This window comes from Scyliorhinus torazame, chromosome 24 (assembly GCF_047496885.1).
Source record: "Scyliorhinus torazame isolate Kashiwa2021f chromosome 24, sScyTor2.1, whole genome shotgun sequence".
NCBI lineage: Eukaryota > Metazoa > Chordata > Chondrichthyes > Carcharhiniformes > Scyliorhinidae > Scyliorhinus > Scyliorhinus torazame.
In genome coordinates this window covers 14910988-14981852 of record NC_092730.1, presented here as the reverse complement: position 1 = coordinate 14981852, position 70865 = coordinate 14910988, and the positions used below count along the sequence as shown (strand labels likewise).

General features: G+C 54.4%; 1 protein-coding gene across 2 annotated transcripts; it reads left to right on the top strand.

Annotated features, from left to right (window-relative positions):
- Nucleotides 1-31571: 31571 nt before the first annotated feature.
- On the top strand, nt 31572-58659 carry LOC140399912 (avidin-like). 2 transcript variants are annotated; one of them, XM_072489391.1, is made up of 4 exons: nt 31572-31886; nt 45176-45371; nt 49346-49463; nt 58435-58659. In XM_072489391.1, exons 1-4 carry the CDS (start codon nt 31815-31817, stop codon nt 58505-58507), a joined length of 459 nt encoding a protein of 152 aa, XP_072345492.1. In that variant the 5' UTR covers nt 31572-31814; the 3' UTR covers nt 58508-58659. The 2 variants fall into 2 exon arrangements, with proteins under 2 accessions (XP_072345492.1, XP_072345493.1); XM_072489392.1 differs by lacking the exon at nt 31572-31886 and adding an exon at nt 39918-40115.
- The last annotated feature ends 12206 nt before the right edge of the window (nt 58660-70865 follow it).

Sequence of the window (70865 nt, the reverse complement as noted above, 5' to 3'; positions counted from 1 at the left end):
GGAGTAACCACTATTTCAGGTTAAATTAAGTTATTTTATTGTAATATTTTTTCTTTTAAAAGCTGCAATTACTTTCTCTACAGAAAGGTAACAAGATCTTGCTTCTGGATCCTTCTGGTTGGTTGGAGGGACCTTCAGGCCCACCATCTTCTTTAAAGTCTGGTCTTCTTTAGATGTATTCGCTGATGAGCTCGGTTGCTGTGTCCTATCTTTCCCATGTACCGAGCTGTGAGAGCTGGCTCTGCTGGCTGTCTCTGAGCTGACTCTGCCTACTCTTTAAATTCTAGTCTTCCTTAGCTGTATTCGCTGTTTTAGCTCGGCTGCTTTGCCCTGTCTCTTCCCCATGGCCGAGCTGACTGTAATCTGACTCCGAGCTGCTTGTCCCCTCTCTCTCTCTCCCCCCCTCTCTGAGTTCTGGTTCTGGTTCTGGCTGCTGGTCCCTTTCTTCGGGTTTATATATTTTTCTAACAGTTATCTAGTTTTTATGACGTTATTGTAAAGTAACTCTTATTTAACTTTGATTGTAAAAAGTATCTTTGATCTAAACTTTCTAATCCAACTACGTATTCATTTTGACATAACCTCTTCTCATAGATCTGATTACATTGTGTCCTTTGCGATGTTCAAAATGCTTTCACTTCAAGAGGTGTTACTTTTGGTTTGGTTCCTGTCATTTCTATAGTTTTATTTTCCAATTGTGTCCTCAGCTCATAATTTTGACTTTGATTTTGGCTTTGAATTATGTTTCTCGTAGGCTGATAGTCTCCAGTTTTCTTTAATTTACCTGGTGTTAGCAGAATTTCACACCTAGAATTGTCACCAAATTCAACTGAACCTCATCCTTTCCTTTCCAGCTGCTTACTAAGATAGTTAACTTCAACGAAGGTGTGAACCATTGTTTTTGGCTTCATTCAAAATCCTGTTTGTCTTGTTTGCTGAGCCTGTTTGAGCAAGGATCTCTGCATTTTACAATCCTCTCCTGGCAGCTGCTGTTAACCCTTTGTGGGATCTTTCCCTGCATTCTCTCATGTTTCTCTCAGACCAGATATTCCACTTCCATGTTTCAAATGACACACCTTTCCATATTTTCAATAACAACTGTGGGAGGAAACCGGAGCACCCGGAGGAAACCCACGGAGATACGGGCAGAACGTACAAACTCCGCACAGACAGTGACCCAAGCCGGGAATCGAGCCGGGGTCCCTGGCACCGTCAGGCTCTGGGGTTTGGGCGCTTTGGACAATCAAAACATTTATATTATTGTTTTTTTTCCTTGCAAATTTAGAGTACCCGATTCATTTTTTCCAATTAAGGGGCAATTTAGCGTGGCCAATCCATCTCACCCTGCACACCTTTTTGTGTTGTGGGGGCGAAACCCACGCAGACACGGGGAGAATGTGCAGACTCCACACGGACAGCGACCCAGAGCCGTGAGGCAGCAGTGCTAACCACTGCGTCGCCGTGATGCCCAAAACATTTACATTATAACTATAGCCGTTCTAGAATGTTCTTCCTACATAGAACATAGAACATAGAACGATACAGCGCAGTACAGGCCCTTCAGCCCACGATGTTGCACCGAAACAAAAGCCATCTAACCTACACTATACCATTATCATCCATATGTTTATCCAATAAACTTTTAAATGCCCTCAATGTTGGCGAGTTCACTACTGTAGCAGGTAGGGCATTCCACGGCCTCACTACTCTTTGCGTAAAGAACCTACCTCTGACCTCTGTCCTATATCTATTACCCCTCAGTTTAAAGCTATGTCCCCTCGTGCCAGCCATATCCATCCGCGGGAGAAGGCTCTCACCGTCCACCCTATCCAACCCCCTGATCCTGTTGCTTTTATTCTTGCTGGGCCATGAGAGCGAGAGTAAATCCCTGGTGTGATCGCTGATCCTTCCCGGACAGGCACTCCCAGTGACAATATTCAGGTCTGAACCTGGTTTTGTTTGTTTTAACTTTACCTGGAATCCGATACCCGCACGCTGACCTTGCGCTCCACACGTGTTGTCATGGTGATTTGGTGCGCTGCAAATTCCCGGCCTTTAATCCCACAGACAAAGAGGAAATAAAGAGTTTGTTTGTTGCTAACTTTCCGTTGGTTCAATTGCTCTGTTTTATTGCCTTTGCTCTCGAGTCGCCAGGTATCTTTATGATGCCGCCACGAGGTTCAAGTCCAAGTAATGATCAATAACCCAATACACCGATTAGTAAGATTCAAATCAAAGCACATTTATTATACACAGTAATCGCTACTCATGCACAAATTCTACGTCTAAGCTACTTCTACAACTAACAGGCCTATACTTAACTTCGGACTGGCCCACCAGGTCAGGGGAACAAATGGCCTTTCGTTCGGGTTCTGAGTCTGCGGGATTCGAAGTTGGTACGGATTGGTAGCTAGGAGCGCCTATCTCGTAGCGAGCGTTGAATTAAGACTTACTTCGTCGGGGGGTCACTGCACCGGTCACGGTCAAGATTGGTTCGCGTTGCTGGGTGACTGTGGAAGCCAGGTATTTCTGATACAACTAGTATCGGTGAAAGATAGCTGTTTAAGCCCCAGTTTTGAATACCCATTTTTAAATGAGGATTTCAGCGCCCATAACCTCAGGTCACCTCTGGACATGCAGAGACACAAAACAACATGAAACAGCACAATTCCATCATAGATTGAAACAGCAAGTTGCAAAACAATTTGACACTGCTTGTGCTACTGTCAAGGACAAGGGCTGAATTCCGTGGCAACGAGGTGGCAGGAGTCCAGTGCAGTTTGTAGAGCATAGAATCAAAGATATATTTGATTCCAGCTTTCTCGACATGAAGTCTCCATTGTTACATTAGCCAAGCTAGCTTAAAACCAGATTATTGCCGGTAAAGATACAGCAGAATATCTCATTCCGTAACATAGACAAGTATGCAGATACGCAACATTTAAAGCTGATGTTGCACATTGAAGATGGACAGCTTGCGGTCAAATCAAATGTGTTTGAGTCTAACCCAAACCAATTAGGATTATATTGGGGTGTGATTAGAGGACTTAAGACAGATATGAAAGTGTATAACTGAAAAGTTTCCCCCCCCCCGCCATTTTAGTCTGTCTGTTTAGTAAGTCTGTTAGCCTGTCCTTAATTCTCTGAGTCTGTCTGTTAAGTCTGTCTGTTAGTCTGTCAGTATGTCTTTGTAGTGATGTAGTGTTTTAGTGTGTTTCTATAGTAGCGCTCTCTCTCTCTCTTTTTCATGTTTCATTTCCAGACTTTGACCTTTTAAAAGTTACTTTCGAGCTGTCTGCCGAAGCAAGGAGATAATGTCTTGATTCTCTGAAAGCTTCAAATTGTCTACCAATTGCCTTTTAAATGACTTTCAAATTGTAATCAATAGAACTAAAATAAAAGAATTCCTTTTGGCACCCGAGACGTTTTAACTGCAATAGTCCCAGTAGTCGCAAAGTGCTACTGGTAACCGAATAGTAGAAATAATATAAATTCCTTCAACTTTACACAGTCAAATAATACTAGGAATCCAACAACTTGGCGTAGTCCAGAAATATTATAGGATTCTTTCAACTTGGCGTAGTCGGCAGCTGGGGGGGTACTGAGAACGACCTTCGGAGGCCCAGGTGACGACGGAAAGCTTCGGAGAGAATCGGAGGAGGCCCAGAAGACAGCCGGAACCCACGGCTAGACTAGGGTAAGAAATATCTTTTTCACCCATTAAAAGTCTTAACGCCGCATCAATCAGTACTTCGACCCTTGAAAAGAACACTTTTATAGACTGTGTTAAATCAATCAGGTGCCGGTCGTTGAAACTAAAATAAAACGGGACTGAAAAAATAGTCACGGCAGCCAGCGATCAAGGAAAATTTCTGGCTGATCCAAATCAAAGTGTAGATTCAGAGCCTTTAGCAGACAGAAAATTACTCCCCACTACATCCAAGGGGGCTGCTGGAATACCAGGGGCGGGATTCTCCACCCCCACGCCGAAGTGGCCGCGCCGTCGTGAACGCCGTCGAGGTTCACGACGGCGCGGAACGGCCCCGGTCCCGACCGATTCAGGCCCTGGCAATGGGCCAGGATCGGGGCCGCGTCATCTACCCGCGCCCGGCCTTGTCGCCCGCGTAAATGCGGCGCCGCATAGATGACGCGGCCGGCGCCGCATAACGGGCGTCACCCGCGCATGCGTGGTTGCCGTCCTCTCTAAATCCGCCCCGCAAGAAGATGGGGGACGGATCTTGCGGGGCCGCGGAAGGAAGGAGGTCCTTCACCCCACATTCCAGGTGAAGCCCGGTGCAGGATCCCCCCTCGCCCCCCCAGCGTTCACGCACCGCCCACGATTGCAGCGACCAGGTGTGGACGGCGCCGGGGGGGGGGGGAACCCGCCGTTTTGGCCTGGCCGCTCGGCCCATCTGGGCCTCAGAATAGCGGGGGTGCCGGAGAATCGCCATTTTGGGTGTCTCCGGCGATTCTCCGGCGATTCTCCGGCCCGCGGAACTCGACCGGGCCGTTCCCGCCGCTTGGGAGAATCGCGGGAGGGCGTCGCACCGGTTCCCCGGAAATTTCGGCGGCCCAGGCGATTCTCCCAACCGGCGTGGAAGTGAAGGATCGCGCCCCAGATGTTTCTGTTGAAGATATGTTGGGGGATTTTAGATCTTTCATTTGTAGACAATTTGGACTGTCTGGAGTTGCCACAAAAATTGAATCTAAATATGGGGCGTCATTCTCCGACCCCCCGCCGGGTCGGAGAATGGCCGTTGGCCGCCGTGAATCCCGCCCCCGCCCCCGCCGAAGTCTCCGGTACCGGAGATTGGGCGGGGGCGGGAATCGGGCCGCGCCGGTTGGCAGGACCCCCCGCTCAATTCTCCGGCCCGGATGGGCCGAAGTCCCGCCCAGAAATTGCCTGTCCCGCCGGCGTAAATCAAAGCTGGTATTTACCGGCGGGACCAGGCGGCGTGGGCGGGCTCCGGGGTCCTGGGGGGGGGGGCGATCTGACCCCGGGGGGGTGCCCCCACGGTGGCCTGGCCCGCGATCGGGGCCCACCGATCCGCGGGCGGGCCTGTGCTGTGGGGGCACTCTTTCCCTTCCGCCTCCGCCACGGTCTCCACCATGGCGGAGGCGGAAGAGACTCCGTCCACTGCGCATGCGCGGGAAACTGTCGGCGGCCGCTGACGCTCCCGCGCATGCGCCGCATTTCCGCGCCAGCTGGCGGGGCAACAAACGCCACTCCCGCCAGCTGGCGGGGCGGAAATCCCTCCGGCGCCGGCCTAGCCCCTCAATGTTGGGGCTCGGCCCCCAAAGATGCGGAGCATTCCGCACCTTTGGGCCGGCGTGATGCCCGTCTGATTGGCGCCGTTTTTGGCGCCAGTCGGCGGACATCGCGCCGTTGGGGGAGAATTTCGCCCCTGATACCCCCAAAGGACAGTGGTCCCTTGATAATATCAAGAAGGACTTCCTGGTGCGGCGATGACCAGCTGAGTCGCACGTTTCGGCAGCTCCCTGTGAAACGGACTTTTGGGCTCTTGATAGGAGCCCCAACGGCAATTTTAACGGCTAAAAACACCGTGCGGTAAACCAGGAGGGTGTTCCCCCTGGACACGGATGGAAAAAGGAGAGGAAAGTGGCCGGATTGCAGCGGATCCTTTGGAACAACGGCAAGGAAGGCAAGCAAAAACCAAGATGGCGTCGGAAGGTGGCAGTTTCATATGGGGCTCTGAACAACAAGAGTTCTTGAAATGCTGCGTGGAGGAGATAAAAAAGGAAATGAAGAAAGAGTTGTTGGCCCCGATACTACAGGCGATCGAAGGGCTAAAGGAGGAACAAAAGACCCAGGAGCGGGAGCTTCGGGTCGTGAAGGCAAAGGCAGCCGAGAATGAGAACGATATACAGGGCCTGGTGGTGAAGACGGAGACGCAGGAGGCACATCAGAAACGATCTGTGGAGAGGTTGGAGGCACTGGAAAACAACGCGAGGAGGAACAACTTGAGGATTCTTGGCCTTCCTGAAGGTGCGGAGGGGGCGGACGTCGGGGCATATGTGAGCACGATGCTGCACTCGTTAATGGGAGCGGAGGCCCCGGCGGGTCCGTTGGAGGTGGAGGGAGCATACCGAGTTATGGTGCGAGGATCGAGAGCAGGAGAAACTCCCAGAGCCATAGTGGTGAGATTCCTCCGTTTTAAGGATAGAGAAATGGTCCTTAGATGGGCGAAGAAAACTCGGAGCAGTAAATGGGAGAACGCGGTGATCCGCGTTTATCAAGACTGGAGTGCGGAGGTGGCGAGAAGGAGGGCGAGCTTTAATCGGGCCAAGGCGGTACTTCACAAAAGGAAGATAAAGTTTGGAATGCTGCAACCGGCAAGACTGTGGGTCACATATCAAGGGAGGCACCACTACTTTGAGACGGCGGATGAAGCGTGGACTTTTATTGTAGAAGAAAAACTGGAATGAGTGGATTATGAAAAAGAACGTTTGGACAAAGTGGTGGGGCGAATGGGGGGGGCGAAGAGGGGTTTTATGTTCTAATCCTGCGGTATGGTAACTTTTCTTTCTCCCACAGGTGGTGATGGGGGGAGGTGGGGAGGGAGAGGAGATGGGGCGTTGGCCATGGGAGGCGGGGCCGAGGGAGAGGCGCGGGCTTGGTTCCCGCGCTATGATAATTATGGCGGGAATAGAGAAGCAGGAAGGAGGGGGCGTCGCACGGTGCGAGCCGAGGTCACGGGGGGAAGCCGAGGTCAGCCAGAGTTTGCTGACTTCTGGGAGCAACATGGGGGGAGTAATTACGCTAGCGGGGGGTCTAGCGGGGGGGGTGGGAGGGGGGAATTACTGGGTTGCTGCTGCTGGGGAAAGGGGGGAGTGGGTATGGGAGAGGATGGGCGGGGGGGGGCACCGTCTGGGAGAGATACAGCTGCGTGGGAACTGGGTGAGAAGCTGGAAAAAGATGATGGCTAATCGGCAAGGGGGGGGGGTGGGAAGCCCCCCAACTCGGCTGATCACGTGGAACGTGAGAGGGCTCAACGGGCCGATAAAGAGGGCACGAGTACTCGCACACCTTAAGAAACTTAAAGCAGATGTGGTTATGTTACAGGAAACGCACCTGAAACTGATAGACCAGGTTAGGCTGCGTAAAGGATGGGTGGGGCAGGTGTTCCATTCGGGGCTGGATGCGAAAAACAGGGGGGTGGCTATATTAGTGGGGAAGCGGGTAATGTTCGAGGCAAAGACTATAGTGGTGGATAACGGGGGCAGATACGTGATGGTGAGTGGCAAATTACAGGGAGAGATGGTGGTTTTGGTAAACGTGTATGCCCCGAACTGGGATGATGCCAATTTTATGAGGCGAATGCTAGGACGCATCCCAGACCTAGAGACCGGAAAGCTGATAATGGGGGGAGACTTTAACACGGTGTTGGAACCAAGGCTGGATAGGTCGAAGTCCAGGACTGGCAGGAGGCCGGCAGCAGCCAAGGTGCTTAAGGATTTTATGGAGCAGATGGGAGGTGTGGACCCGTGGAGATTCAGTAGACCGAGGAGTAAGGAGTTCTCGTTTTTCTCCTATGTCCATAAAGTCTATTCGCGCATAGACTTTTTTGTGTTGGGTAGGGCATTGATCCCGAGGGTGAGGGGGACGGAATATACGGCTATAGCCATTTCGGATCATGCCCCACACTGGGTAGACTTGGAGATAGGGGAGGAAACAGGAGGGCGCCCACCCTGGAGAATGGACATGGGACTAATGGCGGATGAGGGGGTGTGCCTAAGGGTGAGGGGATGTATTGAAAAGTACTTGGAACTCAATGACAATGGGGAGGTTCAGGTGGGAGTGGTCTGGGAGGCGTTGAAGGCGGTGGTTAGGGGGGAGCTGATATCAATAAGGGCACATAAAGGGAAGCAGGAGAGTAAGGAACGGGAGCGGTTGCTGCAAGAACTTTTGAGGGTGGACAGACAATATGCGGAAGCACCGGAGGAGGGACTGTACAGGGAAAGGCAAAGGCTGCATGTGGAATTTGACTTGCTGACTACAGGCACTGCAGAGGCACAATGGAGGAAGGCGCAGGGTGTACAGTATGAATATGGGGAGAAGGCGAGCAGATTGCTGGCACACCAATTGAGGAAAAGGGGAGCAGCGAGGGAAATAGGGGGAGTGAGGGATGAGGAAGGAGAGATGGAGCGGGGGGCGGAGAGAGTGAATGAAGTGTTCAAGTCGTTTTATAAAAAATTGTATGAAGCTCAACCCCCGGATGGGAGGGAGAGAATGATGGATTTTTTGGATCGGCTGGAAATTCCCAAGGTGGAAGAGCAGGAAAGGGTGGGACTGGGAGCACAGATCACGGTAGAAGAAGTGGTGAAAGGAATTAGGAACATGCAGACGGGAAAGGCCCCGGGACCGGACGGATTCCCAGTTGAATTTTACAGAAAGTATTTGGACTTGCTCGCCCCGGTACTGACGAGGACCTTTAACGAGGCAAAGGAAAGGGGACAACTGCCCCCGACTATGTCTGAAGCAACGATATCGCTTCTCTTAAAGAAGGAAAAGGATCCGCTACAATGCGGGTCCTACAGACCAATTTCCCTCCTAAATGTGGATGCCAAGGTAATGGCAATGAGAATAGAGGAATGTGTCCCGGGGGTGGTTCACGAGGACCAAACTGGGTTTGTGAAGGGGAGACAGGTGAACACGAATATACGGAGGCTGTTAGGGGTAATGATGATGGCCCCACCAGAGGGTGAAACGGAGATAGTAGTGGCGATGGATGCCGAGAAAGCATTTGATAGAGTGGAATGGGATTATCTGTGGGAGGTGTTGAGGAGATTTGGTTTTGGAGAGGGGTATGTTAGATGGGTGCAGCTGTTGTATAGGGCCCCAGTGGCGAGTGTGGTCACGAATGGACGGGGATCGGCATATTTTCGGCTCCATAGAGGGACAAGGCAGGGATGTCCTCTGTCCCCATTACTGTTTGCACTGGCGATTGAGCCCCTGGCGATAGCGCTGAGAGGTTCCAAGAGATGGAGGGGAATACTTAGGGGAGGAGAAGAACACCGGGTATCTTTATATGCGGATGATCTGCTACTATATGTGGCGGATCCGGCGGAGGGGATGCCAGAAATAATGCAGATACTTGGGGAGTTTGGGGATTTTTCAGGGTATAAATTGAACATGGGGAAGAGTGAGCTGTTTGTGGTGCATCCAGGGGAGCAGAGTAGAGAAATAGAAGACCTACCGTTGAGGAAGGTAACAAGAGACTTTTGTTACCTGGGGATCCAGATAGCTAAGAATTGGGGCACATTGCACAGGCTAAATTTAACGCGGTTGGTGGAACAGATGGAGGAAGATTTCAAGAGATGGGATATGGTAGCACTGTCAATGGCAGGGAGGGTGCAGGCGGTTAAGATGGTGGTCCTCCCGAGATTCCTCTTTGTGTTTCAGTGCCTCCCGGTGGTGATCACGAAGGCTTTTTTTAAAAGGATAGAAAAGAGCATCATGGGTTTTGTTTGGGCCGGGAAGACTCCGAGAGTGAGGAAGGGATTCTTACAGCGCAGTAGGGATAGGGGGGGGCTGGCATTACCGAGCCTAAGTGAGTATTATTGGGCCGCTAATATTTCAATGGGGAGTAAGTGGATGGGAGAGGAGGAGGGAGCAGCGTGGAAGAGATTAGAGAGGGCGTCCTGTAGGGGGACCAGCCTGCAGGCTATGGTGACAGCCCCATTGCCGTTCTCACCGAGGAACTACACCACGAGCCCGGTGGTGGTAGCTACACTGAAGATTTGGGGACAGTGGAGACGACATAGGGGAAAGACCGGAGCATTGGGGGGGTCCCCGATAAGAAACAACCATAGGTTTGCCCCGGGGGGAATGGATGGGGGATATGGAATGTGGCAAAGAGCAGGAATAACGCAACTGAAAGATCTATTTGTGGACGGGAAGTTCGCAAGTCTGGGAGCGCTGACCGAGAAATATAGGTTGCCCCAAGGGAATGCATTCAGGTACATGCAACTGAGGGCTTTTGTGAGGCAACAGGTGAGGGAATTCCCGCAGCTCCCGACACAAGAGGTGCAGGACAGAGTGATCTCAAAGAAATGGGTGGGGGATGGTAAGGTGTCGGATATATATAGGGAAATGAGGGACGAAGGGGAGACTATGGTGGACGAACTAAAAGGGAAATGGGAAGAAGAGCTAGGGGAGGAGATCGAGGAGGGGCTGTGGGCAGATGCCCTAAACAGGGTAAACTCGTCGTCCTCGTGCGCCAGGCTAAGCCTGATTCAGTTTAAGGTATTACACAGGGCACATATGACTGGAACACGGCTCAGTAAATTTTTTGGGGTGGAGGATAGGTGTGCGAGGTGCTCGAGAAGCCCAGCGAATCATACCCATATGTTTTGGTCATGCCCGGCACTACAGGGGTTTTGGATGGGGGTGACAAAGGCGCTTTCAAAAGTAGTCGGAGTCCGGGTCGAACCAAGCTGGGGGTTGGCTATATTTGGGGTTGCACAAGAGCCGGGAGTGCAGGAGGCGAGAGAGGCCGATGTTTTGGCCTTTGCGTCCCTAGTAGCCCGGCGCAGGATATTGCTAATGTGGAAAGAAGCCAAGCCCCCGGGGGTGGAGACCTGGATAAATGACATGGCGGGGTTTATAAAGCTAGAGCGGATTAAGTTCGTCCTAAGGGGGTCGGCTCAAGGGTTCACCAGGCGGTGGCAACCGTTCGTCGAATATCTTGCGGAAAGATAGATGGGGGAAAAAAGAAGGCAGCAGCAGCAGCCCAGGATCGGGGGGGGGGGGGGGATGGGGGGGGGGGTATAGCCTGTGACAAGGCAGTTGCCAATTAGGGCTAGTTTTCATTTTTGTTATTTAATATTTATTTATTTGTTGTTTTTTGTTTATAAAAAAAAAAGGTCATTATTATCTGTGTCGTTATAATGTTGTGTAAAGGATGCACAATGTACTGTGTTGGTTGACCAAAAATTTTCAATAAAATATTTATTTAAAAAAAGATAATATCAAGAAGGCATGGGGTAAGACCACACGGTTAAACGGTGGAAGATGTATGAAATGGCAGTAAAGGCACAGCTCCAAAAACATCAAGAGACAATTGCAAAAACTAAATTTGATCATGAGTATAGGTCCACTAAAGACCAACTAATTGCAGTTGTTGAAGAAATGCAAAATCCAAACTTGAGCATTATGATGAAATTAAAACAGAATTGCGAGTTGCAAAATCCAAACTTGAGCGTTATGATGAAATTAAAACAGAATTGCGAGTTGCAAAATCCAAACTTGAGCGTTATGATGAAATTAAAACAGAATTGCGAGATGCAAAATCCAAACTTGAGCATTATGATGAAATTAAAACAGAATTGCGAGTTGCAAAATCCAAACTTGAGACAGATTTGCAAAACAAAACCTCTCAACTCCAGCAGTTAGCTTTTCAATTAGCAGAACTGCAAATTCAACTTTTTAAAGTGGAGTCAGAACGCCAACAGTTGCAATTAAAAACTGAGCGAATTGAACTTGAAAATTGCAAGTTAATCGAAGAAAGATGTGTTTTAGAAAGAGATATAAACAATGTGACTGAACACTGCAATATTTCTGTGCAGAAATGTGAACAAACAGCACAAACTCAGAAAGCAGCCCAGGCACCCCGCCTAGTGGCCCAATCGGCAATTGCACAGCCGAGAACAACTGTCAAGAATAAATCAGTCCCTTTGTCAGATGAATCAGACGAAGGTAGTGTTCAAATCCAGCCCATGTTACCTGCTGCTCCAGCGGCGGCTGTTGCAGCACCTGCAGGAATATCAGCAGTAACTACAATTTCACCACCAGCGCCAGGGCAAACATGTACCCTTGCTCCATTAAAATCACGTAAGAAAATACCACAATGTCCTTTCTGTGGTAGAGTAGGACACTGGATGGCAAAATGCTATCAAAAACAACGGATGGATTCGAGAGATGATAATGAAGTAGACAATGTTCACTACAATACATCTCCACCTCGTGGTCAACCATGTAACGCGTACCAACGCCCTTAGTGTCCAAAATTGCCCTTAGTGTTGGGTGGGGTTACTGGGTTATGGAGATAGGGTGGAGGTGTGGACCTTGGGTAGGGTGCTCTTTCCAAGAGCTGGTGCAGACTCGATGGGCCGAATGGCCTCCTTCTGCACTGTAAATTCTATGAAATCTATAAGACACACCCAGTATGGCTTCTGGTCAGCAACACTGGCTAAGCAACTACAACCATGGTTTGCTTTTACAGTTAATCAACAACAGTATCATAATAGCCCAACTGTTTACCACATGGCTTTACAGAATCATCTCAGGCAACTGCCTGTTCGGCCTTCCACCATTATCCAATATGAAGATGATGTTCTGATAACCTCCATCAATAAAGATGATCATGACAAAGACTTACGGATGGTCTTGAACCACCTCAGTACTAACAGTCACAAAGCTAGCTTTCACAAAGCACAAATTGCCCAGAAAGAAGATATTTACTTGGGACAGAAAATTTCCAAAGGAAAAAAGGGAACTTACTCAGAACAGAACGGCTGCCATCAAAGCAGCTAAAGACCCCTCAACGTATCGCTCAAAAGTTGCCAAGAACTGTCAACTTAAGAAAACTGTCATTATTCTGAATGTTGCTTTATTAAGTTAAAGAAATTAACATATCTTGTTAGCTGTGTTTCCTTTAACAGAATCGACAAATTCATCTACAGAAAATCAAGATACAGCACAAGATTGGTTCAGTTATATATTTAATAAGTTATTGTATTTGATATTTTAAAATAAATGTTTAAAATCAGCCTGGAAATTAAAACTTCAAACAATGTGGAAGCTGTTTTTTTTAAAAAAACAACTTTGATTAAAAGCAAATCTATATTCCAAAAGAACAGATCGTTCAAAGACATTTGATAACGGGAATTTGGCAACAATCCAACTTTTACTCCCAGTCCATTTGAGTGACAAATATAAAAAAAGTTTAGAGATGCGAATGGCAGCATTCCAAGCTATACGCCCCTTTTTGTCTCTGCAAAAAAATTAACCCTTTCAACAAGCTTTTGTGTACAAAATCGAATGGCACTTGACTATGTGCTAGCCGAAAAAGGTGGCACCTGCGCCCTGATTGGTGCAGAGTGTTGCACTTTCATTCCCGATAACTCTAAAGAAGTTAAAGATTTGGCATTACAGATCCAAAACGAAATCAAAAACTTTTGATCCACCCCAATTTCTCTCTCTCTGGGATAAAATTTGCGGGTGTCTTGGACACACTGGAATGTCCACAATAAGAATAATCCTATTCTCCTGTGTAGCTGCATTCATCATCTACATAACATATCAATGTGCTAAGTGCATTAAAAAACTATTCGCTAAACGCAGGGGACCAACTATCAAACTAACCCAACTGTACCCCCAATCGATGAATTTGAGCTGAAATACTATTGTTGAAATGTTACTGATCAATCAACTATTTGACTGTATTATTAACATATTGTATAATTTATTAATACTGAATTAGTAGGATCAAATTTGATTAATTTATTAATTATAATAATTATTTTGAAATGCCTGTTGCAATGCTAAGTGTCCATTCTATTGTTTAAAACTGCAATGACAATATGAATGAGTTATTCTTTACGCTTTTACCTGTCCTATCGCATTAATGATGTCTTTTATCTTATTCTGATATATCTCACTTAATTTTTCGATTTATCAAAGGGCCGACTGTAGAAGCCAGGTAATCCTGATACAACTAGTATAGGTAAAAGATAGCTGTTTTAGCATAAATATTAAGCCCCGGTTTTGAATACCCATTTTTAAATGAGGATTTCAGCGCCCATAACCTCAGGTCACCTCTGGACATGCAGAGACACAAAACAACATGAAACAGCATAATTCCATCATAGATTGAAACAGCAAGTTGCAAAACAATTTGACACTGCTTGTGCTGCTGTCAAGGACAAGGGCTGAATTCCGTGGCAACGAGGTGGCAGGAGTCCAGTGCAGTTTGTAGAGCATAGAATCAAAGATATATTTGATTCCAGCTTTCTTGACATGAAGTCTCCATTGTTACATTAGCCAAGCTAGCTTAAAACCAGATTATTGCCGGTAAAGATACAGCAGAATATCTCATTCCTTAACATAGACAAGTATGCAGATACGCAACATTTAAAGCTGATGTTGCACATTGAAGATGGACGGCTTGCGGTCAAATCAAATGTGTTTGAGTCTAACCCAAACCAATTCGGATTATATTGGGGTGTGATTAGAGGACTTAAGACAGATATGAAAGTGTATAACTGAAAGGTTTCCCCCCACCATTTTAGTCTGTCTGTTTAGTAAGTCTGTTAGCCTGTCCTTAATTCTCTGAGTCTGTCTTTAATTCTCTGAGTCTGTCTGTTAAGTCTGTCTGTTAGTCTGTCAGTATGTCTTTGTAGTGATGTAGTGTTCTAGTGTGTTTCTGGGGCGAGATTCTCCGCCCCCCCCCCCCCCCCCCCCGGCCGGGTCGGAGAATCGCCGGGGGCTGGCGTGAATCCCGCCCCCTCCGGTTGCCGAATTCCCCGGCACCGGATGGGCCGAAGTCCCGCTGCTAGAACCGCCGGAGACACCCAAAATGGCGATTCTCCGGCACCCCCGCTATTCTGAGGCCCGGACGGGCCGAGCGGCCAGGCCAAAACGCCGGGTTCCCCCCCGGCGCCGTCCACACCTGGTCGCTGCCGTCGTGGGCGGTGCGTGAACGCTGGGGGGGGGGCGAGGGGGGGATCCTGCACCGGGCTTCACCTGGAACGTGGGGTGGCCCGCGATCGGTGCCCACCGATCGTCCTCTCTGAAGGAGGACCTCCTTCCTTCCGCGGCCCCGCAAGATCCGTCCCCCATCTTCTTGCGGGGCGGATTTGGACAGGACGGCAACCACGCATGCGCGGGTGACGTCCGTTATGCGGTGCCGCCTTTACGCGGGCGACAAGGCCTGGCGCGGGTAGATGACGCGGCCCCGATCCTGGCCCATTGTCAGGGCCTGAATCGGTCGGGACCGGGGCCGTTCCGCGCCGTCGTGAACCTCGACGGCGCGGCCACTTCGGCGTGGGGGTGAAGAATCGCGCCCCTTATTTCCCATCAAGCCCTATTGTTGACATCTTACTTGTGAACCAGAGTTATTCATGTAAAAACAACATAAAATGCTCATTTCTCATAATTCCCCCTTTTTTTCTTTTTACTCTTGTTGCTTTTAGAACATAAGAACATAAGAACTAGGAGCAGGAGTCGGCCCTCTGGCCCCTCGAGCCTGCTCCGCCATTCAATGAGATCATGGCTGATCTTTGTGGGCTCAGCTCCACTCTCCGGCCCGTACACCATATCCCCGAATCCCTTTATTCTTTAGAAAGGCATCTATCTTTTTCTTAAAAACGTTTAAAGAAGGAGCCTCAACTGCTTCACTGGGCAAGGAATTCCAGAGATTCACAACCCTTTGGGTGAAGAAGTTCCTCCTACACTCCGTGCTAAATCTACCTCCCCTTATTTTGAGGCTATGCTTTCCCCGACCAGTGGAAACAACCTGCCCGCATCTATCCTATCTATTCCCTTCATAATTTTATATGTTTCAATAAGATCCCCCCCGCATCCTTCTAAACTCTAAACTCTTTTTACGCTCTGTCGCCCCTTCTAGCCTTTCCCAAAATTGTCCAACATCCTCTCAACCTCTCTTTCTATGGGGTCGTCCTCTCCTTCAGTCTTCCCTCTTTCTAGTAGGCAAATTGTATCCGGGCCTCCCTTACCCCGGGGTAATGGTATCTGCTTGGTCAAGGCTGTTTCGATGGGCCTCTGCACCAAGCCTCTTACGCACGGGATGATGCAACAGCCTATTGCTGCCAATGCCCCTATCACCACGATGATGGAGGTGAGGATGGATACAATTAACCCTTTCCATTTCCCAAACATTCATCAAATGAGGTGGGTATGCTTCGTTTGGATCGTTTCCCTTTAACACTCCCCTTTTCCTCTTGTCTTTCATAGGCTATACTGAACGGTATGGCGAGCTGAACTAATGCGCATGTCCCTTTCCATTGGGGGGGTAGAGTGGGTCTTAGAATCTTTCCTCCGCAATACCACCATATATCCGCACGTGGTATTTTTAGTGATGAGTAATTGCCCTGGTGATCACGTTCTTAGTCTCAATACAAGTCTTGAGTTCTCCCATATCTTTACTTAGCCCCGTATCAGAACGACTTATACACGATTTACGATGCGTCACGGTAACCAAGAAGGGGGGGGGGGTTTGCTGATAGTTTCTCATTAACAGGAGGAAACATCAGAGATAGGGCAGTGCAGGTCTTGTTGCCCCAGGCTGTTGCATCTTGGTACAGGGCCATCATGCATTCCATGCTCCCTCTATTTTCTCTCCACCCCAGTGGAAAGGGCTTCATATGGGCCTGTGGTCTACCTGATGCGCAAACATAACAATTATCTTTCTTCAGCGTCTGGGCCGAATACCTCACCCACTCAATCCACGCATTCCGTCCCTCATAGCCGGCCTCTATCTCAAAGGCTTGCTCTAAATCTTTTACTTCAAATATTTTGACTCCCGGTCCTGCCTCCTGCTTTTCGTTCCTAGTTCCATTAGTGGGAGCTGCCCCCTGGTCTATTGAGATGCGGAAGCAGCATTAAGTCTCGCTATTTCTCATTTTTACCCCGCATTTCTTAGTGAACAATGCTTCCCCCCTCGGTAATCAAGAGCCTCCATCCTAAACTCCTTTCCATTCCCCGCTGACTCGCAGTCTATGAGGGTGCATAGATCAGTCCGTGTTACCTGAGGGTACCGACTTTCTGGGATTGTCAATGTAACCAAACGACCGTTTCCGTCCTCCCACATCATTAATATTATTATACATTGCATAGTCCATTTTAGCTGTAGCTTCATCATATTATTGAACAGTTCAGGATTCAGTGTCTTTTCAAACTTATCTTTAATGGTTCCTCAGTGGCCTCCACATGCCATTGTTCCTGTTCAGGTGGTGATTTAACGGGACACTTCGTTCTGCTGTAATGAGTCCAACCTTTTCCCAGCGGTTCGTATGGCAGTCTCTGTGGTTAACAGGACCAGGAACGGCCCGTCCCAAGTGGGTTGAAGCTTGGTTTCCTTCCACGATTGCACCAGCACCCAAAATCCTGGTTTAAATTTGTGGACTGCGTATTCAAGGGGAGGTGTCTGTGCTAGCAGTCCTTGTCTCCTGAGGAATGATAATGAGGAAGACAGTGCCAGTATATATTTCTTCACATAGATATCTTTACATTCTGCAATGGGCCATTCTCCCATTGTTCCAAGGTCTGGCAATCCAAACAACATTTTGTATGGGGACAGCCCCAAATCTTCTCTTCGAAGGGCTATCGGTAAGCATTTTGTCCAGGGGAGCCTAGTTTCTAGTATTATTTCTGACAGACGATTTTTAAGAGTTTGATTCATCCTTTCCACCCGTCCCGATGAGGGGGAGTGTCAAGGAGTGTGGAAGTCCCAATTTATCTCCAAACCTCTCATGGTTTCTTGTAAGACCTTAGAGGTAAAGTGACTTCCCCTGTCTGACTCTATGTTTTCTACCAACCCGTATCGGGGAATTATTTGCTCCAGAATGATTTTAGAGACTCCGCCTGCGGTGGGGGTGGTTGTAGGGTAAGCTTATTTCAGCCTTCCCACTGGGTGGTAGTTCAGTATTTGCAGCCTTCTCTGTAACAAACTGTCTCTCTCTCTCTCTCTCTCTCTGTCTCTCTGTCTCTGTCTCTCGCTCTCTCTGTCTCTGTCTCGCTGTCTCTCTCTCTCTGTCTCTCTCTCTCTCTCTCTCTGTCTCTCTCTCTCTCTGTCTCTCTCTGTCTCTCTGTATCTCTCTGTCTCTCTCTCTGTCTCTCTGTATCTCTCTGTCTCTCTCTCTCTCTCTGTATCTCTCTGTCTCTCTCTCTCTCTGTCTCTCTCTCTGTCTTTGTCTCTCTCGGTCTCTCTCTGTCTCTCTCTCTCTCTGTCTCTCTGTCTCTCTCTCTGTCTTTGTCTCTCTCGGTCTCTCTCTGTCTCTCTCTCTCTCTGTCTCTCTGTCTCTCTCTCTGTCTTTGTCTCTCTCGGTCTCTCTCTGTCTCTCTCTCTCGCTGTATCTCTCTCTCTCTGTCTCTCTCTCTGTCTTTGTCTCTCTTGGGCTCTCTCTCTCTCTCTCTGTCTCTCTCTCTGTCTCTCTGTATCTCTCTGTATCTCTCTGTCTCTCTCTCTCTCTGTCTCTGTCTCTCTCTCTGTCTCTCTCTCTGTCTCTGTATCTCTCTGTCTCTGTCTCTCTCTCTCTGTCTCTCTCTCTCTGTCTCTCTCTCTCTCTGTGTATCTCTCTCTTTATCGGAACAGGGGGCGAAATTCTGCCCCAACGGCGCGATGTCCGCCGACCGGCGCCCAAAACGGCGCAAATCAGTCAGGCATCGCGCCGCCCCAAAGGTGCGGAATGCTCCGCATCTTTGGGGGCCGAGCCCCAACCTTGAGGGGCTAGGCCGACGCCGGAGGAATTTCCGCCCCGCCAGCTGGCGAAAACGGCCTTTGGTGCCCCGCCAGCTGGCGCGGAAATGACAGGTCGGGGGCGGCGCAATGCGCGGGAGCGTCAGCGGCCGCTGACGGCATCCCCGCGCATGCGCAGTGGAGGGAGTCTCTTCCGCCTCCGCCATGGTGGAGACCGGGGCGAATGCGGAAGGGAAAGAGTGCCCCCACGGCACAGGGCCGCCCGCGGATCGGTGGGCCCCGATCACGGGCCAGGCCACCGTGGGGGCACCCCCCCCGGGGCCAGATCGCCCCGCGCCCCCCCCCCCCAGGACCCCGGAGCCCGCCCGCACCGCCGGTAAATAGGTACTTTAATTTACGCCGGCGGGACAGGCAATTTATCGGCGGGACTTTGGCCCGCCCGGGCCGGAGAATCGAGCGGGGGGGGGGGGGGGGGGGGGGGGGGGGGGCCCACCAACCGGCGCGGCCCGATTCCCGCCCCCCGCCGAATATCCGGTACCGGAGACTTCGGCAACCGGCGGGGGCGGGATTCGCGGCGGCCCCCGGCGATTCTCCAACCCGGCGGGGGGTCGGAGAATGACGCCCCACATTTGTGAACCAGAGTTATTCATGTAAAAACAATATAAATTGCTCATTTCTCATAGCAGGAATAATAAAAATTCCTTCAACTTTACACCGTCAAATAATAGTAGAGATAATAGCAGAGATAAATACACAGCAAACCCGCACCTGCTGGTTTCTGCCTGTGTTGGCTGAATTTCCCATCAGCCTTTGCCGTTCGCCATTTTGAATCGGGAGTTGGCCAATTTAGGTGGCTACATTGTTCATGGGGAAAAAAACAAAGGTACTGACCCCTCCCACTGTGCGTCACCCTGACTGAGCAGGATCAGGCCATTCGGCCCATCGAGTCTGCCCCCAATGAGGAAACATTATACATGTGGTAGTCACCACTTTTGTATTATAGTGTACATACTGCACTGCACACAAGGGTATTACGGTAAGGCCCCTGTGCTACAGGTACGGGGGTAGATCCCTGCCTGCTGGCTCCGCCCAGTAGGTGGAGTATAAATGTGTGTGCTCCCCGAGCTGCAGCCATTTCGGCAGCAGCTGTAGGAGGCCACACATCTCTGTGTGGTAAAGCCTCGATTGCTATCCACTCTCGTCTCATCGTAATTGATAGTGCATCAATACATAGATGCATAGAAGATAGGAGCAGGGGGAGGCCTTTCGGCCCTTCGAGCCGGCTCCGACATTCATCACCATCATGGCTGATCATCCAACTCAATATCCCAATCCTGCTTTCTCCCCATAGCCTTGGATTCCATTCTCCCCGAGTGCCGCATCTAGCCGCCTCCTTGAGAATATTCGAAGCTTTGGCAACACCTTCTTCCTGTGGCAATGCATCTTCCCTGTCAAACCGGAGATTCCAGTCCGTGCAAACAGTTGGCTGCTGTCGCGTGTCCTCAGCAGATTGTAGCTTTCCTGGAAACACCCTGACTCAATCTTTGCCCAACGTGACCTCGGGCTGGGCTATCCGAGGGAACGGGACACTTTAAGCACAGCCCCAGCACCGAGCCCGGCAGCAGAGTGAGAGGGGCAGCACCGAGCTCGGCAGCAGAGTGAGAGGGGCAGCACCGAGCCTGGCAGCAGAGTGAGAGGGGCAGCACCGAAATCGACAGCATGCAGGGCGGATTGTTGCGATTGGCTACCATGCTATCAGTGTGCACCATCGGCGTACCGACTGCGGGATTGGTGAGTCCGGGGAGAATTAGTCCCTGGAGGGAAGCGGGGGGGAGTAAGCCGGTTAGAATTAGTCTCTGGGTTATGAAATGAAAATCGCTTATTGTCACAAGTTGGCTTCAAATGAAGTTGCTGTGAAAAGCCCCTAGTCGCCACACCGGGGAGGCTGGTACGGGAATTGAACCCACGCTGCTGGCCTGCCCTGGTCCGCTTTAAAAGCCAGCTATTTAGCCCTGTGCTAAACCAGCCCCGAATTATAGAATTCGGCCAGGGTTCCTGCTCCTGCTCAAGGAAAGCGAGGGTCGCGGGGAGACGGCGGGACAGGTGGGATTGAGGGTTATATCAGAGCAGCCGTGATGGAATGGCGGAGCAGAATCGATGGGCCGAATGGCCTACTTCTGCGCTCAGTCCTGATCACTGTCCTGTGAACCCAGGCTTAGAGAGAGAGAGGGAGAGGGTGATCAGTCAGGATTCCTGATCACTGTCCTGTGATCCCTGGGTTAGGCAGAGAGAGGGTGAATTGGACAGGATTCCTGATCACTATCCTGTGATCCCCGGGTTAGAGAGAGAGAGGGAGAGGGTGATCGGTCAGGATTCCTGATCACTGTCCTGTGATCCCCGGGTTAGAGAGAGGGTGAATCGATCAGAATTCCTGATCACTGTCCTGTGATCCCCGGGTTAGAGAGAGAGAGGGTGAATCGGACAGGATTCCTGATCACTGTCCTGTGATCCCCGGGTTAGAGAGAGAGAGAGTGAATCGGACAGGATTCCTGATCACTGTCCTGTGATCCCCGGGTTAGAGAAAGAGAGGGTGAATTGGTCCTGATTCCTGATCACTGTCCTGTGATCCCCGGGTTAGAGAGAGAGAGAGAGAGAGGGTGAATCGGACAGGATTCCTGATCACTGTCCTGTGATCCCCGGGTTAGAGAGAGAGAGAGAGAGGGTGAATCGGTCAGGATTCCTGATCACTGTCCTGTGATCCCCGGGTTAGAGAGAGAGAGGGTGAATCGGACAGGATTCCCTGATCACTGTCCTGTGAACCCCGGGTTAGAGAGAGAGAGAGAGAGGGTGAATCGGTCAGGATTCCTGATCACTGTCCTGTGATTCCCGGGTTAGAGAGAGAGAGGGTGAATCGGACAGGATTCCTGATCACTGTCCTGTGATCCCCGGGTTAGAGAGAGAGAGAGAGAGAGGGTGAATCGACAGGATTCCTGATCACTGATGGGCCCCGATCGCGGGCCAGGCCACCGTGGGGGCACCCCCCCCCCCCCCCCCCCGGGGCCAGATCGCCCCGCGCGCCCCCCCCCCCCCCCCCCCCCCCCCCCCAGGACCCCGGAGCCCGCCCGCACCGCCGGTAAATAGGTACTTTAATTTACGCCGGCGGGACAGGCAATTTATCGGCGGGACTTCGGCCCGTCCGGGCCGGAGAATCGAGCGGGGGGGGGGGGGGCCACCAACCGGCGCGGCCCGATTCCCGCCCCCGCCGAATATCCGGTACCGGAGACTTCGGCAACCGGCGGGGGGCGGGATTCGCGGCGGCCCCCGGCGATTCTCCAACCCGGCGGGGGGTCGGAGAATGACGCCCCACATTTGTGAACCAGAGTTATTCATGTAAAAACAATATAAATTGCTCATTTCTCATAGCAGGAATAATAAAAATTCCTTCAACTTTACACCGTCAAATAATAGTAGAGATAATAGCAGAGATAAATACACAGCAAACCCGCACCTGCTGGTTTCTGCCTGTGTTGGCTGAATTTCCCATCAGCCTTTGCCGTTCGCCATTTTGAATCGGGAGTTGGCCAATTTAGGTGGCTACATTGTTCATGGGGAAAAAAACAAAGGTACTGACCCCTCCCACTGTGCGTCACCCTGACTGAGCAGGATCAGGCCATTCGGCCCATCGAGTCTGCCCCCAATGAGGAAACATTATACATGTGGTAGTCACCACTTTTGTATTATAGTGTACATACTGCACTGCACACAAGGGTATTACGGTAAGGCCCCTGTGCTACAGGTACGGGGGTAGATCCCTGCCTGCTGGCTCCGCCCAGTAGGTGGAGTATAAATGTGTGTGCTCCCCGAGCTGCAGCCATTTCGGCAGCAGCTGTAGGAGGCCACACATCTCTGTGTGGTAAAGCCTCGATTGCTATCCACTCTCGTCTCATCGTAATTGATAGTGCATCAATACATAGATGCATAGAAGATAGGAGCAGGGGGAGGCCTTTCGGCCCTTCGAGCCGGCTCCGACATTCATCACCATCATGGCTGATCATCCAACTCAATATCCCAATCCTGCTTTCTCCCCATAGCCTTGGATTCCATTCTCCCCGAGTGCCGCATCTAGCCGCCTCCTTGAGAATATTCGAAGCTTTGGCAACACCTTCTTCCTGTGGCAATGCATCTTCCCTGTCAAACCGGAGATTCCAGTCCGTGCAAACAGTTGGCTGCTGTCGCGTGTCCTCAGCAGATTGTAGCTTTCCTGGAAACACCCTGACTCAATCTTTGCCCAACGTGACCTCGGGCTGGGCTATCCGAGGGAACGGGACACTTTAAGCACAGCCCCAGCACCGAGCCCGGCAGCAGAGTGAGAGGGGCAGCACCGAGCTCGGCAGCAGAGTGAGAGGGGCAGCACCGAGCCTGGCAGCAGAGTGAGAGGGGCAGCACCGAAATCGACAGCATGCAGGGCGGATTGTTGCGATTGGCTACCATGCTATCAGTGTGCACCATCGGCGTACCGACTGCGGGATTGGTGAGTCCGGGGAGAATTAGTCCCTGGAGGGAAGGCGGGGGGGAGTAAGCCGGTTAGAATTAGTCTCTGGGTTATGAAATGAAAATCGCTTATTGTCACAAGTTGGCTTCAAATGAAGTTGCTGTGAAAAGCCCCTAGTCGCCACACCGGGGAGGCTGGTACGGGAATTGAACCCACGCTGCTGGCCTGCCCTGGTCCGCTTTAAAAGCCAGCTATTTAGCCCTGTGCTAAACCCAGCCCCGAATTATAGAATTCGGCCAGGGTTCCTGCTCCTGCTCAAGGAAAGCGAGGGTCGCGGGGAGACGGCGGGACAGGTGGATTGAGGGTTATATCAGAGCAGCCGTGATGGAATGGCGGAGCAGAATCGATGGGCCGAATGGCCTACTTCTGCGCTCAGTCCTGATCACTGTCCTGTGAACCAGGCTTAGAGAGAGAGAGGGAGAGGGTGATCAGTCAGGATTCCTGATCACTGTCCTGTGATCCCTGGGTTAGGCAGAGAGAGGGTGAATTGGACAGGATTCCTGATCACTATCCTGTGATCCCCGGGTTAGAGAGAGAGAGGGAGAGGGTGATCGGTCAGGATTCCTGATCACTGTCCTGTGATCCCCGGGTTAGAGAGAGGGTGAATCGATCAGAATTCCTGATCACTGTCTGTGATCCCCGGGTTAGAGAGAGAGAGGGTGAATCGGACAGGATTCCTGATCACTGTCCTGTGATCCCCGGGTTAGAGAGAGAGAGTGAATCGGACAGGATTCCTGATCACTGTCCTGTGATCCCCGGGTTAGAGAGAGAGAGGGTGAATTGGTCCTGATTCCTGATCACTGTCCTGTGATCCCCGGGTTAGAGAGAGAGAGAGAGAGAGGGTGAATCGGACAGGATTCCTGATCACTGTCCTGTGATCCCCGGGTTAGAGAGAGAGAGAGAGAGGGTGAATCGGTCAGGATTCCTGATCACTGTCCTGTGATCCCCGGGTTAGAGAGAGAGAGGGTGAATCGGACAGGATTCCTGATCACTGTCCTGTGAACCCCGGGTTAGAGAGAGAGAGAGAGAGGGTGAATCGGTCAGGATTCCTGATCACTGTCCTGTGATTCCCGGGTTAGAGAGAGAGAGGGTGAATCGGACAGGATTCCTGATCACTGTCCGGTGATCCCCGGGTTAGAGAGAGAGAGAGAGAGAGGGTGAATCAGACAGGATTCCTGATCACTGTCCTGTGATCCCCGGGTTAGAGAGAGAGAGAGAGAGAGGGTGAATCGGTCAGGATTCCTGATCACTGTCCGGTGATCCCCGGGTTAGAGAGAGAGAGAGAGAGAGAGGGTGAATCGGTCAGGATTCCTGATCACTGTCCGGTGATCCCCGGGTTAGAGAGAGAGAGGGTGAATCGGACAGGATTCCTGATCACTGTCCTGTGATCCCCGGGTTAGAGAGAGAGAGAGGGTGAATCGGTCAGGATTCCTGATCACTGTCCTGTGATCCCCGGGTTAGAGAGAGAGAGGGTGAATCGGACAGGATTCCTGATCACTGTCCTGTGATCCCGGGTTAGAGAGAGAGAGGGTGAATCGGACAGGATTCCTGATCACTGTCCGGTGATCCCCGGGTTAGAGAGAGAGAGAGAGAGGGTGAATCGGACAGGATTCCTGATCACTGTCCTCTGATCCCCGGGTTAGAGAGAGAGAGAGGGTGAATCAACCAGGATTCCTGATCACTGTCCTGTGATCCCCGGGTTAGAGAGAGAGAGGGTGAATCGGACAGGATTCCTGATCACTGTCCTGTGATCCCCGGGTTAGAGAGAGAGAGAGAGAGAGGGTGAATCGACCAGGATTCCTGATCACTGTCCTCTGATCCCCGGGTTAGAGAGAGAGAGAGGGTGAATCAACCAGGATTCCTGATCACTGTCCTGTGATCCCCGGGTTAGAGAGAGAGAGGGTGAATCGGACAGGATTCCTGATCACTGTCCTGTGATCCCCGGGTTAGAGAGAGAGAGGGTGAATCGGACAGATTCCTGATCACTGTCCTGTGATCCCCGGGTTAGAGAGAGAGAGGGTGAATCGGACAGGATTCCTGATCACTGTCCGGTGATCCCCGGGTTAGAGAGAGAGAGAGAGAGGGTGAATCGGACAGGATTCCTGATCACTGTCCTCTGATCCCCGGGTTAGAGAGAGAGAGAGAGGGTGAATCGACCAGGATTCCTGATCACTGTCCTGTGATCCCCGGGTTAGAGAGAGAGAGAGGGTGAATCAACCAGGATTCCTGATCACTGTCCTGTGATCCCCGGGTTAGAGAGAGAGAGGGTGAATCGGACAGGATTCCTGATCACTGTCCTGTGATCCCCGGGTTAGAGAGAGAGAGGGTGAATCGGACAGGATTCCTGATCACTGTCCTGTGATCCCCGGGTTAGAGAGAGAGAGGGGTGAATCGGACAGGATTCCTGATCACTGTCCTGTGATCCCCGGGTTAGAGAGAGAGAGAGAGAGAGGGTGAATCGACCAGGATTCCTGATCACTGATGGGCCCCGATCGCGGGCCAGGCCACCGTGGGGGCACCCCCCCCCCCCCCCCCCCCGGGGCCAGATCGCCCCGCGCGCCCCCCCCCCCCCCCCCCCCCCCCCCCAGGACCCCGGAGCCCGCCCGCACCGCCGGTAAATAGGTACTTTAATTTACGCCGGCGGGACAGGCAATTTATCGGCGGGACTTCGGCCCGTCCGGGCCGGAGAATCGAGCGGGGGGGGGGGGGGGCCACCAACCGGCGGGCCCGATTCCCGCCCCCGCCGAATATCCGGTACCGGAGACTTCGGCAACCGGCGGGGGCGGGATTCGCGGCGGCCCCCGGCGATTCTCCAACCCGGCGGGGGGTCGGAGAATGACGCCCCACATTTGTGAACCAGAGTTATTCATGTAAAAACAATATAAATTGCTCATTTCTCATAGCAGGAATAATAAAAATTCCTTCAACTTTACACCGTCAAATAATAGTAGAGATAATAGCAGAGATAAATACACAGCAAACCCGCACCTGCTGGTTTCTGCCTGTGTTGGCTGAATTTCCCATCAGCCTTTGCCGTTCGCCATTTTGAATCGGGAGTTGGCCAATTTAGGTGGCTACATTGTTCATGGGGAAAAAAACAAAGGTACTGACCCCTCCCACTGTGCGTCACCCTGACTGAGCAGGATCAGGCCATTCGGCCCATCGAGTCTGCAACCCCCAATGAGGAAACATTATACATGTGGTAGTCACCACTTTTGTATTATAGTGTACATACTGCACTGCACACAAGGGTATTACGGTAAGGCCCCTGTGCTACAGGTACGGGGGTAGATCCCTGCCTGCTGGCTCCGCCCAGTAGGTGGAGTATAAATGTGTGTGCTCCCCGAGCTGCAGCCATTTCGGCAGCAGCTGTAGGAGGCCACACATCTCTGTGTGGTAAAGCCTCGATTGCTATCCACTCTCGTCTCATCGTAATTGATAGTGCATCAATACATAGATGCATAGAAGATAGGAGCAGGGGGAGGCCTTTCGGCCCTTCGAGCCTGCTCCGACATTCATCACCATCATGGCTGATCATCCAACTCAATAGCCCAATCCTGCTTTCTCCCCATAGCCTTGGATTCCATTCTCCCCGAGTGCCGCATCTAGCCGCCTCTTGAGAATATTCGAAGCTTTGGCAACACCTTCTTCCTGTGGCAATGCATCTTCCCTGTCAAACCGGAGATTCCAGTCCGTGCAAACAGTTGGCTGCTGTCGCGTGTCCTCAGCAGATTGTAGCTTTCCTGAAACACCCTGACTCAATCTTTGCCCAACGTGACCTCGGGCTCGCCTATCCGAGGGAACGGGACACTTTAAGCACAGCCCCAGCACCGAGCCCGACAGCAGAGTGAGAGGGGCAGCACCGAGCCCGGCAGCAGAGTGAGAGGGGGCAGCACCGAGCCCGGCAGCAGAGTGAGAGGGGCAGCACCGAGCTCGCAGCAGAGTGAGAGGGGCAGCACCGAGCCCGGCAGCAGAGTGAGAGGGGCAGCACCGAGCCCGACAGCAGAGTGAGAGGGGCAGCACCGAGCTCGGCAGCAGAGTGAGAGGGGCAGCACCGAGCCGACAGCAGAGTGAGAGGGGCAGCACCGAGCCCGACAGCAGAGTGAGAGGGGCAGCACCGAGCCCGGCAGCAGAGTGAGAGGGGCAGCACCGAGCCCGGCAGCAGAGTGAGAGGGGGCAGCACCGAGCTCGGCAGCAGAGTGAGAGGGGCAGCACCGAGCCCGGCAGCAGAGTGAGAGGGCAGCACCGAGCCCGACAGCAGAGTGAGAGGGGCAGCACCGAGCCCGGCAGCAGAGTGAGAGGGGCAGCACCGAGCCCGACAGCAGAGTGAGAGGGGCAGCACCGAGCCCCGGCAGCAGAGTGAGAGGGGCAGCACCGAGCCCGGCAGCAGAGTGAGAGGGGCAGCACCGAGCCCGACAGCAGAGTGAGAGGGGCAGCACCGAGCCCGGCAGCAGAGTGAGAGGGGCAGCACCGAGCCCGGCAGCAGAGTGAGAGGGGCAGCACCGAGCCCGACAGCAGAGTGAGAGGGGCAGCACCGAGCCCGGCAGCAGAGTGAGAGGGGCAGCACCGAGCTCGGCAGCAGAGTGAGAGGGGGCAGCACCGAGCCGACAGCAGAGTGAGAGGGGCCAGCACCGAGCCCGACAGCAGAGTGAGAGGGGCAGCACCGAGCCCGGCAGCAGAGTGAGAGGGGCAGCACCGAGCCCGACAGCAGAGTGAGAGGGGCAGCACCGAGCCGACAGCAGAGTGAGAGGGGCAGCACCGAGCCCGACAGCAGAGTGAGAGGGGCAGCACCGAGCCGACAGCAGAGTGAGAGGGGCAGCACCGAGCCCGACAGCAGAGTGAGAGGGGCAGCACCGAGCCCGACAGCAGAGTGAGAGGGGCAGCACCGAGCCCGCAGCAGAGTGAGAGGGGCAGCACCGAGCCCGACAGCAGAGTGAGAGGGGCAGCACCGAGCCCGACAGCAGAGTGAGAGGGGCAGCACCGAGCCCGACAGCAGAGTGAGAGGGGCAGCACCGAGCCCGACAGCAGAGTGAGAGGGGCAGCACCGAGCTCGACAGCAGAGTGAGAGGGGCAGCACCGAGCCCGACAGCAGAGTGAGAGGGGCAGCACCGAGCCCGACAGCAGAGTGAGAGGGGCAGCACCGAGCCCGACAGCAGAGTGAGAGAGGCAGCACCGAGCCCGACAGCAGAGTGAGAGGGGCAGCACCGAGCCCGACAGCAGAGTGAGAGGGGCAGCACCGAGCCCGACAGCAGAGTGAGAGGGGCAGCACCGAGCCCGACAGCAGAGTGAGAGGGGCAGCACCGAGCCCGACAGCAGAGCGAGAGGGGCAGCACCGAGCCCGACAGCAGAGTGAGAGGGGCAGCACCGAGCCCGACAGCAGAGCGAGAGGGGCAGCACCGAGCCCGACAGCAGAGTGAGAGGGGCAGCACCGAGCCCGACAGCAGAGTGAGAGGGGCAGCACCGAGCTCGGCAGCAGAGTGAGAGGGGCAGCACCGAGCCCGGCAGCAGAGTGAGAGGGGCAGCACCCGAGCTCGACAGCAGAGTGAGAGGGGCAGCACCGAGCCCCGACAGCAGAGTGAGAGGGGCAGCACCGAGCCCGGCAGCACGAGTGAGAGGGGCAGCACCGAGCCCGACAGCAGAGTGAGAGGGGCAGCACCGAGCCCGGCAGCAGAGTGAGAGGGGCAGCACCGAGATCGGCAGCAGAGTGAGAGGGGCAGCACCGAGCCCGACAGCAGAGTGAGAGGGGCAGCACCGAGCCCGGCAGCAGAGTGAGAGGGGCAGCACCGAGCCCGGCAGCAGAGTGAGAGGGGCAGCACCGAGCCCGACAGCAGAGTGAGAGGGGCAGCACTCGAGCCCGACAGCAGAGTGAGAGGGGCAGCACCGAGCCCGGCAGCAGAGTGAGAGGGGCAGCACCGAGCCCGACAGCAGAGTGAGAGGGGCAGCACCGAAATCGACAGCATGCAGGGCGGATTGTTGCGATTGGCTACCATGCTATCAGTGTGCACCATCGGCGTACCGACTGCGGGATTGGTGAGTCCGGGGAGAATTAGTCCCTGGAGGGAAGCGGGGGGGAGTAAGCCGGTTAGGATTAGTCTCTGGGTTATGAAATGAAAATCGCTTATTGTCACAAGTAGGCTTCAAATGAAGTTGCTGTGAAAAGCCCCTAGTCGCCACACCGGGGAGGCTGGTACGGGAATTGAACCCACGCTGCTGGCCTGCCCTGGTCCGCTTTAAAAGCCAGCTATTTAGCCCTGTGCTAAACCAGCCCCGAATTATAGAATTCGGCCAGGGTTCCTGCTCCTGCTCAAGGGAAGCGAGGGTCGCGGGGAGACAGCGGGACAGGTGGGATTGAGGGTTATATCAGAGCAGCCGTGATGGAATGGCGGAGCAGACTCGATGGGCCGAATGGCCTACTTCTGCGCTTAGTCCTGATCACTGTCCTGTGAACCCAGGCTTAGAGAGAGAGAGGGAGAGGGTGATCAGTCAGGATTCCTGATCACTGTCCTGTGATCCCCGGGTTAGAGAGAGAGAGAGTGAATCGACCAGGATTCCTGATCACTATCCTGTGATCCCTGGGTCCTGATCACTATCCTGTGATCCCTGGGTCAGAGAGAGAGAGAGAGAGAGAGTGAATCGACCAGGATTCCTGATCACTGTCCAATGATCCCCGGATTAGAGAGAGAGAGGGTGAATCGGACAGGATTCCTGATCACTGTCCGGTGATCCCAGGTTAGAGAGAGAGAGAGTGAATCGATCAGGATTCCTGATCACTGTCCTGTGATCCCCGGGTTAGAGAGAGAGGAGGGTGAATCGGACAGGATTCCTGATCACTGTCCTGTGATCCCCGGGTTAGAGAGAGAGAGAGAGAGGGTGAATCGACCAGGATTCCTGATCACTGCCCTGTAATCCCCGGGTTAGAGAGAGAGAGAGAGAGGGTGAATCGGTCAGGATTCCTGATCACTGTCCTGTGATCCCCGGGTTAGAGAGAGAGAGAGAGAGAGGGTGAATCGGTCAGGATTTCTGATCACTGTCCTGTGATCCCCGGGTTAGAGAGAGAGAGAGGGTGAATCAACCAGGATTCCTGATCACTGTCCTGTGATCCCCGGGTTAGAGAGAGAGAGGGTGAATCGGACAGGATTCCTGATCACTGTCCTGTGATCCCCGGGTTAGAGAGAGAGAGGGTGAATCGGACAGGATTCCTGATCACTGTCCTGTGATCCCCGGGTTAGAGAGAGAGAGGGTGAATCGGACAGGATTCCTGATCACTGTCCTGTGATCCCCGGGTTAGAGAGAGAGAGAGAGAGAGGGTGAATCGACCAGGATTCCTGATCACTGATGGGCCCCGATCGTGGGCCAGGCCACCGTGGGGGCACCCCCCCCCCCCCCCCCCCCCCCCCCGGGGCCAGATCGCTCCGCGCGCCCCCCCCCCCCCCCCCCCCCCCCCAGGACCCCGGAGCCCGCCCGCACCGCCGGTAAATAGGTACTTTAATTTACGCCGGCGGGACAGGCAATTTATCGGCGGGACTTCGGCCCGTCCGGGCCGGAGAATCGAGCGGGGGGGGGGGGGGGGGCCACCAACCGGCGCGGCCCGATTCCCGCCCCCGCCGAATATCCGGTACCGGAGACTTCGGCAACCGGCGGGGGCGGGATTCGCGGCGGCCCCCGGCGATTCTCCAACCCGGCGGGGGGTCGGAGAATGACGCCCCACATTTGTGAACCAGAGTTATTCATGTAAAAACAATATAAATTGCTCATTTCTCATAGCAGGAATAATAAAAATTCCTTCAACTTTACACCGTCAAATAATAGTAGAGATAATAGCAGAGATAAATACACAGCAAACCCGCACCTGCTGGTTTCTGCCTGTGTTGGCTGAATTTCCCATCAGCCTTTGCCGTTCGCCATTTTGAATCGGGAGTTGGCCAATTTAGGTGGCTACATTGTTCATGGGGAAAAAAAACAAAGGTACTGACCCCTCCCACTGTGCGTCACCCTGACTGAGCAGGATCAGGCCATTCGGCCCATCGAGTCTGCCCCCAATGAGGAAACATTATACATGTGGTAGTCACCACTTTTGTATTATAGTGTACATACTGCACTGCACACAAGGGTATTACGGTAAGGCCCCTGTGCTACAGGTACGGGGGTAGATCCCTGCCTGCTGGCTCCGCCCAGTAGGTGGAGTATAAATGTGTGTGCTCCCCGAGCTGCAGCCATTTCGGCAGCAGCTGTAGGAGGCCACACATCTCTGTGTGGTAAAGCCTCGATTGCTATCCACTCTCGTCTCATCGTAATTGATAGTGCATCAATACATAGATGCATAGAAGATAGGAGCAGGGGGAGGCCTTTCGGCCCTTCGAGCCGGCTCCGACATTCATCACCATCATGGCTGATCATCCAACTCAATATCCCAATCCTGCTTTCTCCCCATAGCCTTGGATTCCATTCTCCCCGAGTGCCGCATCTAGCCGCCTCCTTGAGAATATTCGAAGCTTTGGCAACACCTTCTTCCTGTGGCAATGCATCTTCCCTGTCAAACCGGAGATTCCAGTCCGTGCAAACAGTTGGCTGCTGTCGCGTGTCCTCAGCAGATTGTAGCTTTCCTGGAAACACCCTGACTCAATCTTTGCCCAACGTGACCTCGGGCTGGGCTATCCGAGGGAACGGGACACTTTAAGCACAGCCCCAGCACCGAGCCCGGCAGCAGAGTGAGAGGGGCAGCACCGAGCTCGGCAGCAGAGTGAGAGGGGCAGCACCGAGCCTGGCAGCAGAGTGAGAGGGGCAGCACCGAAATCGACAGCATGCAGGGCGGATTGTTGCGATTGGCTACCATGCTATCAGTGTGCACCATCGGCGTACCGACTGCGGGATTGGTGAGTCCGGGGAGAATTAGTCCCTGGAGGGAAGCGGGGGGGAGTAAGCCGGTTAGAATTAGTCTCTGGGTTATGAAATGAAAATCGCTTATTGTCACAAGTTGGCTTCAAATGAAGTTGCTGTGAAAAGCCCCTAGTCGCCACACCGGGGAGGCTGGTACGGGAATTGAACCCACGCTGCTGGCCTGCCCTGGTCCGCTTTAAAAGCCAGCTATTTAGCCCTGTGCTAAACCAGCCCCGAATTATAGAATTCGGCCAGGGTTCCTGCTCCTGCTCAAGGAAAGCGAGGGTCGCGGGGAGACGGCGGGACAGGTGGGATTGAGGGTTATATCAGAGCAGCCGTGATGGAATGGCGGAGCAGAATCGATGGGCCGAATGGCCTACTTCTGCGCTCAGTCCTGATCACTGTCCTGTGAACCCAGGCTTAGAGAGAGAGAGGGAGAGGGTGATCAGTCAGGATTCCTGATCACTGTCCTGTGATCCCTGGGTTAGGCAGAGAGAGGGTGAATTGGACAGGATTCCTGATCACTATCCTGTGATCCCCGGGTTAGAGAGAGAGAGGGAGAGGGTGATCGGTCAGGATTCCTGATCACTGTCCTGTGATCCCCGGGTTAGAGAGAGGGTGAATCGATCAGAATTCCTGATCACTGTCCTGTGATCCCCGGGTTAGAGAGAGAGAGGGTGAATCGGACAGGATTCCTGATCACTGTCCTGTGATCCCCGGGTTAGAGAGAGAGAGAGTGAATCGGACAGGATTCCTGATCACTGTCCTGTGATCCCCGGGTTAGAGAGAGAGAGGGTGAATTGGTCCTGATTCCTGATCACTGTCCTGTGATCCCCGGGTTAGAGAGAGAGAGAGAGAGAGGGTGAATCGGACAGGATTCCTGATCACTGTCCTGTGATCCCCGGGTTAGAGAGAGAGAGAGAGAGGGTGAATCGGTCAGGATTCCTGATCACTGTCCTGTGATCCCCGGGTTAGAGAGAGAGAGGGTGAATCGGACAGGATTCCTGATCACTGTCCTGTGAACCCCGGGTTAGAGAGAGAGAGAGAGAGGGTGAATCGGTCAGGATTCCTGATCACTGTCCTGTGATTCCCGGGTTAGAGAGAGAGAGGGTGAATCGGACAGGATTCCTGATCACTGTCCGGTGATCCCCGGGTTAGAGAGAGAGAGAGAGAGAGGGTGAATCAGACAGGATTCCTGATCACTGTCCTGTGATCCCCGGGTTAGAGAGAGAGAGAGAGAGAGAGGGTGAATCGGTCAGGATTCCTGATCACTGTCCGGTGATCCCCGGGTTAGAGAGAGAGAGAGAGAGAGAGGGTGAATCGGTCAGGATTCCTGATCACTGTCCGGTGATCCCCGGGTTAGAGAGAGAGAGGGTGAATCGGACAGGATTCCTGATCACTGTCCTGTGATCCCCGGGTTAGAGAGAGAGAGAGGGTGAATCGGTCAGGATTCCTGATCACTGTCCTGTGATCCCCGGGTTAGAGAGAGAGAGGGTGAATCGGACAGGATTCCTGATCACTCTCCTGTGATCCCCGGGTTAGAGAGAGAGAGGGTGAATCGGACAGGATTCCTGATCACTGTCCGGTGATCCCCGGGTTAGAGAGAGAGAGAGAGAGGGTGAATCGGACAGGATTCCTGATCACTGTCCTCTGATCCCCGGGTTAGAGAGAGAGAGAGAGGGTGAATCGACCAGGATTCCTGATCACTGTCCTGTGATCCCCGGGTTAGAGAGAGAGAGAGGGTGAATCAACCAGGATTCCTGATCACTGTCCTGTGATCCCCGGGTTAGAGAGAGAGAGGGTGAATCGGACAGGATTCCTGATCACTGTCCTGTGATCCCCGGGTTAGAGAGAGAGAGGGTGAATCGGACAGGATTCCTGATCACTGTCCTGTGATCCCCGGGTTAGAGAGAGAGAGGGTGAATCGGACAGGATTCCTGATCACTGTCCTGTGATCCCCGGGTTAGAGAGAGAGAGAGAGAGAGGGTGAATCGACCAGGATTCCTGATCACTGTCCTCTGATCCCCGGGTTAGAGAGAGAGAGAGGGTGAATCAACCAGGATTCCTGATCACTGTCCTGTGATCCCCGGGTTAGAGAGAGAGAGGGTGAATCGGACAGGATTCCTGATCACTGTCCTGTGATCCCCGGGTTAGAGAGAGAGAGGGTGAATCGGACAGGATTCCTGATCACTGTCCTGTGATCCCCGGGTTAGAGAGAGAGAGGGTGAATCGGACAGGATTCCTGATCACTGTCCGGTGATCCCCGGGTTAGAGAGAGAGAGAGAGAGGGTGAATCGGACTGGATTCCTGATCACTGTCCTCTGATCCCCGGGTTAGAGAGAGAGAGAGAGGGTGAATCGACCAGGATTCCTGATCACTGTCCTGTGATCCCCGGGTTAGAGAGAGAGAGAGGGTGAATCAACCAGGATTCCTGATCACTGTCCTGTGATCCCCGGGTTAGAGAGAGAGAGGGTGAATCGGACAGGATTCCTGATCACTGTCCTGTGATCCCCGGGTTAGAGAGAGAGAGGGTGAATCGGACAGGATTCCTGATCACTGTCCTGTGATCCCCGGGTTAGAGAGAGAGAGGGTGAATCGGACAGGATTCCTGATCACTGTCCTGTGATCCCCGGGTTAGAGAGAGAGAGAGAGAGAGGGTGAATCGACCAGGATTCCTGATCACTGATGGGCCCCGATCGCGGGCCAGGCCACCGTGGGGGCACCCCCCCCCCCGGGGCCAGATCGCCCCGCGCGCCCCCCCCCCCCCCCCAGGACCCCGGAGCCCGCCCGCACCGCCGGTAAATAGGTACTTTAATTTACGCCGGCGGGACAGGCAATTTATCGGCGGGACTTCGGCCCGTCCGGGCCGGAGAATCGAGCGGGGGGGGGGGGGGGGCCACCAACCGGCGCGGCCCGATTCCCGCCCCCGCCGAATATCCGGTACCGGAGACTTCGGCAACCGGCGGGGGCGGGATTCGCGGCGGCCCCCGGCGATTCTCCAACCCGGCGGGGGGTCGGAGAATGACGCCCCACATTTGTGAACCAGAGTTATTCATGTAAAAACAATATAAATTGCTCATTTCTCATAGCAGGAATAATAAAAATTCCTTCAACTTTACACCGTCAAATAATAGTAGAGATAATAGCAGAGATAAATACACAGCAAACCCGCACCTGCTGGTTTCTGCCTGTGTTGGCTGAATTTCCCATCAGCCTTTGCCGTTCGCCATTTTGAATCGGGAGTTGGCCAATTTAGGTGGCTACATTGTTCATGGGGAAAAAAACAAAGGTACTGACCCCTCCCACTGTGCGTCACCCTGACTGAGCAGGATCAGGCCATTCGGCCCATCGAGTCTGCCCCCAATGAGGAAACATTATACATGTGGTAGTCACCACTTTTGTATTATAGTGTACATACTGCACTGCACACAAGGGTATTACGGTAAGGCCCCTGTGCTACAGGTACGGGGGTAGATCCCTGCCTGCTGGCTCCGCCCAGTAGGTGGAGTATAAATGTGTGTGCTCCCCGAGCTGCAGCCATTTCGGCAGCAGCTGTAGGAGGCCACACATCTCTGTGTGGTAAAGCCTCGATTGCTATCCACTCTCGTCTCATCGTAATTGATAGTGCATCAATACATAGATGCATAGAAGATAGGAGCAGGGGGAGGCCTTTCGGCCCTTCGAGCCCGCTCCGACATTCATCACCATCATGGCTGATCATCCAACTCAATAGCCCAATCCTGCTTTCTCCCCATAGCCTTGGATTCCATTCTCCCCGAGTGCCGCATCTAGCCGCCTCCTTGAGAATATTCGAAGCTTTGGCAACACCTTCTTCCTGTGGCAATGCATCTTCCCTGTCAAACCGGAGATTCCAGTCCGTGCAAACAGTTGGCTGCTGTCGCGTGTCCTCAGCACATTGCAGCTTTCCTGGAAACACCCTGACTCAATCTTTGCCCAACGTGACCTCGGGCTGGGCTATCTGAGGGAACGGGACACTTTAAGCACAGCCCCAGCACCGAGCCCGGCAGCGGAGTGAGAGGGGCAGCACCGAGCCCGACAGCAGAGTGAGAGGGGCAGCACCGAGCCCGGCAGCAGAGTGAGAGGGGCAGCACCGAGCCCGGCAGCAGAGTGAGAGGGGCAGCACCGAGCTCGGCAGCAGAGTGAGAGGGGCAGCACCGAGCCCGACAGCAGAGTGAGAGGGGCAGCACCGAGCCCGACAGCAGAGTGAGAGGGGCAGCACCGAGCTCGGCAGCAGAGTGAGAGGGGCAGCACCGAGCCCGGCAGCAGAGTGAGAGGGACAGCACCGAGCCCGACAGCAGAGTGAGAGGGGCAGCACCGAGCTCGGCAGCAGAGTGAGAGGGGCAGCACCGAGCCCGACAGCAGAGTGAGAGGGGCAGCACCGAAATCGACAGCAGAGTGAGAGGGGCAGCACCGAGCCCGACAGCAGAGTGAGAGGGGCAGCACCGAGCTCGGCAGCAGAGTGAGAGGGGCAGCACCGAGCCCGGCAGCAGAGTGAGAGGGGCAGCACCGAGCCCGGCAGCAGAGTGAGAGGGGCAGCACCGAGCCCGGCAGCAGAGTGAGAGGGGCAGCACCGAGCCCGACAGCAGAGTGAGAGGGGCAGCACCGAGCCCGACAGCAGAGTGAGAGGGGCAGCACCGAGCCCGACAGCAGAGAGGGGCAGCACCGAGCCCGACAGCAGAGTGAGAGGGGCAGCACCGAGCCCGACAGCAGAGTGAGAGGGGCAGCACAGAGCCCGACAGCAGAGTGAGAGGGGCAGCACCGAGCCCGACAGCAGAGTGAGAGGGGCAGCACCGAGCCCGACAGCAGAGTGAGAGGGGCAGCACTGAGCCCGACAGCAGAGTGAGAGGGGCAGCACCGAGCCCGACAGCAGAGTGAGAGGGGCAGCACCGAGCCCGACAGCAGAGTGAGAGGGGCAGCACCGAGCCCGACAGCAGAGTGAGAGGGGCAGCACCGAGCCCGACAGCAGAGTGAGAGGGGCAGCACCGAGCCCGACAGCAGAGTGAGAGGGGCAGCACCGAGCCCGGCAGCAGACTGAGAGGGGCAGCACCGAGCTCGGCAGCAGAGTGAGAGGGGCAGCACCGAGCCCGACAGCAGAGTGAGAGGGGCAGCACCGAGCCCGACAGCAGAGTGAGAGGGGCAGCACCGAGCCCGACAGCAGAGTGAGAGGGGCAGCACCGAGCCCGACAGCAGAGTGAGAGGGGCAGCACCGAGCCCGACAGCAGAGTGAGAGGGGCAGCACCGAGCCCGGCAGCAGAGTGAGAGGGGCAGCACCGAGCCCGACAGCAGAGTGAGAGGGGCAGCACCGAGCTCGGCAGCAGAGTGAGAGGGGCAGCACCGAGCCCGACAGCAGAGTGAGAGGGGCAGCACCGAGCCCGACAGCGGAGTGAGAGGGGCAGCACCGAGCCCGACAGCAGAGTGAGAGGGGCAGCACCGAGCCCGACAGCAGAGTGAGAGGGGCAGCACCGAGCCCGACAGCAGAGTGAGAGGGGCAGCACCGAGCTCGGCAGCAGAGTGAGAGGGGCAGCACCGAGCCCGACAGCAGAGTGAGAGGGGCAGCACCGAGCCCGACAGCAGAGTGAGAGGGGCAGCACCGAGCCCGACAGCAGAGTGAGAGGGGCAGCACCGAGCCCGACAGCAGAGTGAGAGGGGCAGCACCGAAATCGACAGCAGAGTGAGAGGGGCAGCACCGAGCCCGACAGCAGAGTGAGAGGGGCAGCACCGAGCCCGACAGCAGAGTGAGAGGGGCAGCACCGAGCCCGGCAGCAGAGTGAGAGGGGCAGCACCGAGCCCGACAGCAGAGTGAGAGGGGCAGCACCGAGCCCGGCAGCAGAGTGAGAGGGGCAGCACCGAGCCCGACAGCAGAGTGAGAGGGGCAGCACCGAGCCCGACAGCAGAGTGAGAGGGGCAGCACTGAGCCCGACAGCAGAGTGAGAGGGGCAGCACCGAGCCCGACAGCAGAGTGAGAGGGGCAGCACCGAGCCCGACAGCAGAGTGAGAGGGGCAGCACCGAGCTCGGCAGCAGAGTGAGAGGGGCAGCACCGAGCCCGACAGCAGAGTGAGAGGGGCAGCACCGAGCCCGACAGCAGAGTGAGAGGAGCAGCACCGAGCCCGACAGCAGAGTGAGAGGGGCAGCACCGAGCCCGACAGCAGAGTGAGAGGGGCAGCACCGAGCCCGACAGCAGAGTGAGAGGGGCAGCACCGAGCCCGGCAGCAGAGTGAGAGGGGCAGCACCGAGCTCGGCAGCAGAGTGAGAGGGGCAGCACCGAGCCCGACAGCAGAGTGAGAGGAGCAGCACCGAGCCCGACAGCAGAGTGAGAGGGGCAGCACCGAGCCCGACAGCAGAGTGAGAGGGGCAGCACCGAGCCCGGCAGCAGAGTGAGAGGGGCAGCACCGAGCTCGGCAGCAGAGTGAGAGGGGCAGCACCGAGCCCGGCAGCAGAGTGAGAGGGGCAGCACCGAGCCCGACAGCAGAGTGAGAGGGGCAGCACCGAGCCCGACAGCAGAGTGAGAGGGGCAGCACCGAGCTCGACAGCAGAGTGAGAGGGGCAGCACCGAGCCCGACAGCAGAGTGAGAGGGGCAGCACCGAGCTCGGCAGCAGAGTGTGTGGGGCAGCACCGAGCCCGACAGCAGAGTGAGAGGGGCAGCACCGAGCCCGGCAGCAGAGTGAGAGGGGCAGCACCGAGCCCGGCAGCAGAGTGAGAGGGGCAGCACCGAGCCCGGCAGCAGAGTGAGAGGGGCAGCACCGAGCCCGACAGCAGAGTGAGAGGGGCAGCACCGAGCCCGACAGCAGAGTGTGTGGGGCAGCACCGAGCCCGACAGCAGAGTGAGAGGGGCAGCACCGAGCCCGGCAGCAGAGTGAGAGGGGCAGCACCGAGCCCGGCAGCAGAGTGAGAGGGGCAGCACCGAGCCCGACAGCAGAGTGAGAGGAGCAGCACCGAGCCCGACAGCAGAGTGAGAGGGGCAGCACCGAGCTCGGCAGCAGAGTGAGAGGGGCAGCACCGAGCCCGACAGCAGAGTGAGAGGGGCAGCACCGAGCCCGACAGCAGAGTGAGAGGGGCAGCACCGAGCCCGGCAGCAGAGTGAGAGGGGCAGCACCGAGCCCGGCAGCAGAGTGAGAGGGGCAGCACCGAGCCCGACAGCAGAGTGAGAGGGGCAGCACCGAGCCCGGCAGCAGAGTGAGAGGGGCAGCACCGAGCCTGGCAGCAGAGTGAGAGGGGCAGCACCGAGCCCGACAGCAGAGTGAGAGGGGCAGCACCGAGCCCGACAGCAGAGTGAGAGGGGCAGCACCGAGCTCGACAGCAGAGTGAGAGGGGCAGCACCGAGCCCGACAGCAGAGTGAGAGAGGCAGCACCGAGCTCGGCAGCAGAGTGAGAGGGGCAGCACCGAGCCCGACAGCAGAGTGAGAGGGGCAGCACCGAGCTCGACAGCAGAGTGAGAGGGGCAGCACCGAGCTCGACAGCAGAGTGTGTGGGGCAGCACCGAGCCCGACAGCAGAGTGAGAGGGGCAGCACCGAGCCCGACAGCAGAGTGAGAGGGGCAGCACCGAGCCCGACAGCAGAGTGAGAGGGGCAGCACCGAGCCCGACAGCAGAGTGAGAGGGGCAGCACCGAGCCCGGCAGCAGAGTGAGAGGGGCAGCACCGAGCTCGACAGCAGAGTGAGAGGGGCAGCACCGAGCCCGACAGCAGAGTGAGAGGGGCAGCACCGAGCCCGACAGCAGAGTGAGAGGGGCAGCACCGAGCCCGACAGCAGAGTGAGAGGGGCAGCACCGAGCCCGGCAGCAGAGTGAGAGGGGCAGCACCGAGCCCGACAGCAGAGTGAGAGGGGCAGCACCGAGCCCGACAGCAGAGTGAGAGGGGCAGCACCGAGCCCGACAGCAGAGTGTGTGGGGCAGCACCGAGCCCGACAGCAGAGTGAGAGGGGCAGCACCACGCCCGGCAGCAGAGTGAGAGGGGCAGCACCGAGCCCGACAGCAGAGTGAGAGGGGCAGCACCGAGCCCGGCAGCAGAGTGAGAGGGGCAGCACCGAGCCCGACAGCAGAGTGAGAGGGGCAGCACCGAGCCCGGCAGCAGAGTGAGAGGGGCAGCACCGAGCCCGACAGCAGAGTGAGAGGGGCAGCACCGAAATCGACAGCATGCAGGGCGGATTGTTGTGATTGGCTACCATGCTATCAGTGTGCACCATCGGCGTACCGACTGCGGGATTGGTGAGTCCGGGGAGAATTAGTCCCTGGAGGGAAGCGGGGGGGAGTAAGCCGGTTAGAATTAGTCTCTGGGTTATGAAATGAAAATCGCTTATTGTCACAAGTAGGCTTCAAATGAAGTTGCTGTGAAAAGCCCCTAGTCGCCACACCGGGGAGGCTGGTACGGGAATTGAACCCACGCTGCTGGCCTGCCCTGGTCCGCTTTAAAAGCCAGCTATTTAGCCCTGTGCTAAACCAGCCCCGAATTATAGAATTCGGCCAGGGTTCCTGCTCCTGCTCAAGGGAAGCGAGGGTCGCGGGGAGACAGCGGGACAGGTGGGATTGAGGGTTATATCAGAGCAGCCGTGATGGAATGGCGGAGCAGACTCGATGGGCCGAATGGCCTACTTCTGCGCTTAGTCCTGATCACTGTCCTGTGAACCCAGGCTTAGAGAGAGAGAGGGAGAGGGTGATCAGTCAGGATTCCTGATCACTGTCCTGTGATCCCCGGGTTAGAGAGAGAGAGAGTGAATCGACCAGGATTCCTGATCACTATCCTGTGATCCCTGGGTCAGAGAGAGAGAGAGAGAGAGAGTGAATCGACCAGGATTCCTGATCACTGTCCAATGATCCCCGGATTAGAGAGAGAGAGGGTGAATCGGACAGGATTCCTGATCACTGTCCGGTGATCCCAGGTTAGAGAGAGAGAGAGTGAATCGATCAGGATTCCTGATCACTGTCCTGTGATCCCCGGGTTAGAGAGAGAGGAGGGTGAATCGGACAGGATTCCTGATCACTGTCCTGTGATCCCCGGGTTAGAGAGAGAGAGAGAGAGAGGGTGAATCGACCAGGATTCCTGATCACTGCCCTGTAATCCCCGGGTTAGAGAGAGAGAGAGAGAGGGTGAATCGGTCAGGATTCCTGATCACTGTCCTGTGATCCCCGGGTTAGAGAGAGAGAGAGAGAGAGGGTGAATCAGACAGGATTCCTGATCACTGTCCTGTGATCCCCGGGTTAGAGAGAGAGAGAGAGAGGGTGAATCGGTCAGGATTTCTGATCACTGTCCTGTGATCCCAGGGTTAGAGAGAGAGAGAGTGAGGGTGAATCGGTCAGGATTCCTGATCACTGTCCTGTGATCCCCGGGTTAGAGAGAGAGAGAGAGAGAGGGTGAATCGGTCAGGATTCCTGATCACTGCCCTGTAATCCCCGGGTTAGAGAGAGAGAGGGTGAATCGGTCAGGATTCCTGATCACTGTCCTGTGATCCCCGGGTTAGAGAGAGAGGGTGAATCGGACAGGATTCCTGATCACTATCCTGTGATCCCAGGGTTAGAGAGAGAGAGAGACAATCGACCAGGATTCCTGATCACTGTCCTGTGATCCCCGGGTTAGAGAGAGAGAGGGTGAATCAGACAGGATTCCTGATCACTGTCCTGTGATCCCCGGGTTAGAGAGAGAGAGAGAGAGAATCGACCAGGATTCCTGATCACTGTCCTGTAATCCCCGGGTTAGAGAGAGAGAGGGTGAATCGGTCAGGATTCCTGATCACTGTCCTGTGATCCCCGGGTTAGAGAGAGAGAGGGTGAATCGGTCAGGATTCCTGATCACTGTCCTGTGATCCCCGGGTTAGAGAGAGAGACGGTGAATCGGACAGGATTCCTGATCACTATCCTGTGATCCCAGGGTTAGAGAGAGAGAGAGAGAATCGACCAGGATTCCTGATTACTGTCCTGTGATCCCCGGGTTAGAGAGAGAGAGGGTGAATCGGACAGGATTCCTGATCACTGTCCTGTGATCCCCGGGTTTGAGAGAGAGAGGGTGAATCGACCAGGATTCCTGATCACTGTCCTGTGATCCCCGGGTTAGAGAGAGAGAGGGTGAATCGACCAGGATTCCTGATCACTGTCCGGTGATCCCCGGGTTAGAGAGAGAGAGAGGGTGAATCGGTCAGGATTCCTGATCACTGCCCTGTGATCCCCGGGTTAGAGAGAGAGAGAGAGAGGGTGAATCGGTCAGGATTCCTGATCACTGCCCTGTGATCCCCGGGTTAGAGAGAGAGAGAGAGAGGGTGAATCGGTCAGGATTCCTGATCACTGCCCTGTGATCCCCGGGTTAGAGAGAGAGAGAGAGAGGGTGAATCGGTCAGGATTCCTGATCACTGCCCTGTGATCCCCGGGTTAGAGAGAGAGAGAGAGAGGGTGAATCGGTCAGGATTCCTGATCACTGCCCTGTGATCCCCGGGTTAGAGAGAGAGAGAGAGAGGGTGAATCGGTCAGGATTCCTGATCACTGCCCTGTAATCCCCGGGTTAGAGAGAGAGAGGGTGAATCGGACAGGATTCCTGATCACTATCCTGTGATCCCAGGGTTAGAGAGAGAGAGAGAGAATCGACCAGGATTCCTGATCACTGTCCTGTGATCCCCGGGTTAGAGAGAGAGAGGGTGAATCGGACAGGATTCCTGATCACTGTCCTGTGATCCCCGGGTTAGAGAGAGAGAGGGTGAATCGACCAGGATTCCTGATCACTGTCCTGTGATCCCCGGGTTAGAGAGAGAGAGAGGGTGAATCGACCAGGATTCCTGATCACTGTCCTGTGATCCCCGGGTTAGAGAGAGAGAGAGAGAGGGTGAATCGGTCAGGATTCCTGATCACTGTCCGGTGATCCCCGGGTTAGAGAGAGAGAGGGTGAATCGACCAGGATTCCTGATCACTGTCCTGTGATCCCCGGGTTAGAGAGAGAGAGAGAGAGAGAGAGAGTGAATCGACCAGGATTCCTGATCACTGTCCTGTGATCCCCGGGTTAGAGAGAGAGAGGGTGAATCGACCAGGATTCCTGATCACTGTCCGGTGATCCCCGGGTTAGAGAGAGAGAGAGGGTGAATCGGTCAGGATTCCTGATCACTGCCCTGTGATCCCCGGGTTAGAGAGAGAGAGAGAGAGGGTGAATCGGTCAGGATTCCTGATCACTGCCCTGTGATCCCCGGGTTAGAGAGAGAGAGAGAGAGGGTGAATCGGACAGGATTCCTGATCACTGTCCTGTGATCCCCGGGTTAGAGAGAGAGAGAGAGTGAATCGGTCAGGATTCCTGATCACTGTCCTGTGATCCCCGGGTTAGAGAGAGAGAGGGTGAATCGACCAGGATTCCTGAACACTGTCCTGTGATCCCCGGGTTAGAGAGAGAGAGGGTGAATCGACCAGGATTCCTGATCACTGTCCTGTGACCCCCGGGTTAGAGAGAGAGAGGGTGAATCGACCAGGATTCCTGATCACTGCCCTATGATCCCCGGGTTAGAGAGAGAGAGGGTGAATCGGACAGGATTCCTGATCACTGTCCTGTGATCCCCGGGTTAGAGAGAGAGAGAGTGAATCGGACAGGATTCCTGATCACTGTCCTGTGATCCCCGGGTTAGAGAGAGAGAGAGTGAATCGGACAGGATTCCTGATCACTATCCTGTGATCCCCGGGTTAGAGAGAGAGAGGGTGAATCGGTCAGGATTCCTGATCACTGTCCTGTGATCCCCGGGTTAGAGAGGAGGGCCAGGGGGGGAATGAATCTGACTTGCCCCTGCCGAAACGGTAAGCTAAAGATCAACTGAATTGCGGGAGACCCCCAAATGGTGCGAGTCGCTCATGTGGCCAATGACCCTCAGAGTGACGCTCCCTCCGGGGTCAGTGTGGTGTGCTGGTACCTTGGTGAGGAGACGGGGGTGGGGGGGAACCAGGACCCGGGGGGGGGGTGGGACGTTACACCGAGAGGGAAGTCCTCCCGATTTGCCATCACAGAGAGCTTAAATCTCGGGCAATGAGCCCCCCGGCTTGAGAAAAAGAAGGAAAATCTCCCCGAGTTGGTGACTCTGTGAAGTTCAGTGGCCACATTCAGGTGCAGCCTGACCGTCTCAGCCCAGTATTCTGATCGAGGGTCACCAGGTGATGGGAGGTTTGAACAGGGAATAAAGTATCTGCGGGAACATGGCGTCAGACCACACGGGATACGCTGCTCGAGCGGGTCGGACCCTTGCACACAATCGGTCATTGTGACGTTTAGTGGGAGTTTGCTGGGCGGAGACGGGCTGACGCGTTTTCCCATAATGCTCTCTGAGGCACGTACGTCCTGGGTGCAGCCATGTAAAATGGCCGACTCCCGATGAGAATGGCCAAACCCCGATTTAAAATGGCGGACGGAAGAGGCTGATGGGAAAATCAGCCAACAGGACTCAAACGGACAGCTGCAGGTAAAACAGTGTATTCACCTCTGGGGAAGCCAGACCGAACCGATACCTGCAGCCATCAACATCACAACAACCCAGCCATCTGCATATTAAGCAGCCATCCCCGGGAACAATTGCTACACATTAGCAACACAAAGCCGACCCAGACCTTTCGGGGCCAGCAGGGGCTGACACAAAGAGAGGTAAACGACCGCCCCCCGATCAGGGAACCGCTCCAGTATTGGAGCACATCGAACCAAGTGATTGGGACCAAGTCCAATCACTTGGAACCAGGTACAAGGTCCGCCCCGAGAGGCAGGAAGCCCCTGGGGACTATAAGAATAGGGGCCAAGTTCAACTCGACCCTTCTTCTCCTGCTCGAGACCCTTCGACAAGAAAACGTAAGTTTTATTCCAACGATCGCTACCAGATAGGCGCTCCTGACTGTCGACCTGTCCCAGCTTTTGAATCCCGCAGGCTCAGAACCCATTCGAAAGGCCATTCGTTTCCCTGACCTGGTGGGCCATTTCCAAAGTTAAGTATTGGCCTGTTAGTGGTAGGAAGTAGCTTAGAAGTAGAATTAATGTATAAGTATTAATTGCTGTATATAATAAATGAGCGTTGATTTAACTCTTACTAAGCGGTGTGTTGGATTATTGATCATTACTCGGACTTGAACCACGTGGCGGTATCAGAAAGATACCTGGCGACTCGAGAGCAAAGGTGACAGAATAAGTAAACTAAGGCTAAAGCGAGCAACATGGGTTCCAAGGCACATTTGGGGGCGGTTCTGAGATCACGGAAGGCGCTCCAGAAACGCACGATCGTCCTTTATCTCGGCCGGGTCGACGATGGCTAACAATCTGGTGTCTCTGTCAGGAAATGTCGCTGGCTGGATGTTGGACCAACGAACTCGGGTCCATCATGTGGATCAAAGTGAGCGACTCCGGGGTGATCGATGGTACCTACAACTCGAGTGTCTCAACTGTTCGAAAGGCTGCAGACGGGGTCGTGATTGGATACCAGCAAAGTGTCACCAACGCAACCTTTGGGTTTGTGGTGAAGTGGGCCATTGGTAATGCGAAGGATTTATTTAGCGAAGGGCTGTGTTCCTGATTGCTGTCATTCCAAACTCTCCCCGGCTCACTCCCCTTCTAACTTTCCCTCTGGTAGTTTCACCAACCTCTCCTCCAGTGGGAGCACAGTGACTCACCCCCATCTCCAGATCTTATATTCCTCTATCTCCCTGTGGGAGCGACTCCCACATTCTCCCCACTCCCCGTGGGAGCGAATTCCACATTCTCCCCCACTCCCTGTGGGAGCGAGTCCCACATTCTCCCCACTCCCCGTGGGAGCGAATTCCACATTCTCCCCCACTCCCCGTGGGAGCGAGTCCCACATTCTCCCCCACTCCCTGTGGGAGCGAGTCCCACATTCTCCCCCACTCTCTGTGGGAGCGAGTCCCACATTCTCGCCCTCTCCCCGTGGGAGCGAGTCCCACATTCTCCCTCACTCCCTGTGGGAGCGAGTCCCACATTCTCGCCCTCTCCCCGTGGGAGCGAGTCCCACATTCTCCCTCACTCCCTGTGGGAGCGAGTCCCACATTCTCCCCACTCCCTGTGGGAGCGAGTCCCACATTCTCCGCCACTCCCTGTGGGAGCGAGTCCCACATTCTCCCCCTCTCCCCGTGGGAGCGAGTCCCACATTCTCCCCACTCCCTGTGGGAGCGAGTCCCACATTCTCCCAACTCCCTGTGGGAGCGAGTCCCACATTCTCCCCACTCCCTGTGGGAGCGAGTCCCATATTCTCCCCCACTCCCTGTGGGAGCAAGTCCCACATTCACCCCACTCCCTGTGGGAGCGAGTTCCACATTCTCCCCACTCCCTGTGGGAGCGAGTTCCACATTCTCCCCACTCCCAGTGGGAGCGAATCCCACATTCTCCCCACTCCCTGTGGGAGCGAGTCCCACATTCTCCTCACTCCCTGTGGGAGCGAGTCCCACATTCTCCCCCACTCCCTGTGGGAGCGAGTCCCACATTCTCCCCCACTCCCCGTGGGAGCGAGTCCCACATTCTCCCCACTCCCTGTGGGAGCGAGTCCCACATTCTCCCCACTCCCCGTGGGAGCGAGTCCCACATTCTCCCCCACTCCCTGTGGGAGCGAGTCCCACATTCTCCTCCCTCCCCGGGGGAGCGGGCCCCACATTCTTTGCTACTCTCGGTTTAAGGTATCGGGTGAATAGTGGGTGGCACAGTGGTTAACACCGCTGCCTCACAGCGCCAGGGTCCCGGGTTCAATTCTGGCCTCGGGTGACTGTCTGCGCGGAGTCTGCACGTCCTCCCCGTGTGTGCGTGGGTTTCCTCCGGGTGCTCCGGTTTCCTCCCGCAGTCCAGAGATGTGCAGATGAGGTGCATTGGCCATGCTAAGTCACCCCTTGGTGTTCAAAGATGTGCAGGTTAGGTGGATTGGATATAATAAAATTGCCCCTTGGTGTTCTGGGACGAAATTCTCCTACCCGCCCCGCCACATTTCTGCCCCGACCGGCCGGCGGGAGTCCCCGTAACACCAGCCGGTCAATGGGGTTTCCCATTGTGGGGCAGCCCCACGCCGTCGGGAAACCCCCGGGCGCCGGCAGAACGGAGACTCCCGCCGGCGGAGAATGACGCCCCAGATGTGGCTACGGGCATAGGCCGGGAGATTGAGCCTAGGTACGGTGCTCTTTCCGAGGGTCGGTGCAGAGACGATGGGCCGAACGGTCTCCTTCTACCCCCTAGGGATTCGATGGAAAGAGGTTTTTCCTCAATTCCCCGATTGGATTCATTCGTCACTGTCTTATTTTGATGGTCTTCCCCCTACTGGAAACCCTCTCCTTGTGCATCTGCCGAATTGGCCCTTCCACAGGCCCAGATCGCCCAGGCTACGGTTAGAAACCCCTTGGAAGTCCCCCACGCGAGGACTTTGCGAGAATTGTCGGAGGCATTTCAATTTCCAATGGGAAACCCCCCCCCCTGTGTCCGGAACCTTCCGGAAACATCGCCAGCTCTGAGTTAGTCAGAGACTGCGAACGGTTCGGTCTTAATTACCTGGAAATTGCATCTCAGTCCTGCGTAATTCTAAAACTGACCTTCCTGACTCCCCATCTAGTCTACCCCAGACACCCTGATTCCGCTCCCCCCCCCTCCCCGCCCCCCACAACACTGAACTTCAAACCTCTCCATACTCTCGGAAGCTGTGGAGGCTTGTTATCAGTGTCTGTTGTTTATCGGATGTATCTGTGCAAAATGCCTTCAATAAAAATATTTCTTAAAAAAAACCCACAACGAGCGAGGGGCAATCTGGCGCTGACCAGGCCTCAGAGGACGCACCGAGTGATCTGGCAAAACCCTCCACCAGGTAAACCCGTCCCTTCCTGGAGAAACAACTCCCGGCCTATCGAATCATTTGTGGCAAAGTCCTCGATTCCACTCGTGTTGTCAACCTTCAATCGAACCCATAAAATCTCCACACTGCAGAAGGAGGCCATTCGGCCCATCGAGTCTGCACCGACCTTCCGAAAGAGCATCCTACCTAGGCCCACTCCTCCCCCGCCCTACCCCTGTAGTCCCATAACCCCAGCTAACCTGCACATCTTTGGACACAAAGGGGCAATTTAGCACGGCCAATCCACCCAACCTGCACATCTTTGGACACTAAGGGACAATTTAGCACGGCCAATCCACCCAACCTGCACATCTTTGGACACTAAGGGGCAATTTAGCACGGCCAATCCACCCAACCTGCACATTTTTGGACACTAAGGGACAATTTAACACGGCCAATCCACCTAACCTGCACATCTTTGGATACTAAGGGGCAATTTAGCACGGCCAATCCACCTAACCTGCACATCTTTGGACACTAAGGGGCAATTTAGCGCGGCCAATCCACCTAACCTGCACATCTTTGGATACTAAGGGGCAATTTAGCACAGCCAATCCACCTAACCTGCACATCTTTGGACACTAAGGGGCAATTTAGCACAGCCAATCCACCTAACCTGCACATCTTTGGACACTAAGGGGCAATTTAGCGCGGCCAATCCACCTAACCTGCACATCTTTGGATACTAAGGGGCAATTTAGCACAGCCAATCCACCTAACCTACACATCTTTGGACACTAAGGGGCAATTTAGCACGGCCAATCCACCTAACCTGCACATCTTTGGACGCTAAGGGACAATTTAGCACGGCCAATCCACCTAACCTGCACATCTTTGGACACTAAGGGGCAATTTAGCACGGCCAATCCACCCAACCTGCACATCTTTGGACACTAAGGGGCAATTTAGCGCGGCCAATCCACCTAACCTGCACATCTTTGGACACTAAGGGACAATTTAGCGCGGCCAATCCACCTAACCTGCACATCTTTGGACGCTAAGGGACAAAATAGCACGGCCAATCCACCTAACCTGCACATCTTTGGACACTAAGGGGCAATTTAGCACGGCCAATCCACCTAACCTGCACATCTTTGGACATTAAGGGACAATTTAGCACGGCCAATCCACCCAACCTGCACATCTTTGGACACTAAGGGACAATTTATCATGGCCAATCCACCTAACCTGCACATCTTTGGACACTAAGGGGCAATTTAACATGGCCAATCCACCTCACCTGCACATCCAAGGACTGTGGGAGGAAACCGGAGCACCCGGAGGAAACCCACGCAGACACGGGGGGGGGAGAATGTGCAGACTCCGCACAGTCACCCGAGGCCGGAATCGAACCCGTGTCCCTGGAGCTGTGAGGCCTCGGTGCTGGCCACCATTGCACCTTCTCCAGTGCCTCCATGTCCTTTCTATAACATGGCGACCGGAGCTGTTTGCGGGAACTCCACGTGGGGTGGAACCGAGGTGCGATACAAATTCTCGTCACCATCTCTGCTTCACAATTGGCATCCTCCAGTCAGGAACCCCAGTGTTTGGTTTGATCTGCACAAGGCCAGAGCTTCACCTTCTCCTAACAATTGTTCTGTTTCTAATTTCCTCCCTCTACAACTCCAGGCAGCGTCACAGTTTGGGCTGGGCAGTACTACAATGACGGAGCCAAAGAACAATTGAAGACCATGTGGTTACTCCGAAAAAACCGACAAGATCCAAAGGACAACTGGGAGGCCACTTTGTAAGGACGGCATTGTTCCCAGAGCTCGCGTTGTAAACTCGATACCACAGGTGTCGAGAAGCTAAGCTGGCCGTGCTTTTGAGACAAGGGGGAGGAAGGTTTGATTTGGCTACTGAGACATGGTCAGGCCCCATCGCCTGTCCGCCGTCACTCCATTGACAGAACCCTCCACCCGCTCCCCCCCCCCCCCTCAGCCGGCCCACAGCACAAGTCGCAACGACAAGTTGAAGGCTGATGCGTCAGGGCAGTACTGAGGGAGTGCTGCACTGCCTTTAGAATCAGGCTTCAGACTGAGGCCCCATCTGGCCCGGAGGGGGGAAAATCCCACGGAACCGTTTCAAAGGACATTTATCTCCGCAACCCTGTCCAATATTCACCCCTCCATCTCTTTTATTACATTCCTGTATCATCTTTTATCACACTTCCTTGTGTGTTTTGATATACTACGGAGTGTAATATGTGTTACTCAAACCTTGGTTACTGATGAGGTTTTCTGAATCTCGATGAAGAAGACTGGAACTTGTCCAGTAGGAACAAAAGGTCCATTGAGTAACTATAGAACATAGAACAGTACAGCACAGAACAGGCCCTTCGGCCCTCGATGTTGTGCCGAGCACTGTCCGAAACCAGGATCAGGCTCTCCCACTCCCTGTCATTCTGGTGTGCTCCATGTGCCTATCCAATAACCGCTTGAAAGTTCCTAAAGTGTCCCGACTCCACTATCACAGCAGACAGTCCATTCCACACCCTAACCACTCTCTGAGTAAAGAACCTACCTCGGACATCCCTCCTATATCTCCCACCCTGAATCTTATAGTTATGCCCCCTTGTGACAGCTACATCCACCCGAGGAAATAGTGTCTGAACGTCCACTCTATCTATCCCCCTCATCATCTTATAAACCTCTATTAAGTCGCCTCTCATCCTCCTCCGCTCCAAAGAGCAAAGCCCGAGCTCCCTCAACCTTTCCTCATAAGACCTATCCTGCGAACCAGGCAGCATCCTGGTAAATCTCCTGTGCACCCTTTCCAATGCTTCCACGTCCTTCCTATAGTGAGGTGACCAGAACTGCGCACAATACTCCAAATGTGGTCTCACCAGGGTCATGTACAGTTGCAGCATAACCCCGCGGCTCTTACACTCAAAACTATAACAATAATTGAGACCGTTCCCTCCGAGGTAATCTAGTCCACTCCTCCACCATACCCAGTACCTCTCCCATCACCCATGGCACCTTCCCATGCAATCGCAGAAGGTGTAACATCTGCCCCTTTACCTCTTCCATGCTTAACATCCCAGGCCCAAAACACACATTCCAGGTTAAGCAGCATTTCACTTGCATCTCTTCCAATTTGGTCGACTGCATTCGCTGCTCCCAGTGTGGTCTCCTCTATATCGGAGAGACCAAACGCAGACTGGGTGATCACTTTGCTGAGCACCTTCGGTCTGTGCGCGTTCGGGACCCGGACCTTCCCGTTGCTTGCCATTTTAACACAAGACCCTGCTCCCATGCCCGTTCTTGGCCTGCTGCAATGTTCCAGTGAGGCTCAACGCAAACTGGAGGAACAACATCTCATCTTCCGGTTAGGCACGCTCCAGCCTTCCGGTCTCAACATCGAATTGAACAACTTCAGATGATCAGCTCTACCCCACCTCGACCCATTTGTTTTCATCCCATTTCATTTGACCATTTCTTTCTTTCTTAATAAATATTTACCCCCCCCCCCCCAAATCTTATTCACCTTTCCTCCACCTTTCTCCTCTTTGCTTCCCCCCCCCCCCCTCCCCTCACATCTACAGTTTACCCTCTGATGTTAGTTTCCCTGCTGTTTGGCCTTTCACATCTTTTGTCCTCTCTGGGGACTGCCAATAGCACTCTGTTCCCTTGGTTTCTGTGGCCATTAGCACTCTGTTCCCTGGGTTTCTGTGGCTATGACTCATCTTTCATTCCCACTCCACAGTATAAATATTGCCCACTTTCTCTGTCTGTTAGCTTTGACAAAGAGTCATCGGACTCAAAACGTTGGCTCTCTTCTCTCCCTACAGATGCTGCCAGACCCGCTGAGATTTTCCACCTTTTCCTCTTTCGTTTCAGAGTCCAGCATCTGCAGTAATTTCTTTACTTTAACATTGATACTAGTGATAAGATTAACACGATCTAACTGCAGTAACTATGCGTAATTACATCTGAGCTAATCTGACACTCCTCTCCTGGTAACAGTACATCCAAAAGAGAGAGTGGGAGACCCAATGTGGTTTCTTTTATACCCCTGTTAGTCACGCCCTCTAGTGATCATCTGGTGCTACTGATTACTCATTAACACTTTATGTACATGCAAATACAGAGATCACCACACCATCCCCAACACCAAAGCAGACCATCAGCAGAGTGTAGGGGTTTGTTGTCAACATTGTGGCTGAGACATTCCTCAATTATAGCAGTAACTACACTTCAAAACTACTCACTTCGCAGTGAGCACGGTGCTCCAAACACGTCTATCTAACCCCCTGCTGTACCTGTCCTGGGAGTGTTTGATGGGGACTGTGTAGAGGGAGCTTTACTCTGTATCTAACTCCGTGCTGTATCTGTCCTGGGAGTGTTTGATGGGGACTGTGTAGAGGGAGCTTTACTCTGTATCTAACCCCGTGCTGTACCTGTCTGGGAGTGTTTGATGGGGACAGTGTAGAGGGAGCTTTACACTGTATCTAACCCCGTGCTGTACCTGTCCTGGGAGTGTTTGATGGGGGACAGTGTAGAGGGAGCTTTACTCTGTATCTAACCCCGTGCTGTACCTGTCCTGGGAGTGTTTGATGGGGGACAGTGTACAGGGAGCTTTACTCTGTATCTAGTCCCGTGCTGTACCTGTCCTGGGAGAGTTAGATGGGGACAGTGTAGAGGGAGCCTTACTCTGTATCTAACCCCGTGCTGTACCTGTCCTGGGAGTGTTTGATGGGGACAGTGTAGAGAGAGCTTTACTCAGTATCTAACCCCGTGCTGTACCTGTCCTGGGAGTGTTTGATGGGGACAGTGTAGAGGGAGCTTTACTCTGTATCTAACCCCGTGCTGTACCTGTCCTGGGAGTGTTTGATGGGAACAGTGTAGAGGGAGCTTTACTCTGTATCTAACCCCGTGCTGTACCTGTCCTGGGAGTGTTTGATGGGGCAGTGTAGAGGGAGCATAACTCTGTATGTAACCCCGTGCTGTATCTGTCCTGGGAGTGTGTGATGGGAACAGTGTAGAGAGAGCTTTACTCTGTATCTAACCCCGTGCTGTACCTGTCCTGGGAGTGTTTGATGGGGACAGTGTAGAGGGAGCTTTACTCTGTATCTAGCCCCGTGCTGTACCTGTCCTGGGAGTGTTTGATGGGGACAGTGTAGAGGGAGCTTTACTCTGTATCTAACCCCGTGCTGTACCTGTCCTGGGAGTGTTTGATGGGGACAGTGTAGAGGGAGCTTTGCTCTGTATCTAACCCCGTGCTGTACCTGTCCTGGAAGTGTTTGATGGGGGACAGTGTCGAGGGAGCTTTACCCTGTATCTAACCCCGTGCTGTACCTGTCCTGGGAGTGTTTGATGGGGACAATGTAGAGGGAGCTTTACTCTGTATCTAACCCCGTGCTGTACCTGTCCTGGGAGTGTTTGATGGGGGACAGTGTAGAGGGAGCTTTACTGTGTATCTAACCCCGTGCTGTACCTGTCCTGGGAGTGTTTGATGGGGGACAGTGTAGAGGGAGCTTTACTCTGTATCTAGTCCCGTGCTGTACCTGTCCTGGGAGTGTTTGATGGGGACAGTGTAGAGGGAGCTTTACTCTGTATCTAACCCCGTGCTGTACCTGTCCTGGGAGTGTTTGATGGGGGACAGTGTAGAGGGAGCTTTACTCTGTATCTAACCCCGTGCTGTACCTGTCCTGGGAGTGTTTGATGGGGGACAGTGTAGAGGGAGCCTTACTCTGTATCTAACCCCGTGCTGTACCTGTCCTGGGAGTGTTTGATGGGGACAGTGGAGAGGGAGCTTAACTCTGTATCTAGTCCCGTGCTGTACCTGTCCTGGGAGTGTTAGATGGGGACAGTGTAGAGGGAGCCTTACTCTGTATCTAACCCCGTGCTGTACCTGTCCTGGGAGTGTTTGATGGGGACAGTGTAGAGGGAGCTTAACTCTGTATCTAACCCCGTGCTGTACCTGTCCTGGGAGTGTTTGATGGGGACAGTGTAGAGGGAGCTTTACTCTGTATCTAACCCCGTGCTGTACCTGTCCTGGGAGTGTTTGATGGGAACAGTGTAGAGAGAGCTTTACTCAGTATCTAACCCCGTGCTGTACCTGTCCTGGGAGTGTTTGATGGGGACAGTGTAGAGGGAGCTTTACTCTGTATCTAACCCCGTGCTGTACCTGTCCTGGGAGTGTTTGATGGGAACAGTGTAGAGGGAGCTTTACTCTGTATCTAACCCCGTGCTGTACCTGTCCTGGGAGTGTTTGATGGGGACAGTGTAGAGGGAGCATAACTCTGTATGTAACCCCGTGCTGTATCTGTCCTGGGAGTGTGTGATGGGAACAGTGTAGAGGGAGCTTTACTCTGTATCTAACCCCGTGCTGTACCTGTCCTGGGAGTGTTTGATGGGGACAGTGTAGAGGGAGCTTTACTCTGTATCTAGCCCCGTGCTGTACCTGTCCTGGGAGTGTTTGATGGGGACAGTGTAGAGGGAGCTTTACTCTGTATCTAACCCCATGCTGTACCTGTCCTGGGAGTGTTTGATGGGGACAGTGTAGAGGGAGCTTTACTCTGTATCTAACCCCGTGCTGTACCTGTCCTGGAAGTGTTTGATGGGGACAGTGTAGAGGGAGCTTTACTCTGTATCTAACCCCGTGCTGTACCTGTCCTGGGACTGTTTGATGGGGACAGTGTAGAGGGAGCTTTACTCTGTATCTAACCCCGTGCTGTACCTGTCCTGGGAGTGTTTGATGGGGAAAGTGTAGAGGGAACTTTCCTCTGTATCTAACCCCGTGCTGTACCTGTCCTGGGAATGTTTGATGGGGACAGTGTAGAGGGAGCTTTACTCTGTATCTAACCCCGTGCTGTACCTGTACTGGGAGTGTTTGATGGGGACAGTGTAGAGGGAGCTTTACTCTGTACCTAATCCCGTGCTGTACCTGTCCTGGGAGTGTTTGATGGGGACAGTGTAGAGGAAGCTTTACTCTGTATCTAACCCCGTGCTGTACCTGTCCTGGGAGTGTTTGATGGGGAAAGTGTAGAGGGAACTTTGCTCTGTATCTAACCTCGTGCTGTACCTGTCCTGGGAGTGTTTGATGGGGACAGTGTAGAGGGAGCTTTACTCTGTATCTAACCCCGTGCTGTACCTGTCCTGGGAATGTTTGATGGGGACAGTGTAGAGGGAGCTTTACTCTGTATCTAACCCCGTGCTGTACCTGTCCTGGGAGTGTTTGATGGGGACAGTGTAGAGGGAGCTTTACTCTGTATCTAACCCTGTGCTGTACCTGTCCTGGGAGTGTTTGATGGGGACAGTGTAGAGGGAGCTTTACTCTGTATCTAACCCCGTGCTGTACCTGTCCTGGGAATGTTTGATGGGGACAGTGTAGAGGGAGATTTACTCTGTATCTAACCCCGTGCTGTACCTGTCCTGGGAGTGTTTGATGGGGACAGTGTAGAGGGAGCTTTACTCTGTATCTAACCCTGTGCTGTACCTGTCCTGGGAGTGTTTGATGGGGACAGTGTAGAGGGAGCTTTACTCTGTATCTAATCCCGTGCTGTACCTGTCCTGGGAGTGTTTGATGGGACAGTGTAGAGCGAGCTTTACTCTGTATCTAACCCCGTGCTGTACCTGTCCTGGGAGTGTTTGATGGGGACAGTGTAGAGGGAGCTTTACTCTGTATCTAACCCCGTGCTGTACCTGTCCTGGGAGTGTTTGATGGGGACAGTGTCGAGGAAGCTTTACTCTGTATCTAACCCCGTGCTGTACCTGTCCTGGGAGTGTTTGATGGGGACAGTGTAGAGGGAGCTTTACTCTGTATCGAACCCCGTGCTGTACTTGTCCTGGGAATGTTTGATGGGGACAGTGTAGAGGGAGCTTTACTCTGTCTCTAACCCCGTGCTGTACCTATCCTGGGAGTGTTTGATGGGGACAGTGTAGAGGGAGCTTTACTCTGTATCTAACCTCGTGCTGTACCTATCCTGGGAGTGTTTGATGGGGACAATGTAGAGGGAGCTTTACTCTGTATCTAACCCCGTGCTGTACCTGTCCTGGGAGTGTTTGATGGGGGACAGTGTAGAGGGAGCTTTACTGTGTATCTCACCCCGTGCTGTACCTGTCCTGGGAGTGTTTGATGGGGGACAGTGTAGAGGGAGCTTTACTCTGTATCTAGTCCCGTGCTGTACCTGTCCTGGGAGTGTTTGATGGGGACAGTGTAGAGGGAGCTTTACTCTGTATCTAACCCCGTGCTGTACCTGTCCTGGGAGTGTTTGATGGGGGACAGTGTAGAGGGAGCTTTACTCTGTATCTAACCCCGTGCTGTACCTGTCCTGGGAGTGTTTGATGGGGGACAGTGTAGAGGGAGCCTTACTCTGTATCTAACCCCGTGCTGTACCTGTCCTGGGAGTGTTTGATGGGGACAGTGGAGAGGGAGCTTAACTCTGTATCTAGTCCCGTGCTGTACCTGTCCTGGGAGTGTTAGATGGGGACAGTGTAGAGGGAGCCTTACTCTGTATCTAACCCCGTGCTGTACCTGTCCTGGGAGTGTTTGATGGGGACAGTGTAGAGGGAGCTTAACTCTGTATCTAACCCCGTGCTGTACCTGTCCTGGGAGTGTTTGATGGGGACAGTGTAGAGGGAGCTTTACTCTGTATCTAACCCCGTGCTGTACCTGTCCTGGGAGTGTTTGATGGGAACAGTGTAGAGAGAGCTTTACTCAGTATCTAACCCCGTGCTGTACCTGTCCTGGGAGTGTTTGATGGGGACAGTGTAGAGGGAGCTTTACTCTGTATCTAACCCCGTGCTGTACCTGTCCTGGGAGTGTTTGATGGGAACAGTGTAGAGGGAGCTTTACTCTGTATCTAACCCCGTGCTGTACCTGTCCTGGGAGTGTTTGATGGGGACAGTGTAGAGGGAGCATAACTCTGTATGTAACCCCGTGCTGTATCTGTCCTGGGAGTGTGTGATGGGAACAGTGTAGAGGGAGCTTTACTCTGTATCTAACCCCGTGCTGTACCTGTCCTGGGAGTGTTTGATGGGGACAGTGTAGAGGGAGCTTTACTCTGTATCTAGCCCCGTGCTGTACCTGTCCTGGGAGTGTTTGATGGGGACAGTGTAGAGGGAGCTTTACTCTGTATCTAACCCCATGCTGTACCTGTCCTGGGAGTGTTTGATGGGGACAGTGTAGAGGGAGCTTTACTCTGTATCTAACCCCGTGCTGTACCTGTCCTGGAAGTGTTTGATGGGGACAGTGTAGAGGGAGCTTTACTCTGTATCTAACCCCGTGCTGTACCTGTCCTGGGACTGTTTGATGGGGACAGTGTAGAGGGAGCTTTACTCTGTATCTAACCCCGTGCTGTACCTGTCCTGGGAGTGTTTGATGGGGAAAGTGTAGAGGGAACTTTCCTCTGTATCTAACCCCGTGCTGTACCTGTCCTGGGAATGTTTGATGGGGACAGTGTAGAGGGAGCTTTACTCTGTATCTAACCCCGTGCTGTACCTGTACTGGGAGTGTTTGATGGGGACAGTGTAGAGGGAGCTTTACTCTGTACCTAATCCCGTGCTGTACCTGTCCTGGGAGTGTTTGATGGGGACAGTGTAGAGGAAGCTTTACTCTGTATCTAACCCCGTGCTGTACCTGTCCTGGGAGTGTTTGATGGGGAAAGTGTAGAGGGAACTTTGCTCTGTATCTAACCTCGTGCTGTACCTGTCCTGGGAGTGTTTGATGGGGACAGTGTAGAGGGAGCTTTACTCTGTATCTAACCCCGTGCTGTACCTGTCCTGGGAATGTTTGATGGGGACAGTGTAGAGGGAGCTTTACTCTGTATCTAACCCCGTGCTGTACCTGTCCTGGGAGTGTTTGATGGGGACAGTGTAGAGGGAGCTTTACTCTGTATCTAACCCTGTGCTGTACCTGTCCTGGGAGTGTTTGATGGGGACAGTGTAGAGGGAGCTTTACTCTGTATCTAACCCCGTGCTGTACCTGTCCTGGGAATGTTTGATGGGGACAGTGTAGAGGGAGATTTACTCTGTATCTAACCCCGTGCTGTACCTGTCCTGGGAGTGTTTGATGGGGACAGTGTAGAGGGAGCTTTACTCTGTATCTAACCCTGTGCTGTACCTGTCCTGGGAGTGTTTGATGGGGACAGTGTAGAGGGAGCTTTACTCTGTATCTAATCCCGTGCTGTACCTGTCCTGGGAGTGTTTGATGGGACAGTGTAGAGCGAGCTTTACTCTGTATCTAACCCCGTGCTGTACCTGTCCTGGGAGTGTTTGATGGGGACAGTGTAGAGGGAGCTTTACTCTGTATCTAACCCCGTGCTGTACCTGTCCTGGGAGTGTTTGATGGGGACAGTGTCGAGGAAGCTTTACTCTGTATCTAACCCCGTGCTGTACCTGTCCTGGGAGTGTTTGATGGGGACAGTGTAGAGGGAGCTTTACTCTGTATCGAACCCCGTGCTGTACTTGTCCTGGGAATGTTTGATGGGGACAGTGTAGAGGGAGCTTTACTCTGTATCTAACCCCGTGCTGTACCTATCCTGGGAGTGTTTGATGGGGACAGTGTAGAGGGAGCTTTACTCTGTATCTAACCTCGTGCTGTACCTATCCTGGGAGTGTTTGAATTATGGACTGGGGAGTAAGATTACAATGTCTGATCTGGGCGTCTCCAACATATTGACAAAATATTTAACCCTGGAACAGGAATGTGAACTAGATCTGCCCATTTCTTCTCAATGGTTTGCCTGTCACTCTCTCTCTCTCTGTCGATAGGGCTGGAATGGACGTGTTCACTCGAGCGAACCCTGCAAAGTGTAATGTCCGCGACGATCGCTCGGAGCTGTGAGCAGGGGAAGTGGTGGCTGGATTCGCCGTGGCAGTCAGTGGGTCAGATTGCGACTGAGCGTTCCGTAGGCGCCAGCGAGACCTCCCGTCCTGTAAACCCCCCAAATGTCTCGAAACCGTAATTTCAATAAAGGGCCAAATGGAGCATCGCAATTCCCCGTGCCTCCTTGTGGTTTTCTCTCCGCTCTTGAGTGTTCATTCACACACGGGCAGCACAAGTGGCTAGCACTGTGGCTTCACAGCGCCGGGGTCCCAGGTTCGATTCCCGGGCTTGGGTCACTGTCTGTACGGAGTCTGCACGTCCTCCCCGTGTCTGCGTGGGTTTCCTCCGGGTGCTCCGGTTTCCTCCCACAGTCCAAAGATGTGCAGGTTAGGTGGATTGGCCGTGATAAATTGCCCTTAGTTAGGAGGGGTTATTGGGTTACAGGGTTAGGGTGGAAAGTGATATCTTAAGTGGGACGGTGCAAACTCGATGGGCCGAATGGCCTCCTTCTGCACTGTATGTTCTATATATACATGGTCTTCGCGTGGCCTAAAATTGATCCAAACCTCCATGTGGGAGAGCTGGAGACGGTGGAGGCCCCATTAGGGTGTTAGGAGACCAGGGAAACGGATGATTAAAATGAACAAGATCATCTCACAAGCTCAGGGAAGGCAGGTCTTCACAGCGAGAGACCTCAAATAGAACAACACCAACTTGTGTGTAGCCCTTTGAGCAAACCATTAGGGCAATAAATAAATTGAGGGACAATAGGAAGGGGCACTCCCTTTACACAGAGGATTGCGAATCTTTGGGATTATCGACTGCCACAGGGTTGTGGAAACATAGATACATAGAAGGCCCTTCGATCCTGCTCCGACATTCATCACCATCATGGCTGATCATCCAACTCAATAGCCGAATCCTGCTTTCTCCCCATAGCCTTTGATCCCGTTCTCCCCGAGTGCGATATCCAGCCGCCTCTCGAATATATTCAATGTTTTAGCCTCAACTACTTCCTGTGGTAATGAATTCCACAGGCTCACCACTCTCTGTGTGAAGAAATGTCTCCTTATCTCTGTCCGAAATGGTTTACCCCGAATCCTCAGACTGTGACCCCTGGTTCTGGACACACCCATCATTGGGAACATCTTCCCTGCATCGACCCTGTCCAGTCCTGTTAGAATTGTATAAGTCTTATGAGATCCCCCCTCATTCTTCTGAACTCCAGCGAGAACAATCCCAACCTCTTCAATCTCTCCTCGTCCGTCAGTCCCGCCATCCCTGGAATCAGTCTGGTAAACCTTCGCTGCCCTCCCTCGAGAGCAAGAACATCCTTCCTCAGAGAAGGAGACCAGAACTGCTCCCAATACTCCAGGCGTGGCCTCACCAAGGCCCTGTACAATTGCAGCAACACATCCCTGCTTCAGTACTCGAAACCTCTCGCAATGAAGGCCAGCATACCATTCGCTTGCTGCACCTGCATGCTTACCTTCAGCGCCTGGTGCACAAGGACACCCAGGTCCCGCTGCACGCTCCCCTCCCAATTTACAACCATTCAGGTAGTAATCTGCCTTCCTGTTTTTGCTTCCAAAGTGAATAACCTCGCACTTACCCAAATTATACTGCATCTGCCATTGGTTTGCCCACTCGCCCAACCTGTCCAGATCATGCTGTAGGATCCCTGCATCCTCGTCACAATTCACCCTCCCACCCAACTTGGTATCATCTGCAAACTTTGAGATGTTACATTTTGTTCCCTCATCCAAATCATTAATGTATGTTGTGAATAGCTGGGGACCCAGCACCGATCCCTGCGGTACCTCACTAGTTACTGCCTTCCAATGTGAAAAGATCCATTAATCCCTACTCTTTGTTTCTTCTCTGCCAACCAGTTTTCTATCCATCTCAATACACTCTGCCCAATCTAGCAAGGCCAACTCACGCCTCATATCCTCATAGTTCCCTTTATTAAGATTCAGCACCCTAGTCTCCGAATCAACTACTTCACTCTCCGTTTTGATAAAAAAATTCTATCATGTTATGGTCGCTCATCCCCAAGGGGTCTCGTACAGCCAGATTGGCAATGATTCCCTTCGCATTACACAGTACCCGGTCTAAGATGGCCTGCTCTCTGGTTGGTTCCTCCACATATTGGTCAAGAAAACCAGACACACTCCAGGAATTCCTCCTCTGCGGCATGGTGGATAATTTGATTCGCGCAATCTATGTGAAGATTAAAATCACCCATGATCACCGATATTCCCTTATTACATGCATCTCTAATTTTGTGTTTAATGCCATTTCCAACCTCACCACTGCAGTTTGGAGGTCTATATATGACACCCACTAATGTTTTTTGCCCCTTGGTATTACTCAACTCTACCCATATCGATTCCACATTGTCAGAGCTAATATCCTTTCTCACGATTGAGTTAGTTTCCCCAGTCATTGAGTGAGTTGAAAGCCGAGATTGGTAGATGTCTGATTAACAATAACGGGAAGGGTTATGGGGACACTGGGTGTAAAAAGGCAGTGAATAGTGAGGTTGACAAAGCAGCTGAGTCCCCCGGCGGTGCCCACCGGGTACGGCAGGCCGCGATCGTGCGGGCGGACACTGCGTGCTCCCTCTCCAGGGGAACTTGTATTTCTAACCGCACCCTCGACACGAAGGACCACCCCAAGGAAATTCACAGGAGCGCGTCGGCTGGAGGCGGTGGTAATGCAGACGCCCCCCCCCCCCCCCCCCCCCACGGGCTAATCTGGTTCACTAATGCCCCCCTTTAGGGAAAGGGGGGGAAATCTGCCGCCCTTACCCCCGGTCTGGCCTACACGTGACTCCAGACCGCCCCCCCCCCTCCACGCACACACACACACAGCAATGTGGTCGACTCTTAACCCCCCCCCCCCCCCTCGGAAATGGGCCGAGCGAGACACGGGGCAATTCAGGCTGGGCAACAAATGCTGGGCCTTTCCCAGTGACACCCACGCCCTCCCATAGGCCATAGAAACATACATCGAGAACAGAAGCAGGAGGAGGCCATTCGGCCCTTCGCGCCTGCTATCCCATTCTTTATGATCATGGCTGATCATCAAGTTCAAGACCCTGATTTCCCCCCCCCCCCCATATCGCCAAGAGCTATCTCTAATTCCTTCTTGAAATTACCTTGGGGCAGCACGGCGGCGGCGGCGGTTAGCACTGCTGCCTCACGGCGCCGAGGTCCCAGGTTCGATCCCGGCTCTGGGTCACTGTCCGTGTGGAGTTTGCACATTCTCCCCGTGTCTGCGTGGGTTTCGCCCCCACAACCCAAAAGTTGTGCAGGGCGAGGTGGATTGGCCACGCTAAATTGCCCCTTAATTGGGGAAAAATGAATTGGGCACGCTAAATTTCTTTAAAAAAAAGAAATGACAACGTTTTGGCCTCGACTACTTCCTGTGGGAGCGAATTCCACAGATTCACCCCTCTCTCTGGGTGAAGACATCTCACAGAATTTACAGTGCGGAAGGAGGCCATTCGGCCCATCGAGTCTGTACCGGCCTTTGGAAAGAGCACCCTACCCAAGGTCAACACCTCCACCCTATCCCCATAACCCAGTAACCCCACCCAACATGAAGGGCAATTTTGGACACTAAGGGACAATTTATCGCGGCCAATCCACCTAACCCGCACATCTTTGGACTGTGGGAGGAAACCGGAGCACCCGGAGGAAACCCACGCAGACACGGGGGAGAACGTGCAGACTCCGCACAGACAGTGACCCTGAACGGGAATCGAACTTGGGACACTGGCGCTGTGAAGCAGCAGTGCTAACCACTGTGCTACCGTGCTGCTCTCCTCATCTCAGTCCTAAAAGGTTTACCCCTGACCCTCAAACTCTGACCCCTAGTTCTGGACTCCCCCACCATCGGGAACATTCTGAATCTGCCCTGTCCAATCCTGTTAGAATTTTGTGAGATCCCCTCTCATTCGTCTAAACTCCAATGAATATAATCCGAACCGACTTAGCCTCTCCTCCTGTGACAGTCCCGCCATCCCAGGGATCAACCTTCGAGCACTCCCTCCATCGCAAGAACATCCTTCCTCAGATAAGGACACCAGAACTGCCCACAATAATCCAGGTGTGGCCTCACCAACGCCCTATACAATCGCAGTAAAACATCCCTATTCCGATACTCCAATCCTCTCGCTGTGAAGGGCAACATACCATTGGCCTTCTTTACTGCCGGATGTACCTGCCGCTTACTTTCAGCGACTGATACACGAGGACACCGAGGTCTCGCTGAGTATCCGCCTCTCTCATTGACACAAAGTTGGCTGATCGGCAATTCGATGGGAAGGAGGTCGGGATGCTTCAACCTGAGAAAACCTCGGCTCGACCACATCTGGAGTGAGGATGGGGTCAGGTAGCACGTTTTATAAGGTGATAATCGACCTTGGAGGGAGCGCAGGTTTACCAGAAAGACTACAAGGAGAGATCGCACTAACCAGGGGGCATCTGCCGTGGAATTGCGAAGGTTAAGGGGCGATTTCATCAAAGGTTTCAAAACGTTGAGGGAAATGGGTTAGGAAGGCGGAGAGAAACTATTGCTGCTGGTTGGAAAATCTGGGACTAGAGGACAATAGCGTAAATATTCGAGCCAGACCTTTAAAGGAGAGGAATTAGCAAATGCTTTTACATAGAAACAGCAGCAAAAGTTTGGAATTTTTGCCTGAAATAAAGTATTGGCGCTCGATCAAATTGTTCATTTTATATCTTCGGAGTGCACCAAGCAACCGATTTTCAGGTGACCAGTCGCGCTCACAAACTGGCTCATTAAAGCTTGCTCGAGGCTGCATCTATTCACACAAGGAGACCTGTCCTCTGCAAGCAGAAAGGACGTGACCAGGCAGGACGCTTTTTTTGAATTGAACAAAAGTGTGGCGAATGATAGCTCCCTGGTGGATTCTCCATGGCAACACGTCAGCCAGTCAGAGACAACTCGCACCCTTTGTGCAGTACAAAGTGTCGCGCTCCCTTTGAAATTTGGTATTCTTGGGTCTGCCCTGATAAACCCAAGATGGATTTTGACAGCCTGTCTTTTTGCTAAGCAATGATGAAATCTAGGCTTGTTAAGATTCGTGCTGATCAACGGATGCAGGTAAGATTGAAGATATAGCCATGGAGATGAGCCATGGTCTCGTCGAATTAAGGCACAGGTTTGAAGGGGCTTTAATGGTCTCCTGTTCTTATGTTCCTGTGTGAAGCTTTAGTTTGATGATCTTGCTTTAGTTTGATGATCAATCCCAGACCAGATCCCAACAGTTGCTAGGATACTGGACACAGACCCCAATATTTTATTCCAATTTGTAGGACTGACACCTCACTCCAGGAGCGATTCCGCGCACAAATAGGGATGCGGTAAATTAAAACAAACTTTATTACTGACACAGAATTAAAATAACTTTAACGTCATAATGAAAATAGATTATACTTACCAGTTAAACAATGCTCAACAATGACACTGAAACACTAAAATCTAACTGCTACCTTTTAGCCCCGCTCAAGCCAATCCCCTCTCTGGTCAAAGTACACTTTTAAATACAGTTCACCAACCCAGGGATACTTGCTGCAAAAAGATGTCTTGGATAAACCGCTTTGAGAGAGAGAGATCCCTCAGGGACCAGCTTGCAGATTCTTGCCTGTGTCAAACTGCTGTTTAACCCGCCAGCGTTTTCAGACACCGCTGTTCCGTCCACGGGCAAAATCTTTTTAACTGAAGTGTTTTGAGCGAGGCTGCTGGCCTGTATCTCAACTGAAACTCAACGCTTGACTGCCTCAGCCCCTGGCTCCTCCTATCTCACTGAGGCTAAACACAATGGCCTGATTCTCCATCCCGCCAGACCAATTTTGTGGCACGGCGGCAGCGGGGTCATCTGTCCCGGCAGCTGGCCAATGTGGTTTCCCATTGTGGCCACCTCCACGTCATCGGGAAATCTACGGGCGTGAGTGCGCCGCTGGCTTAAGAGGATCCCGCTGAGGGAGAATCCCAACCATTGTCTCTAATTATCTATTCCCCAGGGAACCTTCTTTACACACACAAAATTCCATCAGTCTAACTTCTACAAACAATATCCATGGTTGGAATGAACGATGATCTCATTTTTATGATGCTTTCATTGCACTTCTGTCGCCAACGTGTCTGCTGGTCTTGTAAAGCAGGATTTTTTAAAAACGTGACCGCAGCGGTCATACACACACACACCCAGAATTTTAACCCTTACTGCACCAAGTGTATATAACACAATATATACCCCTATATCTGAAATCCCTACGTTCTCAGAGTTCACACATTACCTGCACTAAACTGTGCCAGCCGTGTGGCTGCCCATCTCACCAGGCTGCCAGTGTCCCTCTGGGGGTCTGCGCCTATCCTGCCCGCTAACGGCAAGGTTACCGAACTCCAAAATTGTGCCCCGTGCTACCCAACGCCTGACGGCAATGGTCCACCTGCATCTGGGGTCCTCAGGCCACCGGGGACATGCCCTGGCACGCCTCAGCAATGCCCACCTGAGACTGGGGCACGTCCCGCAGCCCTGCGGGAAGGTAAAACCTGCATCAAGGACGTGTCCCCAGCGCGTGGGACATCCTGTCGAGGTGCCCAGCCCATGGCCGCCTCAGTGTCACCGACTGAGTTGCACGTTCGCCCCCCTGGAATGGACATGTGGTCAGTGGCAGCTGTAGCAACCTGGGTTGGCCAACTCCCGACGTAAAATGGAGAACAGCAAAGGCTGCAGGGAAATTCAGCCAACACAGGCAGAAACCAGCAGGTGCATGTTTACTGTGTATTAAACTCTGCAAAAGTCCAGACAGCATCGATACAAGCAGCCGTCTGCATAATAATGTAGCGGCCATCTACCTACTAATGCGCAATCCCCGGGAACAATCGCAACATTTGGGACAAACAAAGCCAGACTCCTTGGCGCCAGCGGGAGCCAACACAAAAGAGGTTAACGGACACCTCAAGACCGCCCATCGATCAGGGAACCGCTCCAGTATTGGAGAAATCGAACCAAGCGATTGGAACAAAGTCCCATCACCGAGAACCAGGTACAGGGTCCGCCCCGAAAGGCGGGAAGCCCCTGGGGACTATAAAGTTAAGCCCCAAGTTCAAATCGTCCTTCTTGACAGGGTCACTCAGCAACGCGAACCAATCCTTGACCGTGACCGGTTCAGCTGCCGCCAAGAACCCGGAAGTCTTAAGTCAACGCTCGCTACGAGATAGGCGCTCCTAGCTACCAGTCCGTACCAACTTCGAATCCCGCAGACGCAGAACCCGAACGATTTGTTCCCCTGACCTGGTGGGCCAGTCCGAAGTTAAGTATAGGCCTGTTAGTTGTAGAAGTAGCTTAGACGTAGAATTTATGCATGAGTAGCGATTACTGTGTATAATAAATGTGCTTTGATTTGAATCTTACTAATCGGTGTATTGAGTTATTGATCAGTACTTGAACTTGAACCTCGTGGCCGTATCATAAAGATACCTGGCGACTCGAGAGCAAAGGTTATAAAACAGAGCCAATTGAACCGACCAAAAGTTAGCAACACAGGGGACGATTAGCATCCTGGCCATGAGCGACTCAGGTGTGACCGGTCACCTGGGCGGGGCCCGGGGGATCCTCACCTCCGCGGCGTGGGCCGATCTCAACGTCGGTGACCGATCTGTCCTCGGCCGTGCCCACCACCTCCAGCGCCCGTTCCTCAAAGGGGATGAGGGCCCTGAGGTCAGGCACCCCGCTGCCTATCCGGGACCGCTCCCCATCTGTTATGGGCCAACTTCCCCCGCGGCGACACAGAGAGGGCACCGTGAGCTTCATGCATCGCGGGTGGGGGCATGGCAGGGACAGGCGTGGACACCTCTGCTGGTCATGTGTGCCAGGGTGTGCTGGGGCAGCACGGGATCAAAGAACAAAGTAAAGCACAGCACCGGAACTGGCCCTCTGGGGATGGCCCCGGGGCCGGATGGGTTCCTGGTAGAGCTTTATAACAGGTTTTGGGCGGAGCTGGGGCCACTTCTGGTGACGATGTATAATGAAGAGAGGGAGGGGGGTGGAGGAATTCCCCCGACATTATCGCAGACTACCATCTTTGGGTTTTGAGGAGGGGCAGGAGGTGGTGCCGTTTGATCGGGTGGAGGGGGCGTATTTGCCGGAGGCGCTGGGGGGGGGGCGGTTCAGGTCCGGGCAGGGGTTTGTGGATTGGGTTCGGTTGCTATAAAAGCAGCAGTCGCGAGGGTGCTGACCAACCGAGTGAGTTTGGGGTGCATCATGGGGCGAGGCAGCGGTGTCCGCTCTCCCCGTTGCTGTTCGCCTTGGCAAGGGTGTTGAGGGACTGGAGAGGGGTCGCGCAGAGGGACATCTAAGCACAAGGTCTCACTATATGGGAACCTGTTATTATATGTTTCGGACCCAGTGAGCAGCATTGGAGAGATCATGGAGATCCTGGGGGAATGTGGCTGGCTTCCCAGGATATAAACTGAACATGGGAAAGAGCGAGGTGTTCCCGATAGAGCCCAGAGGGCAGGAAAGGAGATTAGGGGGAATGGCTGCGGGTTCGGGACTTTGTAAGGAGCAAAGTTCGTTGCCCCTGGGGTTGAAAGACAAGGTGCTGTTGAAGGTCGAGGGGTGGGGCCTCAGTGACAGTGGGAGGGCGGGGCCTCAGTGACAGTGGGAGGGGCTGCAGACAATGGGAGGGGTGGGGCCACAGTGACAATGGGAGGGGCGGGACCTGTGACAATGGGAGGGGTGGGGCCACAGTGACAATGGGAGGGGTGGGGTCACAGTGATAATGGGAGGGGTGGGCCACAGTGACAGTGGGTGGGGTTGGGCCAGTGACAATGGGAGGGGTGGGGCCACAGTGAGTGGGAGGGGTGGGGCCTCAGTAACAATGGGAGGGGTGGGGCCACAGTGATAATGGGAGGGGTGGGCCACAGTGACAGTGGGAGGGGTTGGGCCAGTGACAATGGGAGGGGGGGGCCACAGTGAGTGGGAGGGGTGGGGCCTCAGTGAGTGGGAGGGGTGGGGCCTCAGTGACAATGGGAGGGGGAAGCCACAGTGAGTGGGAGGGGTGGGGCCACAGTGAGTGGGAGGGGTGGGGCCTCAGTGACAATGGGAGGGGTGGGGCCACAGTGAGTGGGAGGGGTGGGCCTCAGTGACAATGGGAGGGGTGGGGCCACAGTGATAATGGGAGGGGTGGGTCACAGTGACAGTGGGAGGGGTTGGGCGAGTGACAATGGGAGGGGGGGCGCACACGATGGGAGTGGCGGGGCCTGTGACAATGGGAGGGACGGGGCCACAGTGACAATGGGAGGGGTGGGGCCGCAGTGACAATGGGAGGGGCGGGGCCTGTGACAATGGGAGGGACGGGGCCACAGTGACAATGGGAGGGGTGGGGCCGCAGTGACAATGGGAGGGGCGGGGCCTGTGACAATGGGAGGGACGGGGCCACAGTGACAATGGGAGGGGTGGGGCCGCAGTGACAATGGGAGGGGCGGGGCTGCAGACAATGGGAGGGGTGGGGCCTCAATGACAATGGGAGGGGTGGGGCTGCAGACAATGGGAGGGGCGGTGCTGCAGACAATGGGTGGGGCGGGGCCTCGGTGACAATGGGTGGGCGGGGCCTCGGTGACAATGGGAGGGGAGGGCCTCAGTGACAATAGGAGGGCGGGGCCTCAGTGACAATAGGAGGGCGGGGCCTCAGTGACAATGGGAGGGCGGGGTCTCAGTGACAATGGGAAGGGTGGGGACTCAGTGACAATGGGAGGGCGGGGCCTCAGTGACAATGGGAGGGCGGGGCCTCAGTGACAATGGGAGGGCGGGGCCTCAGTGACAATAGGAGGGCGGGGCCTCAGTGACAATGGGAGGGCGAGGCCTCAGTGACAATGGGAGGGCGGGGCCTCAGTGACAATGGGAGGGTGGGGCCTCAGTGACAATGGGAGGGCGGGGCCCTCAGTGACAATGTGAGGGCGGGGCCTTAGTGACAATGGGAGGGCGGGGCCTCAGTGACAATGGGAGGGCGGGGCCTCAGTGACAATGGGAGGGCGGGGCCTCAGTGACAATGGGAGGGCGGGACGACAGCAGGAGTGGTGGGGCCACAGTGACAATGGGGGGGGGCGGGCCATGGTGACAATGGGAGGGGCAGGGCCTCAGTGACAATGGGAGGAGCGGGGACACGGTGACAACAGGAGGGCTGGGCTTCATTGACAATGGAAGGGCGGGGCCTCAGTGACAATTGGGAGGGCTGGGCCTCAGTGACAATGGGAAGGCGGGGCCGCAGTGACAATGGGAGGGCGGGGCCTCAGTGACAATGGGAGGGCGGGGCCTCAGTGACAATGGGAGGGCGGGGCCTCAGTGACAATGGGAGGGCGGGGCCTCAGTGACAATGGTAGGACGGGGTGACAGCGACAATGGGAGGGACGGGGCTGCAGACAATGGGAGGGGCGGGGTCTCAATAACATTGGGAAAGCGGGGCCTCAGTGACAACGGGAGGTCAGGGCATCAGTGACAACGGGAGGGCGGGGTCTCAGTGACAATGGGAGGGCGGGGCCTCAGTGACAATGGGAGGGCCTCAGTGACAATGGGAGGGTGGGGTCTCAGTGACAATGGGAAGGCGGGGCCTCTGTGACAATGGGAGGGTGGGGCCTCAGTGACAATGGGAGGACGGGGTGACAGCGACAATGGGAGGGGCGGGGACTCAATGACAATGGGAGGGGCGGGGCTGCACCCAATGGGAGGGTCAGGGCCTCAGTGACAACGGGAGGGCGGGGTCTCGGTGACAATGGGAGGGGCGGGGTTGCACACAATGGGAGGGACAGGGCCTCAGTGACAACGGGAGGGCGGGGCCTCAGTGACAATGGGAGGGCGGGGCCTCAGTGACAATGGGAGGGCGGGGCCTCAGTGACAATGGGAGGACGGGGCCTCAGTGACAATGGGAGGGTGGGGCCTCAGTGACAATGGGAGGGCGGGGCCTCAGAGACAATGGGAGGGCGGGGCCTCAGTGACAATGGGAGGGCAGGGCCTCAGTGACAATGGGAGGGCGGGGTGACAGCAACAATGGAAGGTGGGGCCTCAGTGACAATGGGAGGGCAGGGCCTCAGTGACAATGGGAGGGCGGGGTGACAGCGACAATGGAAGGTGGGGCCTCAGTGACAACGGGAGGGCAGGGCATCAGTGACAACGGGAGGGCGGGGTCTCGGTGACAACGGGAGGGCAGGGCATCAGTGACAACGGGAGGGTGGGGTCTCGGTGACAACGGGAGGGCGGGGTCTCGGTGACAACGGGAGGGCGGGGTCTCGGTGACAACGGGAGGGTGGGGTCTCAGTGACAATGGGAGGGTGGGGCCTCAGTGACAATGGGAGGGCAGGTCTCAGTGACAATGGGAGGGGCGGGGTCTCAATAACATTGGGAAGGCGGGGCCTCAGTGACAACGGGAGGGCAGGGCATCAGTGACAACGGGATGGCGGGGTCTCGGTGACAACGGGAGGGTGGGGTTTCGGTGACAACGGGAGGGTGGGGTCTCGGTGACAATGGGAGGGTGGGGTCTCGGTGACAATGGGAGGGTGGGGTCTCAGTGACAATGGGAGGGCGGGGCCTCAGTGACAATGGGAGGGCGGGGCCTCAGTGACAATGGGAGGGCGGGGCCTCAGTGACAATGGGAGGGTGGGGCCTCAGTGACAATGGGAGGGTGGGGCCTCAGTGACAATGGGAGGGCGGGGTCTCAGTGACAATGGGAGGGTGGGGCCTCAGTGACAATGGTAGGACGGGGTGACAGCGACAATGGGAGGGACGGGGCCTCAGTGACAACGGGAGGGCAGGGCATCAGTGACAACGGGAGGGCGGGGTCTCGGTGACAACGGGAGGGCGGGGGTCTCGGTGACAACGGGAGGGCGGGGTCTCGGTGACAACGGGAGGGCGGGGTCTCGGTGACAACGGGAGGGTGGGGTCTCAGTGACAATGGGAGGGCGGGGCCTCAGTGACAATGGGAGGGCAGGTCTCAGTGACAATGGGAGGGTGGGGCCTCAGTGTCAATGGGAGGGCAGGGCCTCAGTGGCAATGGGAGGGCGGGGTGACAGCGACAATGGAAGGTGGGGCATCAGTGACAATGGGAAGGGTGGGACCTCAGTGACAATGGGAAGGTGGGGCCTCAGTGACAATGGGAGGGCGGGGTCTCAGTGACAATGGGAAGGGTGGGGCCTCAGTGACAATGGGAAGGTGGGGCCTCAGTGACAATGGGAGGGCGGGGCCTCAGTGGCAATTTGAGGGCGGGGCCTAAGTGACAATGGGAGGGCGGGGCCTCAGTGGCAATTTGAGGGCGGGGTGGCAGCGACAATGGGAGGGGCGGGG

Excerpts from the sequence above, each read along its gene's own strand:
- LOC140399912 (XM_072489391.1), top strand. The coding sequence starts at position 31,815 with ATGCAGGGCGGATTGTTGCGATTGGCTACCATGCTATCAGTGTGCACC. Across the intron at positions 45,372-49,345 it reads TGTGGTGAAGTGGGCCATTG|GCAGCGTCACAGTTTGGGCT; the intron begins GTAATGCGAAGG and ends CTACAACTCCAG. Across the intron at positions 49,464-58,434 it reads GACAACTGGGAGGCCACTTT|GGCTGGAATGGACGTGTTCA; the intron begins GTAAGGACGGCA and ends CTCTGTCGATAG.